Source organism: Monodelphis domestica, chromosome 4, assembly GCF_027887165.1.
Source record: "Monodelphis domestica isolate mMonDom1 chromosome 4, mMonDom1.pri, whole genome shotgun sequence".
NCBI lineage: Eukaryota > Metazoa > Chordata > Mammalia > Didelphimorphia > Didelphidae > Monodelphis > Monodelphis domestica.
In genome coordinates, this window is record NC_077230.1 from 451675619 (window position 1) to 451747707 (window position 72089).

The 72089-nt window shown below is 37.2% G+C and overlaps 2 protein-coding genes across 2 annotated transcripts in view; both read right to left on the reverse strand.

Moving 5' to 3' along the window:
* The window catches only part of VN2R589 (vomeronasal 2 receptor 589), a 12864-nt gene extending 8747 nt beyond the window's left edge, over positions 1-4117 (reverse strand). The window contains 2 exon segments of the mRNA NM_001099540.1: positions 2500-3303; positions 3830-4117. Of these exon segments, the coding sequence (NP_001093010.1) occupies positions 2500-3303; positions 3830-4084 (1059 nt within the window). The 5' untranslated portion in view covers positions 4085-4117.
* A 22615-nt stretch (positions 4118-26732) lies between these two features.
* On the reverse strand, positions 26733-57322 carry VN2R590 (vomeronasal 2 receptor 590). Its single transcript, NM_001099538.1, is given in 5 exon segments — positions 26733-27621; positions 29743-29870; positions 39816-40043; positions 55704-56507; positions 57035-57322. Coding segments are annotated over 5 exon segments (2304 nt in total). The 5' UTR covers positions 57290-57322.
* Between the last annotated feature and the right edge of the window lie 14767 nt (positions 57323-72089).

The following is a 72089-nucleotide window of genomic DNA, read 5'->3' on the forward strand; positions in this document are numbered from 1 at the left end:
ATTTCTATCCAGGTCTCTTATGGGACAATCTCACTGATTCTTGGGTTCTCTACACAAAGGGCTATCTGTCCTGGTGCACTTAACTCTTCTCCTGCTTAACTAGATTTGGGATAAATTCTTCATTTTCTAGCTGCTTCCTCCAATCACATATTGTGATATTTGACTGATGGATGAAAACAGTCATCAAAATTTTGATGTTCTGTATTATGTTTACAGCTTTCATTGAACTGATTTTCTAATAAATCTTCACCTTTCCCCATGACCTGGACCAAACTATTGTCTTCTATTGGATGCTAGAAACTTGGCCAAAGGGAGACTGAGCAAGAAACTGTACCACATTCTCTAGAACTTCAGTGTCATTAGGAAATGATAAATAGTTGAGGATTATATAGTTTACTAGAGATTTCCTCTTTTAAAACAAGAGCACCATTGTTCATTAGGATATTCTTCAGAAAGGAGTGAAGCTAAGGGTGAAAGAGATTAATTATAAGATCTCCAGTCTCTCATGAATATGTTGCTATGCTCTATGTTGTCTAACACTTTTATTGATGACTTAGTTTAAAAAAAAAGGAGCTGAATCCTAAGATTTTTCTACTGTCATGGATGGATTCCTAATAAATTGGGTAAGACAACCTGGGTCAGTAAAAGTCTCATTATATTAGAACACTGGTCCCAAATTCAAACTGGAAGTAGGAATTTTGGAAACTCTTAAAAAAGCCAGAAATATTCCCTCAGTTTAATGAGAAAGTAGTTGAGAAAGGAAGCACAGAAAAAGCTTGCCATGCTGGTTCATAAGAAGTGGGGTTCTGCAGAAATCTCTCAAATGGTTAACCAAACTGCTTACAATCCAATACAAAAAGTATTTGAACTTATTTATAAAATACTCTTTGTACCCAAGGTATTGAGCTGGGACTCTTAATATAAGATGAAAATGAAAATAATCTCTCCTCAGGGTACTCAACTTCATTTCATTGCAAGGCATAGCAGAATAAAAGCAAAAATAAATACAATATGTTTGTAAGAGTGGAAGAAAATATATGAAAACATCTTTCTAGCAGCCAGTATGTGCCATGCATTTCCCTAAACATTTTGTTTTCTTACAAATAGAATTTCATATAAGAGAATTAATAAATACTTTCTATAATCTGCCATCTATAAACTGAGACTGTAAGGAATGTATGGTAGAAAAGAGACTTTGTGCATTGAATTGAGCACTTTAATATTATTCAGAGAACTACCAAAAGTCTTATTTGCTGGACCATAGAATGTATTTTGAGGTAAACTATCAAATCAGCTTGGAAAATTGGAATCAGACAAAGAAGAACTTTCATTTTAATACTGAGGAGGTTTTATTTTCTCAAAAATGTTTAAGGAGTTAATGATGGATCATGTAGAAAAATGTAACATCATATTGTGTCAAAGGAGTGACATATTCATATCTGCTTTATGAAGATTACTTTAATAATGTTTATCTTTTTTCCATAATCTCCCAGAATTTCATGCTAATTATACCTTTATATTATATATTTTATGTTTCCTTTGTATTTACTTAGGTAAATTTTATACCTACATGAACAGATAACATATACAAAATATATAAAATATATAGGTATATATATAAAAAGACATGCATATATATATACATCAATGTATAGAAATACACTTATTTTTAGGTTTTCTCTTTTTTAATTCTGGAGAGTGAGTTTTTTAGTCTTTGTTTTCAGAACTCAATTTTATGGCATTTTATTATATTAAATAGATAACATTGACCATATTAAGTTAAATTTTCTTGTGCAAATAAAATCAACACAACAAAGATTAGAGGGAAAGCAGAAAGTTGGGAAATATTTTTATAGCAAGTATCTTTGATAAAGGTCTCATTTTTCAAAATATATCAATATCCATATCTACATCCTTGTTTTGAGACTTAAAATCCATTGTTAAAGTTGAGATCTAGACCTGTAAAGGCACTGAGTGCCCTTTAGTCCAAAATTCTTTCCTTGCAAATGAACCCTAGGAAGCTCAAGAAACTTGTTCAAAGGTGCCTGTGTGCTATGTTTCAGAGTTAGGATATGAACACTAGTCTTCTAAATTCAGAACAAGGTCTCTAAACATTGATCAATAATACTCTGAAGTAGTAACTAAGGCTTCCAGGGAAAGGAGAGATGCCTTTTTCTGATGTCCCCATATTGTACTGGAAGCATGGAACCACCAATATAGATGGTCTTCCCTTTCCCAAGATACTCTCCCCAACAAATGACTGATAGGAACCATTTGAACTGGTTTCTCACTTTTGCATTCCTGTCACAGGTATCTCAAATAACCATAATGCTTAAATGACCAGAAATGACATATAATGCCCTGAATTTACTGCTCTGCTATGCAGTCTTCCCACTTAAAAATGAGCAGAACTGGTTACCAACTCTTTCTTCCTTTTCTGTAGGTGATAGTTTCTTCATTCAGAGATTTGGACATCAATGCATAAAGGGGGGACATTACCTTCCAGGGATGAATGATCTGGTTGTCACCATGTCTTTTGGGTTCTATTTCTGATCTCACCAAGAACATTTCATGAAGGGCCCAGGCCACAGCATATACAGTATTGTAGATAGTATAACTTTGGAATGAAATAATTTTGTCTAAATATCTCAGACTTAATGTGTCAAAGGAAGCATTTTGTGAACAGACACTTCCATCCCCCTTTCTGTGATTAGATGTGCATCCAAAAGTTGTGACCCAGAATTGCTCAAGGAAAATATCATCTGGATAGTTGAGAGGGTTAATGGTTTTCAGAAAGTGTTGAAAACCAGGCATCTGACTTGTCTTAGTGGAGAATATCAGAGCCCCATGAAAATTGTCAAAATAGACAGCACCAGGTTTGTTGGTAATATCTGAGTCACTTGTGGTGATCCATACTATTTTTCGAGGAAAATAAGGCTTCTCATGAAACCTCACACTTAGTAGTGAATCTATGTCTCCATAAATGGCAATCACATTAGCTCTAGATTTTATTATCTTCATCAAAAACTCTTGTTGTGAGTCAATATCCATTGTCTGACTAATGCTGATCTTCTGTACAATGGCCACACAGATGTAATTCCTGACCATTTCTTCTTTCATGTCTCTGAGGAATTTCTCACCTATTGCGTCATCTGAGGTGACTAGTCCCACCCAGGTCCATTCAAAATGCACCATCAATCTGACCATGCCAAGAGAAAGAGAGGTATCACTGGTTGCCATCTGATAGACAGAAGGAAACTGGACTGGGTCACTCAAGAGTGGATCAAAAGGACCATAGCTGATCTGAATAGGAACAAACAAGAACCTTTTTAGGTTGGAGTGTATTGTAGCAAAGATTCCCTCTCCCCATATTAACCTACTTGTTTTCATTTCCTTTTGCCTAGAATGGATTCACTCTTCATATGTGCTTATTTTTTAATGCTTCTGATCATTCACATTGTCACCTCCTTCAGGAAACCTCACCTAGCTGTAATATAGGTAAATACTTTCAGACTTTCTTTCTTTCTTTCTATCCCTACTACTCTGCTAAGGGCCTTAAAATATTAACTGTTTAGTATATATTTTCTGGATTTAGCAGTATTATTTCAAAAGTTCTGTAGGTCAAAATATGTTATGTTCTGCAAGACTTGATGAAAAGAAGGTCTCTGATCTCCAAATTTCTGTTTTCCTTTTCTTCTCTGAGAGTGATCTGAAAGGTGAATTAGGTACCAGACTACTCCAAAGCTTCTTAGGGTCTAATAGCAAACCATCCAGAGATGCCCTCTGCCCTACAATCAGTATAGTCTGAATTAAGCCCATGATTCCCTACCTGTGGGAATTTATAGAGCTCAAGTAGGGTTCCCATGGAGACAGTCAATGCAGAATTGGCTCCTCCAATGACCACCACAGACTTGGCCTGCCTCTCACAGTTGTAATTGGGAATGGTCTGTGCCTGGCCTGATAGCCACATCAGGTAACTTTCCAAGATCTTGTCATCATTGTGATAGGCATTGTAGATATGGAATCCCAGGGTCATATTGGGTAATAGATTGGGGTTCCTGTTGATCTCTTCTACAGCAAACATTAAAGCCAAAACTTGATAGTAGTGTTTCTGCAGCCACCTGAAGTAGAAAAGAGGTTGTCAGGGACAAGGAATATTTCTGATTCTTCTCTTTCCCTGAAAAGGAATTAGAAGTGTCAGAAGGAAAATGCTGTCAGCCATAGGGTAGTTCAGTTCTAGGTCCACAGTTGTACTCACTCACTCTGTCACAACTAGGTTCTAAGTTACCTCTTGTAAACCACATTATTATACCCTGAATATTTTACTCTCTTAGTAGCAATGATGGAGACACCACGGATTTTACCACCTCATCCCTGTGTGACTCTTTCTTCATTCAGTTTTATCATGTCACTTAGAACAGACTAGCATTTCTCTTCCATTTACCAAGTTTTCTCCAAGAATTTTAAGGAGTCGCTGATGATCCCCCCAAAATTCTCTCAATAGCAGGAATTTTCAAAAATTGGATCAATTTGGTAAAATATTAAAAAAGAAAATAATGAGATAAACATTGATACACTGCACATCAGCCTGGTAGATATTAGACATAGACCTTCTCAAATTGTATCCCAGTATATTTAGGTCTTAATCCTGATTTCACACATTCCTGCATTGTATTAAGATCTGGTGCTTAAGGTCCTTGACAACATGTATTGGGACAACTATTATATCATCTTTGATAATTATTCTAATTATTGTTCCATCTATTATAATTCTGTCTCCACTCATTGTTATAAGAATAATTGTAACCATTACTTGTGTTTAGTTGTCTAGAGAATTGTCCCCTCTAATGACAATCCCTCACAAAATGTCCAATTCTATTGCAGAGATAACATCTCTGAGCTCCATGTTTCCTTTTCCTAAGCACATACTGATTCCTAGGTTGCACCAATCTTAATGCTACAACAGTTTTCACCTCTTTTTTCACTATCTTTTGCTCTTCCATTGACCTCTTTTAATTGTCTCCTTAAATCCTCAACAATAGTATCTTTATCCTCCTTACTTTTATCCTTATTTTCAGTATAAACATATGTAGCCTTTCTCTTAAGTTCTTCAAGACTCATTAATTCCCAGTCTTGACAATTAGTTTTAAAAATTTCTTCACTACAGAGCATGCATTATTAACAAGTAATCTTTTTATGTGTGTAATTGTTTCTTCTCAAAGCATATCTAATCCAAATCGTAACTCTGCTGCTTCTGTTAACTGATCTAAAAAACTAGCTGGATACTGATGTATTTTCTGCTTCACCTTTTCAAATTTAGACTGTGAATCTTGCCTATGATAACTCTTTCCATGACATCAATGATTGATTCCCTTGCCTATGTTATAATTAAAATTTAAGGGGCCAAACTGTGGCAGGTAAAATTAGTTTCTCTGTCAAGGAGTATTATATTTTATAAGGTTTATTAAGGATTTAGAATTAAAGAAAATACAGAATAAGAAAGCACATGTCTAGGCCCAGAGAGCCCATTCACAACCACTCACATCTTGCCTGCTAGGTGGAGAGACGCATCTACTTGGAAGAGGAAGTAGGAAGAGACCTCAGTAGGCTTTTACAACCAGTTAAATAGAAATTTTGATCTCACCCAGGTGAGGATCTCAGTGAGATTACAAAGCATCCTGGGAACCAGAGCAAGGACTTCTGGGTATTGGAGTCCAGGATTCAAGTCTCCATTTTACACCTACTTTACATTTGTATAATTGGGCACTGAGTTCAGATCTAACTCCTCAAAGTCCTCTGTACATGGTGTCAGTGGAGGATTGTTCCTTGTCTCTTCTATGAATTGCTGCCTTTTGTGTTTTTTAAGCAATTCCTTGTTAGTAAAAAGAAATCTCCATAACCTGGATCATAGATTCTAATAGCTCTTTTAAATTCTTTTATCACCTTATTTGATTCATAGAAAAATCTAGGTGTCCTATGCTTGATTGCATCCACTTCTGCAGCAGAAAATTGTTTGTGAGATTTTAGATGTAAAACCCCATGAGGTGAAATAAATGGCATATCCCTTAAAGGTAACAAGGTAGAAGGGTTTTTATCTACTGCATCTGTTTCCCTTTCCAGCCTATTTGGAACTTTTCCTTTTATATCACTTTCTACTCCATTTGCACCACCAAGCATATTCACATTCTTTAAATCAATACCATTGTTTATGTCATTAATAAGATTTTCATTAAAATGCTTTCCCATGAGATCTATCTTTGTATGCATCAACACCATCATTTAGTTTAGCTCTGAGTCTCTAAATATCCACTTAACAATACCTTTGATTTTTATATAATCATAATAACCAAACATCTATATTTGTACACAATAGCAAAACCCATGAACAGAATCAACAAATAAAAGAAAATACTTTGTATTATTAACTTCAGAAATGGTTTTAAAAAGTCACAATAACCAAGCATTTCATAACAGTATTCTGGAATTACAGTAAATATTAAATGTGGTATACACATTAACCTATTATATAACATCTCCATTATTCCCTGTATCATGTTACCAACCATACAGGAATAATAAGGACACAGTATAGTATGGAAAATTGGTTAAAATTAGTTGCTACTTTGAAAAAACAAACTTCAACTAAAGATTTTCACCAAATTCAGCACTAAGTTATGGACAGCAGTCCTTTTAAATCCCCTTTAAAAATCAGGTGTCAATCAGGCTCACTGGTGGAATTTCAGCACTGGATAGCTCCCTACTGCAAAAGCAAGCTGGTTAGAACTCTGCTACCTCCTTTTAAATGACAGACAGGTTCCAAAAATTATAATACTTTCAACTTTCAGGCAGCTTACTGAAACTCAAAGATCCTTATTATAAATCTTGTTTAGCCTTTGCCCAAGCCAATTAAGATATGATCTACCTGGCTGAGCCAACTCATATGACTCTTGGATTTAGGGGATGGGTATGGATGTTAATTTAGGCCTGTGACCTGGTTTGGGAAAGCTATTCAAGCCAGGAGCAGGCAGAACCAGATCCTGAGATGACACAAGCACACAGAGAATACTATATTATAAATTACAGGTGTTTAATATAATAAGGATAGGTTGGAAGGGATTTGGATGTACCTCTTAGTAAAGAAATTAATAATAATGATGTTTTGCTCAGTAATTTTAGTTGTGTCCCACTCTTTTTAAACCACATTTCAGGGTCTATTGGCAAACATAATAGAATTATTTGCCATTTTCTCCTCCATGCTGTTTTGGTAATTAGGAACTATGTGACTTGCCCAGGATCACACAGCTAGAAAGTGACTGAGGCTGAGGCTGCATTTGAATTCAGAAAATGAGTCTTCTGGACTGAAAGCTCAGTGATCTGTCCTCTTTGACACTTAGCTGTCCTCCATGATGATCCTAGAGGATTAATTATGAGGCATTTACACACAGAATTATAAAAATATGCTGGACTGATGGGGAAAGTATAACATGCATTTTTGGACCTTTTCATTAAGGTTGTTTGTTTCACTTGATTATGCATAATTGTTAAAAGGATTTTTTTCTTTTGTTTTCCTGAGGGAGATTGGGAAGGATGTTGAAATAAAATAAACACTTAATCATTTAAAAAAATAATTTACAAATAGAAGTACTTACCTATAGTCTTTCATATTATACTTAGGGTGCATCCAAAACATTTTCCAATAGCTAAATTTGGTCATTTTATTTTTAATTAGAGGAAAAAATCCTCCAACAACAAGATCCCCATCTCTGTAGTATGTGGGGCTGAAAGTCCTTTCTAGGCGGCAGGGAGTCCCTTTCTCCCCACCTAGGGATAGTGGAAGCTGAAGTTGCAGCAACCAGAAAAGCATGGAGAACATCAGGGAGATTGGCCTCTGGTTCTCAGCCAAGTTTGTGATTGGCTATGCAGGAAGCAGGGCAAGAGCAGCTTCAGGTGCCTTGGGATGGGGAAACCCTCTTGGTGCTGAATTGTCTCTTTCCAGCTTTGCTCTGCCCTTCACATTGGTGCAGAGGGAAGCAATAGGATTCTGACCAATGTCTGAGACAGAGACATTGTTGCCTTGGCCAGGGTGTATTTGGATGGATTTGCTCTGGCTATTGAAGTCCTTTAAATACCTTTGTCAGTATGTATGGATTCCTATCTTTTGTTGGCTGCCCCCTCCCAGACAGAGGGAGCTCAGTCTGGAGGGACTCCAGGGATCATGGCTGCTTGGGGCCCTGCACCTGTGTCCCTGCCTGTGTCTGAGTGAAAAACTTGTTTTTCTCACCCCCCTTCCTCCCTCCCGTGGCCTCAGCACTGCTAATTGGGATGAAGTTTGTGGAAGTTCCAAAGACCTCTCTGGAGTCAAGGAAGTTCCTGAGATGTGAAATCCTGTTCAGAAACAGAGGTTTCTCCAGGGACTCTGGGCTTGGCTGAGTTGCCTCAGAGTAGAGTCTATGAGAAGCCACAAGGTCGAAAGTGGCAGAGACTGAGTGACCAAGGTGTAGATGATCTCAGTATCCAGTCTCCAATGTCCTCTAACTAGAAAGCCCTAGTATGGGGATATTTTATGTGTGTCTCTCATTTGGATGTGGGACAGATGATATTTTCACTAATTCTTCAAGGAAGAAAATAGAGATTTTTCCAGAAGTTATTGCTTAACTCAGCTGCCAACTGGTGATTGGCACGACACTTTCTAGCACATTCTGCTGCAAAAACCCTGCACCTTTGTGTCCTGTAATCAGTTTACTAACAATCCCTGAAGTTCTCTTCTTCTCAGCTCTTCTCCATATCATAACTCAATTCTGTCCCTAAAACAATGGACCCATAACATTTACCCAGTTTTATGAACACATTTACTTTATGTCATGAAATAAAACACTTAGACTAAAATGAGAAATCAATAAATTGAAGATTTATTAAGCACTAATGCATTGACAGAAGCAATTTACTCAATGAAAAAAAAGTGAAATGATTGTCCCTATGAGTCTCCCTATAAGGTGTTTTGTAACCCTTAATGTGCTGTATTAATGCTAGCTATTATAGATATTGTTGTAATCTGTCTCATCCAAATGTTTTCCCTCCTTGATCCCAGAACTCAGTGAGAGTCAGAGACTTTCCTCCTTCCTAAACTCTTAGGAAAATGTGGCATGACCAGGGCCACAATGGAGGAGTGCTGCTAGTAAAATCTGCAAGATCTGATTTCTAATCCTCCCTCATATTGTTCCTGGCTGTGTAATTCTTAAAAAAGTAGCATTGCCTTTGTTTGACTTGGTCACCTTTGTAAAACTAGTATTCAAGACACAATGGACTGTAAGATCCCTTTCTGCTCACCTCTTATTATCCTATAATTCTCTTCTTCTTGACAAACCCAAGTTACTCTACAGAGGGAAACCATTAACATTATTATTGGAAGGCGAGAGGCAAGGAGCTCTAGTACTTGTAGAACAGAGGAAGACTTGTGTTGAAGTCCAGCACCAGCTCACTGGGTGACCCAGAGCAGTGAGCCACCTGATTTCCCAATTCCCTGGGCAATTCTCTAAGGCTGTGAAGGGCAGATAAGGTGCCAATTTGTATGGGTAGAATATTTTCATAAATAGAGTTTCCCAAGTTTTTATGACAGGCCCAGAATAAATGGCCAAAAATTACACAAGGTGTCCATTGAAGAAGAGTTTGGAAAACATTATTTGGTGGCAAGTCTTCCCTGGCTTCTTTATTCATTTTATTAATGTAATTGATTTACAAACATCTTAGCACCTCTCTTATGACTCTGCATCACACAAATCATCATCTGAGAGACAGATATTTATATATAAATTATGTCTTTCATGTTCAGCTATTTTTCTATAGGTAACATTCATAAGTTATTCTTCAAGTATTACATATGTTTTTTGTGTGTACTGTTCTTTTGGTTCTACTAATTTCACTCTTCATTATTCCATGTAGTTCTTTCCAGTTTTTTTATATTAACCTGCTCTGTTTCTTATGGCACAGTCATATAACATCACCATCATATGCTATTGTTTATTTAGCTATTCCCCTATTGACAGTCATCCCCTCCATTTCCCATTTGTTGCTGCCACATAGAAGGCTAGTAAAAATATTTTTAATATATACATATATATTTTACTTTTCCCCTAAAGTCTTTGGGAAATAGGTCCAGCAATGTTATTTCTGCATATAAGGGTAATTATAGTTTTATAACTCCTGGAGTGAAATTCCAAATTGCTCTTTAGAATGGTTGGAAGAGTTTACAGTCCCACCAACAGTATCCCCACTTATCCTTTTCCCTTCCAATATTTGTGATCCTCTCCCTTTTGTCCTTTTAACCTATCTAATGGTTGTGACCTGATAGCTCAGAATTGTTTTGTTTTCCATTTCTATAATCAATAGTGATCTAGAGTTTTTCCACATTTGTATATATGGCCTTGATTTCTTCATCTGAAAATTATCTATTCATATCTTTCACCATTTGTAAATTCAGGACTGGCTCTAATTCTCCTAAATTTGACAAAGTTCTCTTTCTGTTTTAGATATGAGACCTCTATCTGAGAGGGTGTTTATACAAATTTACCCCAACTTTATTCTTTCCTTCTAATCTTGGCACCACCTACCCTTTCTTTTTCTTTCAGGTCTTTGTGTCTTGATTATGATTATGAGGAACTGCTGGAAATGTTTTTCCATTCCATTAATCAATGAATATGTCATTTTTCTTTCAGGCTGAACTTCAAAAATAACCCTAGTCATGGAGTTGGGGAGCAACAGTAGAGAGAGGAGGCAGAAAGGGGTCAAAGTAAAGACCTCAAAGTCAGTAGCAACTGTGTGCATGGGATTTTTCACAACAATAAGCAAAGCTATTGGAGTAATTTTCCATTTCCTTCTACACTAGATTATGGAAAAAAATGTATAGTGACATTACTAAGGACGCACAAGTAGTCATTGTCTGAGACCAGTTTTGAAGTCAGATTTCCCTGATTCCAGGTCCAGTGCTCTATCCACTAATCTGATCATAATGGGTAACAAAACTTTCAGTTAATACCTCTTTTCATGTGTTTCCTCAATGAATCTTTTCTTGCCCTGGTGCACAGCCTCTCCCTGCTCCATCTGGAGGGCACCTGGCCAGATCTAGTATCCCCAGACTTCTGTATATGGCTCACTCTGTTGGCCTGGATGAAAAAAAACCTGACTCAGTGACTATTCTTATGGTACCACATCAGGATTTGGTGTATTTTCTAAATTTGATTGGAGGAATTTTTTTAATGGGGTTGCTCACTGGAAGAAGGGACCTTAATGTATTTCTTATTGCTCTTCTAGCTCTATCTCTTACCTCTGTCTTTTTTCTTTTGTCAGATATCACTATGCCATCTACCTTGTGCAGTAGCTTGAGTCTTTTAAGACTGATTTTTGTCCAATATAGCAATTAAAAAGGAATTCCCCCAACCCCTTCCCATTCTTTGGGCAGATTACACTCATTCTGATTTTTTGAATGCATGGTACTATTTTTTTATCACCTTAAAATGCTTCTGTATTTCTTACACCATCTTTGGCATATATATATATATATATATATATATATATATATATTTGATAAGTTCTTTTCCCATCCTCTTTGGTTTCTTCAATTAAAATCAGTTTTCCTTATCATTGTAGTTTACATGCATCTTTATAATTTCATTTTTGAAAATGTTTAGTATCTCCGGGGTTGACTTCCCCTGCTCTTTGTCCTAGGTTCAAATGTGGCCTCAGATACTTCCTAGTTGTGTGACCCTGGGCAAGTCACTTGACCCTTGTTGTCTAGCCCTTACCACTCTTCTACCTTGGAACCAATACACAGTATTGATTCCAAGATGAAAGATAAGGGTTTTTATTTTTTTTAAAGACTGCTCTTTGTCCAATATAGAAATTAAAAAGGCATCCTCCCACCCTTCCTGTTCTTTTGACAGATTACACTCATTCTGATTTTTTGAATGCATGTCACTATTTTTGTCACCATAAAATGCTTCTCTATTTCTTGCTTATTATTTGTATTTCTTATTTACACCATCTTTGACATATATATGTATATAAATTGGTATGTCCTTTTTGCATTCTCCTTGGTTTCTTCAGTTACCATTAATTTTCCTTTTGTTAGGGAGGGCATCTTGGGAAAGGGAAGACCATCCATACTGGTGATTTCTTTATCATTGTAACTTACATGCCTCTTCAGAACTTCATCTTTGAAAATCTCTACTTGACTTCCCCTGAAAAAAACTTTTCTTCTATACATCTTTTCCAAGCAAGATCTTCAACATTTCCACATACGCCCCTATTGTCCTTTTGTGAAAAAAAAATTCCCCCATTCCATGTCAGTTCATATATCTTTCTTAGGATTGAATTGCCCTAAAGCCCAACAAAAATTATTGGCTTTTTTTCTTTTTAGAGATAGAAGGCTTCAGAAAGTTTCTTGATATTCAAATTTTATGACCAATAATATATTATGCTCCTGTGCTAAATATTTAATCTGTTCCCTGGGAAGATAGGATTAACTCTCCCTTGCCCACTTTTAGATTTAATCACCAGAAGTGTATACACCCCAATTTACACTTGAGTGGGGGGGAGCTCTATAACCCACCTGTGCTAAAAGTGGTTGACAAATCAGAAATGACTGACTGCCCCCTGGGCAGTCCTAAGAAAATTCTAAGGCTCTGATTGGTCCACATAATATAGAGGAAGGCACAGGAAGTGATGCAAAGAAATGGCTTTAAAAGCAGTTGTAACTTTTTGGAGAGGCAATTCTTTGGAGTTCAGAGTTTGTTTTCTAGTTTGAGTTGGAGGTTGGTGAAGAATTTTCTTCATGGATCTGAGACACTGACCTTGGTGAGACAGCTCTTGGACCTTCCTTTAGGACTACCATATAGGTGAGTAAAAAGTCTGACTCCTCTTCTGGCTTTCTGGAGGAACTAACCTCAGGACAGGCCCCTGTCTTAGAAGAGGCTTCCTGGCTGGAATCCTTGCTTTATTCATCACTGGGCCCTCAGATGAAGGCTGAGGGCCCTTCACTTGAGGACTAATTAGTCCTGCCTGGGTTGATCCAGAGGCAAGAGCAAAATACTTAGTGTGTTGTTTGAAAGGAATGGGGGAATAACCAGGTGGAAAAAATATTATACCTCTTCCATTACCTTTCATCTAGATTCAATGAAAAAGGGACATACTTTTTTAATGGTGACATTTAGGGGAAAGAAAAATTAGCCATTGTGAACCTATGCAGAATTTTATAAAGAAAGAAATACTTGTTAGGGGCATGTAATATATTTCTATGTAATTATGTCTTATGCACTTTCCATTCAGGTCATTTGTTGGAGAGCTGATGATTTCCTGGGAAAGTGAATACTATCACCAAATGTGAATTTAGGAAAATGACAAAGTGAGAGAGTGCAATGAAATAATTACCAATTGAAAAGCTGAACTGAAGAAAAAAATTAGCTTTGGATGTTAATTAAGAGCCATAAGTCAAGAAGAGTTACTTTAAATAAAATTGCTGAAAAATATGTCCATAGAAAGAGGCTAACTCTTAATATATTTGATCCATAAAACTTTTTCCCTTTCTTTTTTAAAATAAATATATGTATTTAGAATGTTTTTCCATGGGTGCATGATTCCTGTTCTCTTCTTCCCCCTCTCCTTTGCCCCTCCTCACTCCCCAAAACTGAAAAGCAATTCTACTGGGTTATACATATATTATTGCTCAAAACCTATTTCCATATTTTTCATATTTGTAATAGAATGATCTTTTAAAACCCAGCCCCCCAATCATATACCCATAGAACCAAGTGATAAATAGCATATTTTCTTCTGGATTTCTACTCCCAACATTCTTTCTCCAAATGTGTGAATAGTATTCTTTCTCATTAGTCCTTTGGAATTATCTTCAATCATTGCATTGCCATTAGTAACAAATTACATTACATTTGAACATCCCACAATGTTTCAGTTTCTATGTACAATGTTCTCCTGGTTCTGCTCATTTCATTCTGCATCAGTTCATGAAGGTCTTTCCAATTCATTTCAAACTCCAGTACAATAGTATTCCATCACCATCATATACCACAATTTGCTCAACCATTCCCCAATCAAGGGACTTCCCCACGTTTTCCACATTTTTGCCACCATAAAAGTGCAGCTATAAATATTTTTGTACAAACATTTTCCAGTATTATCTCTTGGGGTACAAACCCAGTAGTGGCATAGAAGGATCAAAGGGCATTCAGTCTTTTAAAGCCCTTTGGGCATAACTCTAAATGGCCTTCCAGAATGGTTAGATCAATTTACAACTCCACAAGCAGTGTATTAGGGTCCCAGTTTTGCCACATCCCCTCCAACATTCATTATTTTCCTTTACTCTTAAATTGACCAATCTGCTCAGTGTGAGGTAGTAGTTCAGAGTTGTTTTGATGTGCATTTCTCTACTCAACAGGGAATTAGAATACCTTTTCATATGATTATTAATCATTTTTATTTTTTCTGATAACTGACTATTCATATCCCTTAACCATCTGTGAATTGGGGAATAGCTTGGTTTTTTGTAAATTTGACTATGTTCATTATATATTTGGGAAATTAGACCTTTGTCAGAGACTTTTGTTATAAAACTTCCCTCCCCACCTCCCCAGTTTGTTGATTCCCTTATAATTCTGGTTGTATTGGGGTTTTTTGTACATAACCTTTTTAATTTAATATAATAAAAATTATTCATTTTATATCTTTTAATTTTCTCTATCTCTTGTTTGATCTTAAATTCCTTCCTTTTTATAGATCTAACAGGTATTCTATTCTATGTTCTCCTAATATAGTTGTTATTTCACTCTTTATATTTAAGTGATTTATCCATTTATCCATTTCTTTTCCACAATCATTATGTAAACTTAATTTAATTTAATCATATCATCCTGATCATATCTTCATGCTGAGAAGGCTCCCTTTTGTAAATCACCCTTCTGTGCATTCCCACCAGTCACCTGGAAATACTTTGACTGTGCTCCTGTTCTGATGAAATCCTGCATGCTATGTAAGTCTGGAGCTTTCTGGGAACCATTACAACAACCATGATTGCAACAATTATTATTTCCAGTATGTACATTATTATTAAATCCATTATTAAACCTATTATTTATACCATAATAATTTTTATCTATAGTCATTATAATATTATTATATACATTGCCTTGGTTTCCTCTATTCTGAGCTGAAAACTGACCCCTGAATATACCACTGATTCATCATGTGCCTAAATTGATTGCATAAATAGCACCTTGGAGGATTTTGCTTGTTCTCTATAGCACTGTTTTCATGCCTTGGAGGCCTGTAAGATTGCAGGGCTACAACAGTCTTAACCTGCTATATCTCACTTTCCTGAATCTTTTTAACTTCCTTCAATTGCAACCTCAATTTATCAATTACCTCAGTCATCTTCAGCTTGCCTACCTAGTTCATCCTGGTAAATGTAAGTCACTGTCCTTTTCAATTCATCAAGACCCATGGTGAACCAGTTGAGGCAATTGCTTCTGAACAATTGTTTCACCACAGTGCAGGCATTCTTCACAAATTGCCTCCTCATGTTACTTACATTTTCCTCAGATAGTAAATCTAGGTCAAGTCAATATTCTCCACCATCAACAATCCTGTCAAGGAAGCTAGCTGGAGTCTCCCCTTTGTTGCACCTCAACCTCTCCATATTTGAGCAAGCTCCTGAGTGCTTAGAATTTGTTCTCATGGTTTCCAAGAGAGACTCTCTTACCATTCCCAGTTGCCTGTAATTCTCCTCTGAATTTAACTCAAGATTATTATACACAGGCAACCACCAAGTGAGAGAAGTATTGGTGTTTATTTGCTCTACAATATGCTGTTTCTCCCTCTTAGTTAAAATCTTACCAAAAGAAGATCAAAATCTTGGTAATTTGGATTATATATTCTGATAACTCTTTCTACCTCTTTTACAACTTGGATTGACTCATCCTCCTACTTGGGAATCCATTTCTTTAAAGATTCCAGTTCTTCTTGAGTAAAATTCTTGTGCTGTCTTGTATGCACAATGCCCTGGTCTGGTGTAACTTAAGAGGCATCTCTAAATGGACAAATTGTAACTGGCTTCCACCTTTAGCTCCAACTTTGGAGGAGCTTATTGTTGTTCAGCCCCTGCAAGCTTCATTAGTTCCTGTTGCTTTAGATCGTTAGACATGCCATTAAGTTTCATAAATTCTTCACAAATGAGTTCAAGTTGATCCAGTTTCAATTGCAAGGCAATAACCATATTCTGTAATTCACCAATACCAAAAGTCATCCAGCCACACACATTATATCTTTTTAATATGTAATGGTAGAAATTTTAGGCTTCTGGGAGAGGTTATGAGCACTGTAATGGTTACAAATGTGTCTACAGGATTTTTGTAATATTAAACAATGGCCGCCAAGGAATTTACTTACGAAATTCCTAAAATGAAACACTCAAGTCAGAATGAAGTTTATGGAGGTTTAATCACACTGGGAGTAGGGAAAGGAGAGGGAGAGAAGGAGAGAAGAGAAAAGGGAAAGGGGCTACTCAACCTCTGACCAAGGCAGAGAGAGTTTTAGGCCCAAAGGGCCCAGGTGGAGAGAATCAGTCCTTAACTCACGTGACCGCTCTGAAGGAAAGCTGTCTGCGGGCGTCCTCGCTGTCCAAGCTCCTAACACCAACTCCCCTCTCGCTCTCTCCACAGGAAGTGAGCGAATTCCAGAGGCTGTTCCCTACCTCACTTACTGTGTCTCACAAATGCCAATGGTTGGCTCTAGCTTGGCTTAGGACAGCCCAGGTGGGCAGTTAGTTATTTCTGATTTGTCATTGACTAGCACATGCCCGTGTAGTGTGGGTGTGCACAAATTTTTTGGGTGCTAGACCAAGATGGAGAATTTTAAAATTCACAAATATCCATCTTAAACTTCTAGCCACCATGGATATAACACAATATATTAATGTTATAGTGGAATATAAGACATATGCCATCTTATAATTGCTTCAGTAAAAGGAAGCAGTAACAACTCTAGACCAATTATAAAACCAATCAGGTATCAGCACAGGAAGAGCATAAGGAATGAGAGAGAAAAAATATCCCAAACCCATATCTGTAATTAGTATAAAATGTATTTGAGACAACACCAGCTGTTGTGATACTGTAGAGCAATGGAACAAAACTACTGGGTACTACCACTGTAAAAGGTATTCAGACCAAGCAGCAGCTGTCAGAAATGAAGCTGAGTGGGAAAATGGTCAAATGGAATCTTCCAGTACTCCCCTCAGCCCAACTGTAGAGTGGTAGGTCCAAATACAATGTTCCCTGAGCCCCTGGAACACAGAATTTTATCCAAGATGGCTCCCCGTCAGTCAGAGTCCATTCCCCCTGCTAGGAGCATGAAGATTCCACTGCAGCTTTTGCTCTGCCAGAAGCAGCTCTCAGAATTCCAAGGGACTCAAGATGGCAGTTCCCCTTAAAATTCAAATTTTTCCTTGCTCTGGTCCTTCTGGCTCAACTAACTGAAATAAAAATCCTTTCTAGATGGATCGAGATGAGGAACACCCACCTAGGGGCCTCCACAGGGCCAATAAAGCACAAAATGCTCAGGCTTTAGAAACCAAGTTTATTTTTATACTAGAAATAAGGGAAAATGATACTAACACTACAGATCTAGTCTACATCCAACCTCTTGCACCTCATGGTGAATTTATTTCTTCTTCTTAAGAATTCTCTCAAGCTGCTCTAATCTCCTTATCTCTTTACTCGGACCAATAAAACCCGCTATCTAACTATCCTACTATGCTAAGTAGTATGGATTATCTAAAAGGGGTTAAAGAGGGAGGAATCACAGATGTATTGATTCCTTACCTAAAGCCTGGGGCTGTTTCCTAGGTATACCCAGAGTCCCAGATGACCAAACCCTTAGTTTTACCTTCACCAAGTGGATTTCTGACAGATGGATCTCAGGCAAATGATCTCTGCACTTCAGGGAAAAGCAGGTGTCCTCTGAGGCAGATCTCACACCCAGGAATATCTAAATCTTTCCACAAGATCAGGATTTCCAAGGGATACCATTGAAAAAACTCCTCCTTACCAGCTCAGTAAAAGCTAGATCCAGAGTAACAGTTACTTCCAGTAAAAACTCCCAAGTTGCTTTTCTCCTTGTCAGGATCTTCTTCCAGGGTTTGTGTCTAAAATTTCCTTCTTTCCTTTTAAAGCTAATCCATGCAATTTTTTCTATCCCTTACTTATATTCCTACATTACCACAGCTTACAACACAAGGAGTTCACATATTACCGAAGTGACCTTTTGCTCCTTTTGTCTTTGTTAACTGTCACATGGATGATAATGGAGGACTCCATCAAAATGGTTACAACCTATATCAATGACCTTGAAAGAGCTTAATCAGCTAAAAATATCAATTTATTATAATGGGTCTTCAGAGTAGTTTTTAGATATCTAGGAGCACCACTACCTCTGAATGATCATTCACCAACTTTTGACTTGTGTGTGATAAGAGGTAATGTTCTATTGAGTAGTAGTAAGGACATGGGTCACAAAGTGAAGTGCAACCACATTATTCCATTCCCCACCTCCACATTTATCTGTACTAGAGTATAGCTTAGAAATGCAGTGTATGGGACATATAAATACATGCCTTTTACAGCTGTTACAATCTCATACCTGTTAAAATTAAATTTAAAACTCCAGGTTCTTATTTTCCATAGGGTTTATTTTATTTTGTTTTAAACCCTTACCTCCCATCTTGGAACCAAACATATTGGTTCCAAGGCAGAAAAGTGGTAAGGGCTAGGCAATAGGGGCCAAGTGACTAGCCCACGGTCACACAGCTAGGTAGTGTCTGAGGTCAGATTTGAACCCAGGACCTCCTGTCTCTAGGCCTGGTTCTCTATCCACTGAGCTACCCAGCTGCCTTCTCTATAGGGTTTATTAAAAATCCCTTGAAATAAAAAAGTGAATAGCTAGAGGTTGAAAACCTATTTTTCTACTTTAAGTATGACCATGTTTTCATCCTCCCACATGACTCTCCATCTGCCTCTCAGGCCATCATCTAGGTAAGTAGCAAGAATGAGCCTCAAGTACCACATCAGCCCTCTTATCCTCCATCACTGCACATATCCCTGTGCATTCACATAGGGTAGGATATGTAAATGGGATGAGCTGGGGAGGGAAGTGGTTTCTATTTACACATCCCAGAGTAGGGAGGTTTTCCCATGGAGTTTGGTGACCCCTAGACAGTTCTATATTTGTAACTCTTCAGCTTATTTTACCTATCCACAAGGATGGTATAGTACTTGTGGTTTTGCCTATGTTATTCCACCTGTATCTATTCCTGATCACTATATTGGCTGGGTAGACAAGACCGCCACCAGAAATCTAGGCTCTTTGTGACACTCTAGACTGAAGAGGTTGAGGCCAAATTCAGTGGCATGTTCATCAGCAATACAGAGGCTTTTCTGGGCATTTCTGTCAAATTTTGGAATGCTGGCAGTGATAGGCTCTGTTAGAAATATCTCAGCTGAGGTTGAAAGATTGGCTCAAGACACAGCTCAAGCCATCTCCAAACTACTAAGGTCATCTCTTACCTACAGAAACAGATTGACTCCTTAGCAAATCAGTTCTACTAAATTGACTGGCCCTTGACATGCTCAGAGACGCATCAGAGGTGCATGTGCCTTTATTAGTCAATCTTGTTGTTTTTATGTAAATAGATCTGGAGAAATTATGACAAATATCCATGATGTCCAAAGGATTTTAAGTGACACACAAGTTGCTATAGAGACTCATGTGATCCCTAATGAAAACTGGTGGAACCTCTCATGGCTTCAGGGAAGTGGTTTGCTTGTAATTGTCATCAAATGGACTCATAATTGTGTGGATTATGGTACTTCTTAGAACCTGCATTAGCTATTACACTACTGTTTATAACAAATTTTTACTTGGTGACAAAATTATGTACACTCACACCATGGATCATTGTATGACCAAGTTAGAAAGGAAATAGAGCTTGCTTTTGAGTGAGAAACCTTTGTTTTGTGCCTCTGTTTGGCTGATGCATTTTCACAAGGTATATGAACTATGAATTCCTGATGTATTATTATTATTATTTTTATATTTGCAATAGGATATTTGATTTTTTCTTTCTTCTTATTTTATTTTGTACTTGAGTACATGGAATCAGTATTTATGTTTCTGATTTTGAAGGCTAAGCATACAATATCTATTAACCCTAATTCCAATGCATACCCAAAAACTTTAGGCTTTGGAAACTTGCAATTGATTGTTAAGCATTATGGGACTTAACCTAATAGTTGTGTCTGGTTTCAGGAAAAAAAAAGATCACAAAAGAGCCACTGCACAGTATCCAAAGGCTTAATGAAGTGGTTTGGTGGGAGCCTGCATATCTTAATGTAGTTTATTACCTATGCTTAGTTTCTTTTTAATTATATACATGAAATCTGCCTATTCTGCAAAGTCTACCAGTGTTACTTTCACATGAGTATAATAATCTTTCTACCGAGGCTTGCAATTATTTATGTTCAAAAAGGGCTTAAGTATCTAAACCCTGGATATGTTGTTTCTTCCCACCTGCAGAAGAAAATAAAGTATCAGAATTAGAGATTGGACTTGAGATTCTTTTCCTCCCACAGAGGGATTTTAAAGTCTTCTGGAGAGGGGAGAATGTTAATTACAGAATTGGTTACCAAACAGAGACTTTCCCTCATATTCTGAAGTACAATATATTGGGAAATATTAATAAGGAATAATTCAAGAGCTCTCTTTTATGATTAATATAGTTCACTAACTTTATAATTTTCTTGATTTTGAAATAACTAAATTGATGGTATAATGTAACCTTGTAATAATATTTAATCTTAGTGTGTGGCTATAGTCTCTTTGCTCCTATTTTATTCATATTTGCAATAGTGTGATTCTTTAACATCAATACCCTCATTACATCCCTATTGTACCAGGTGGTCGATCATATATTTTTCTAAGGCAATTTTGGTTCCACAATTCTTTCTCTGGATGTGGATAGCATTCTTTTCCTAAGTTCCCCTCGATTGTCCTGTTTTGTCCTTCATTTCAATTCTATAAAGATTTTTGCTTCAAGTGTGTTTCCTGTAAGCAACACATTGTTAGATTGCACTTTCTAATCCACTTGGGTATCTTTTTTTCTTTTTTACTATTTCTATTCCATTAATATTTATAGTTTTATTTATGCATTGTTCTTTTCCCCATCACATCCTTTTTTATCTTTTTCTTTGCTTCTCTGCTTTCCTTGAAATACTCTTAAAAAAGAAGAAATAATGGGGGGAAAAGAATACAACTCCTATTAATAAGCTATGATTGAAGTTGTCTATAACCCATGATATTTAATTCAAATGATTATTACTGACTTTCTATTTAATGAAATTATCTATTCTTTCTGTACTTTTTTTTTATCTTTACAGATAAATCTTTTCCCCTTTCTGAAACTGTGTTATTCAGATGTTTGTCTGGTGTTTTGATTGTTTGGATACATTATATATTAAAAGTAATATTCATTTTGTATTTTCAATGTTGTTAATATTTGAGTTTGCTGTTTATGTTATAATTTTTTTATTTCTTCTGGTTTTATGTGATTTCACTTTCTGTATTTGCTACTTTTAAAATTTCCATTTCCCCCCATTAAAATATCATTTAAAATTTGTCAAATGATTAATTTTCTATTTTCCTACTTTATTGCTGGCAATTCATAAAACTATGCTTTTCTCTGAAATGACTGATTTACCCACATCTCAGAAATTTTGAAATCTTGCTTATCATTATCATTTTCTTTCACAAAATTATTAATTTCTTTCTATTATTTATTCCCCAATCCATTCATTACTTGAGATTTATTTTGTAGTACGCCATTTGAATCTATATCTTTTGCTCTCTCCCTGAGGCAAACATTATTTTAATCAAAATGTGTTCCATATAGGACCTTTTTGTCATTTCTGCTTTTTTACTTTTTATTATGTTTCAGTTCCTTATTACATGATTTAATCTTTTGTAAAGGTTCCATTTGTTGCTAAGATTTATGTATATTCTTTTGAAGTCCTGTTTGAAAGATACAAGAAGTTTTCTGGCCCTGCTTTCTCCAACAATTTGTTCAGTCCCATATTTTCTTTTTTCATTCCTCTTTCTCTTATCACTTATCCAAAACAAAGAGAGGAATGCTGAAGTCTACTGAAACTATTTTGTTACTTTCTATGTGTTCTTAATGTTTCCTTTATAAATCTGTTTGTTAAGGCATTTGAAGGATAATAGTTTGTCCATGATGCTAGCTATCAGTTACTTACTACGTGCCAAGCACATTGGCAGCCCTTTCCTTGCCTCCTAGTCCTGACTTTCTTCACATGTTCTACTGGGCCTCCTCCCTTACTATATTGATTTAGAATCTTGAACCCTAGAGACTACATTTTCTACAATCGCCTTTTCCTTTTCCTGTTTGTGCATCTCCTTACTCTCTGGATCTAGGTGGAGGAGGGAGGAATGGCTCCTGGTTTTTTGCTAGCCTTACTTCCTTATACTTCAAGATGAATATTTAATGAATATTATTAAATATAATACTTGGAGTTGTGAATTTTAAAATCTCCACCTTGCTTGGTCTAGCACCCAAAATTGTGCACACCCACACCACACAGGCATGTGCTAGTCAATGTAACTGCCCACCTGGGCTGTCCTAAGCCAAGCTTGAGCCACCATTGGCACTTGTGAGGCACAGGAAGTGAGGTAGGGAACAGCCTCTGGAATTCGCTCACTTCCTGTGAGGAGAGCTAGGCAGCAGTTCCTGCTAGAAGCTTGAGCAGGGAGGAGGTCCACAGACAGCTTCCCTTCAGATCAGTCAGGTGAGTCAAGGACTGATTTTCTTCTTTACCTTGGCCCTTTGGGCCTAATCTCCCTCTAATCCCACTCTGGCTTGACCAGAAGGTTGAGTTAACCCCTTTCCCTTTTCTCCTCTCTCCTTCTCTCTTTTTCCCATTTTCTTACTCCCATTGTGATTAAACCACCATAAAGTCCATTCTGACTTGAGTGTTTCATTTTAGGAATTTCATAAGTAAATTCCTTGGCGACCATAACTTAATATTATAACAACCTTTAAAGGTGATTTTTTTCACCACAACAGAGTATTGGATATTAATTTTAATCTTTACATTACCCTCTCCATACCTTCTAGATCCTCTCAATTACTGATGTTTCCCCCATCCCTCAGTTCCCTGGGAATATTCTCTATTTTTCAGATCTTTGAACATCCGTCTCCTCCACAAATTTGAATCCACTAATTCCCAATTCCTCTAACTTCAAGTGACCTCCAGATTTTCCTTGGCCTTTTCTCCTAAACTCCCCATCTGAAGGACCCATTTGAAGTCTCACAATCACTGTCTCTATTCTTACAAATGAAAAACTCTTGTTCCAAGAGATTCTAAATACCCTGTGTTGGGTTATACAGCTAGCAACAGTCAGTGAGTTGATGGGGCAATTCTTTGTTTGGGATTTTCCTCTGATGAATGAGACAAAACTCAGGACAAATAGAATGAAAAGGATTTTGTTATAAGTATGTGTTGATGGGCTGATCACTGGAGGTCACTCAATGGCTACAGGATGGGCCAGCCTTTATTGAAAATATTTAGAAATGCAGTAGGCAATTCAGATAGGTACTCATCACTAAGAGAAGTTGGGTCCTTGCATCTCAGTCCTTCCCCAAGGAATATTTACAAGATAGGGGAATATGCAGACAGGGGAGGAACAAAGATCCCAGGTAGGGGTGCATGATAAAGAACAGGTAATGGAAAAAGGTGCTTGCATAGTGTAGCCTTCCCCAGCAGAGCCCTGCAGAATTCAGCTGCTTCCACTGCTCCCAGGTTTCTTGGGGTCCCTCCTCATTGCCCCTTCAGTCTAGAGGCAGCATAGGAGTCAGTAAGCGATAGAGTACTAGTCTTGGAATCAAAGGGTCTCCATTCCAATCCCAGCCCTGCAAAGAACTGTTAATTGACTCTGACTAGATCACCGGACCTCTCCCACCAGGCTTCAGGTTTATCCAAATAAAATAAGAGCACTGTAACAAATGATCCTCAAAGTCCCCACCAGTTTCATGTAGATAGTCCAATAATCACAAATTCAGACTCTAGTCAGTCAGACACAATACCACTCCCCAAAGCCAAACCACATCCACCCAGTTCCCTTCATTCCAGTCACACTATCTCAACCTATCCTTTCCCCCAGGAAAGGTCCCCTAATTTTCTCTCATTCATTCTTCTACTAATCTAGAAATGGTAATTTAACACCTACCAAGTTCAAGGAAGAGAAGTGTAAAAAGAAAAATCATATCCTAAAGGGATTACAATCAATGTACCCAAAAGGTCAGTAGAGCACTTGATCCCATTCCACAGCCACTCTTCTCCCAAGTAAAAGGAAAGGGAGATGAACCAGTCTAAAAGTAGTTAGTGGTCAAGACCCAGGATGCCAATGTGGATGGCCTGGATTAAATCTATCATCTAGGGGGCTCATATGTAAGCAGTTCTGCTTAATTGGTAGGGATGGAAATTGGGAGCCTGGCAGGTGAGGAGGTGAGGAAGTGGAGTCAAATAGTGGGAATGGCTCCTCTCATCAGGGATAACATAATAGAGATGAATCATGAGATAAGCTTCAGAAGGATCCCAGATGCCAACAGCCTTACCCTAGACCTCCAAGCAGTAGCTAGAATTGGATTGATGACTCTACAGCAGAAGGGTAGAGAGAGACAGAGAGAAAGAAAGAGAGAGGCAGAAAAAAAGCACCCTACTTCTCTTCTCTCAAAGGTGCTGATGCATGGTAGGTCTTATAACATGACTGATATTAATATAAAATGTAATATCAAGAAATTCAATCTAGACCAAATACAAACTCCTTTGACCTTCTCTTATAACATATTTGATATCTACTGGGAAGAGTGGACATATAGAAAATGGACAGAGAAATCTAGTGGTCTAGTGATCTCTTGGTGGCCTAATAGGTTAAAGGGAGAACATTACTGATCAACCTGTGGGCTCAATTTGAAAATGCTGGCTCCTTATATACTGTATACATCCATAGTCCTTAAGGTAAAGTGGAGAATCCTTCCAGAAGAATGCAGAAAACTAATTCAAAAGGTTCCCTGACGTTTTACATACAACAGGACCCATATGAGAGGGTTAATTCTGCTATAGGGTCTATCACTTTTATTTATCATTAGTCCTTGATTTATGAATCAGACATTGATGATAGAAAATTTTGATATTATTATTTCATCTTTTAGAAAAATTTTATTGTTTTAGCAAAGGTATGACAAACATATTGAGAATGATGTCTTTTAGTGTTTGTCTTGCTCTTTTGATTCATCTGCTTTTGAAAAGTTAAGAACAATGAAATACATTGAAATTTTGTATTCTTCACATTATTCAGAAATGATGAATTGATTGCAAATCTATGACATCCCATAGAATGCATTTAATGTGAAATCTGGCTAAATTCTTTCTAATTATTCTCTGTAAAATAATTTACTTATATAATAATTCCCTAGATAATAAGTATTTATTCAATTCCTCCATTAGAGACATGAATTGGAGATACCTTTTATAAACACTAGGATTATTCTTGCAATTGTTTAAAAATTAGTTTTTTTTAATTGCTGTTAAATCTTTTCAAGCATATCTGACCCTTCGTGATGTCATTTGGGCTCTTCTAGTAAGAGATACTAGAGGAGTATCTTTGCCCTTTATTTCTACAGTTTATATTACAGGTGAGGAAACAGACAAACAGGTTTAATAAACTGCCTAGGGTTCCAAGCTAGTGAGTGTGTACCATCAACTTTTAACTCTGGACTTCCTGATTCAAGTCCTAGAGCTCTAATCATTGAACTTCTCAGCTACAGAAAATTAGTTATTTCTGGTTTCTTGTTTATCTTTTTGGAGCTACATATAAGGTCTTATTTTTTCAGTAAAACTTTTGCATCATATCTATCTATCTATCTATCTATCTATCTGTCTGTCTGTCTATCTATCTATCTATCTATCTATCTATCTATCTATCTATCTATCTATCTATCTATCTATGTGTTTATCTGTCAGTTTATTTATCCATCCATCCATCGCCTCATCTGTTCGTCTGTCTGTTCATCCATCAATCTATCTGGTTCATTTATTCAAAAGGGAAATAAAAAACAACCACGGATATTAGGCAAATGAATTATGTGATGCAAAATATATTCCCTGAAAAGAAATCTTTTTTTTCTTCTTTTAAGGTATTCTAGAGAATGTAAAGAGGATAAAATGAAAATTTTAAAAGGCATTGTCTCAGTAACTGAGGGACAAGTTGAGAAAGAATATCACAAATATTATAGTTGAAGAAGTGGAAAGGAAGGTACCTCATACAGAAATCATCAAGGAATTCATATAACTAAAAGATAAAAACATGAAAAAAGGAAGCAATAAATATGAAAGATAATATGATAAGGTCCATGAAGTTGGGGATAGAATGATAATGGTGCCTCAGGAGATTTTGAAACAATCAAGAAGCTCTTGTTTAGCAAAGCTTATCACTGGGAAATTTTGAACCAAGATTAATTTATCTTGATATTTTAAAATCCCTTGTACTTATTTGGAGTCCTAGAGAAAATTTAAGAATATCCTTGAATTCAGGAATTGGCATTATTTTTTTAAAGGTTTCTTGGTGTTCTTCTGTGGCTGCACAAGAATGACATAGCATTTGGGGATGAAGATGCAGCCTAGTAATCCAGCACTGGAGGCCAATATGGAGAAGACCTCCACAGCCACCATCATCTTCCCCTTGGTGCTCTGGTATGTGGGTAGGAAGGAGATCCAGACACTGCAGAACACAAGCATGCTGAAGGTGATGAACCTGGCTTCATTGAAGGTGTCAGGGAGATTTCTGGCTAGAAAAGCCACAGTGAAGCTCCCCAGGGCCAAGAATGCCATGTAGCCTAGGACAGAGTAGAAGGCAATGAGAGAGCCCTCATTGCACTTAAGGATGATGTGCTCAGGGTCAGAGTGTATGTCTGCATCAGGGAATGGAGGAGAGAGCAAGAGCCAGATTGCACAGAGCATGACTTGAATAAAGGTACAAAAGACAGCAAGAGAGATGGGTGCTTTGGATCCCACCCATCTCCTGCTCCTGCTGCCTGGTCTTGTAGCTCTGAAGGCCAGAACCACAGTAACTGTTTTGGCCAAAATAGAGGAGACGGCCACTGTGAACATGACTCCAAATGTTGTTTGTCTAAGGAGACAATTTGTTGGAGTGGGAGGGCCAATGAAGAGCAGGGAGCAAAGGAAGCAGAGGGAAAGGGAGATGAGGAGAGTGTAGCTGAGATCTCGATTATTGGCTTTGACTATGGGAGTGTCTTTGTGCTTCACAAAGACCCAGAGAACCAGAACTGTAAGGAGAGAGAAGCAAACAGCTATGGAGGCCAAGGTCTTCCCCATGGGTTCTTCATAGTCCAGAAATATCGCCAGTTTTGGTAGACAATATATCCTCTCTCTATTTGGATATTGATCTTCTGGACATTTCATGCATTGCTCACTGTCTGAAGAGAATAAACAAGGTCTCAGTATGTCAGTCTCAGCATATCTCCCCTATGGGAAGGTCAAGAAATATTTGTTATACTTATCACTCTCTTTGGTTCAATGGGGATCAGAATCTGGTGAAAGTATATAAACTATAGCACTCTGAAGACTTCAATTTTATAATCTTGTCTCAAAGAGTCTGTGACTGTGATCTTGTGAAAGTCAATTAAGTTTTTCTGCCTCAATTTTAACATTGGTAAAAGAGTTCTACAAACCTTATGATGCTATGTCAATAATAGGAGCAATACAAATCTTTTTCTCAGAGTACTTTATAAATATGGGACCTCATGATTAACAACAATAAAAAATGTGACAGCAGCATATTGCGAAGTAAAGAAACCCAGCCAGTTTATTGCTGTCTTGGACCTGGCCTATAGTTCCTCTAAGAGATCATCTCCTCAGCTTGGAGCTCTCTGTTTTTTGTAGTCTCTTCTTGGAGGAAAATGATTACTTTGCCCTGAATGTGTTAGTTAGTCTTAGGAGATCTCTTCTGGAAATATATGTGGAAATGCAGCATCCACAACTTCTAAAGATCTTGGTTTCTATGCCTTTCCTGTTGATGCTTAGAATACTGATGACATGTGTATATGCACCTAATTGTTGACTTCATGCCTTTTAGGCTTTACTAATTTTCCTGGTCATGAACTCTGAGCACACTACAAATATTGAGGAAGGAACTCGGCTTGCATAACTCGAATGAGAGAAAATTCAGAAGGGATATGAGAGCTGGTTCTCTGTATTCAAAGGGCTTATGTATGGGTCTGGGACAAAACTTGTTTTGTTTCATTGTAGATGGAGAAACCCCAAATAGGTGGGAAATTGAGAAGAGGCAAATTGAGGTTCCATGTGAGGGCAATCTTTTTTAATAGAGTGTTCAAAAAATAGGAGAGGTTCCATTGAGAGATGGTGGATATCCCTTCCTTGGGGGTCTTTAGGAACAATCTCAAGGGACCTGATGGCTGCTGAGCTCTTCCACTTTTTAAGTGTAAAGAGTCTCAGAGCTCCTCAACTTATAAGCACCCAGCAGAATCTCTTTAATGAAGAGGGAACATTCTAATGAGATACTGTTTTCACAAAGTCACCAAGAGAACAATGTAGGAGGCACAGTAGTGTTTTCCAGGTCAAGTATGAAAATGTTCTTCCTGCTGTGTCTCTGGCAGGTCCCTGCTGAATTCCTTCTATTTCAGGTCATGAGAACAATGTCCTAGGTACTTTATATACATGCTCAGGAGACCCCTCTTAGGCTGCTGTTTCACTCTCCTCTTTTGAGGAGGGAATATTGTTCCTGGAAACATTGCTCTAGGTTAGATTACTTCCCTGGAGTATATTACTTCCCCCTTCCTCCAATTAGTATAGCTTTCTGAAATTTCTGCCTACTTATTCATATTTGTCATCCTAAACATCTGCTTCTTCAAAGTATTGTTTCTATCTTTCTAGAGATGAAAGCCTATGATTAATGAGAAATCTGGGCATGGAGCAGGTTCCTGGCCAGCAAAAAGGCAAATAATTTTAAGAGTGAAAAATGTGGTCTTGGTGATTCTGCATATTTGGCTCCAACATTATGAAACCATACCAGGGAGTCAGTTGAGATGAAATGAAAAATAAATTGATTTCATTTCAGTATGCCGGCTTATTGTTCTAGCTCTCCTTAGTAGATGCATGATGAGGGCTGGTCACTGTACCATTCTTTTCTATAAAACTAGAACAAAAGGATTTGTATTTTGTTCTTTGTTCCTGATAAAGAGCAGCTGAAAAACTTTAAAGCCCTGTTTTGTTGTGAATGACTGTTGATAATAGACATGCTTTCTAGATCTCTGTCCTTGGAAAATTGGAGCACGGTGAAATAGGCAAGAAATTCCCATTTTTGTGGAAATTAAATTCACATCTTCATGAATATTGGGTTCTCAATTGGTTTGATCTTCTTTCTGACATTTTCTCTAGGCATCCATTGCTCTCTGGACATCATGGTCCACAGGTTGGGAGTTGCTATTGCATGATTGTGATCAGAGAGACATACCCAGATTTGGTTTGTGTCCAGGGTCTGTGTTTCCTGAGGCTGATGAGTGTCTGCACAGACTTACCAGTGTGGTTGGAAATCTGGCCCTCAGGACAGCGAACACAGTCAAAACAGCAAGTAGGCTTTCCTTCTTTGGCTTTTCTGTGGAATCCAGGGCCACAAATTTTACTGCATCTTTCAGAAATTGCCTATACAGGGTAGCATACAATGGCTTAATTAACTTTGAGCCTAGGTGGCAGGATCAGGAACGTCTTAATGTATTTGGTTGCTCCTGCTTAATATGTTTTTAGGTACAATTACACAATCTATTCTTCATTATAAACCATTATTATTTTTTGTATCTTCCCAATTGAAGAATTGAGGGAGGTATAAGAATCAATTACTGGAGGGTGGAGTTTTCCCCACTCCAATGAGATTTTAATATCTAGAGAGGAAAGAGATTTAATTATCATAATTCATAACCAACAGAGAAGTTTCCTAAGATTCTTTACAGCAATGTATTGAGAAAGTATATTAGAAATCTTCCCCAAATCATAAAGATCTATGTATGATTTTAGAGTATTAATTTTAAAACTTTCTCCACACATTTGCATGTGTGAAGGATTGAAACCCTAAATAGAATCCTGCTGTTTGATGGACAGCTAGCCTGGTGGTAGTTGAGAGTCAGCCAAGGACTCTGAGTAGAGAACTAGGAGCTGAGGAAAATTCTGACCAGCTCTACACTTCCAGTCTTGGAAGGAAAACAGAGAGGAGTTTGTTTTTTTTTCCTGAGGAGCAGAGGAGATCTGAAGCCACAAGAAGAAAAAGAGCCTGACTTTCCTGCTTGTTGGTGTACCTGCTTCATCACAACTCCTTTACACTTGATTACAACTACCTAAGACTCAGAAGGAACTTGGTTGGACTCTTTGACCAGAGCCAATCTGTCCTCTTCTGTGAGGTCTCTCTCTCTCGTTCTTGTCTTTCCTTGAACTGATTACAAAGATTTAGTTATGCTGTAGAAATATAGAGATTATAAGAAGCAGTCAGTTTGGAAGGGAGACACAGAAGCCTCAAGACTGACATTTGAAATCCAATTGCTGTGGAAATAGTTTTGACAGGGCATCCTCTCCCACTATCCTTCTCCCTTATTCCTCTAACCCTACCATACCCCTTCCCTTCAATAAAACCTTTAGTATAAGTCCGATCTGGGTCTGGGCCTGTCCTCATAATAAGGGAAAGGATCAGATAAATTGAAGAGAGGATTCAAAGCTGAATCCTGTCCTTTGTCTGTGGCTAACCAAACCTGGGTTGCCACAACCCTCCATAGAAAAGTGTTTGGTTACAAACCCTTTGCTCAGAACTACTGGCAAGGAAACCTGACATCTTTCCTTTCAGTTTGTGCCATTACAGTGCTCAAAGGAAACAGCCAATTAATTTATCCTTTGAGAAGAGAGTCAAAGAAGTTCTTCCTGTCTCTATGGTTGCCTTAAGCCCTAGTGTCAACTAATCTTGAGGGAGAGATACTGCCATCTTTTCCTCAACCTTTCTGTTTCATCCATATCCCGTACTCCACATTTCCCTTCAACCTCTCACTGGAGTAATATCCTTCCAGTTGGGACAAAACCTACTCATTTCTCTCCATTTTAAAGAGAGAAGAGTCTCTCCCCCCCCCCATTTCTTCTCTTTTACAATGTGTATACAGAGTGTAAGGGAAGTACTTTATTGAACATTTTTCCCTTTAAAAAATAATCATCACTCTCAGTAAGAGCAAGCGAATAAATTCAATTGATTAAATAAGAACTAGGGAATCAGTTAAAGTCATTGATTTAGAGACTTGGTAATAATCCAGGCAATTGACACAAAAGGAAATAGCTGTCTCAAAACAAAGCTTCTCAGGATTAGGAACTGGAGAATCTGGAACCAGCTTGGTATTCCTGTATACCTCCCTTGTAACAAATGAAATTCTCTAGAGACTCTATATTTAGTTCCTAAATATTAATTTACTAATCTGCTGACCAAGATTTATAACTAACTAATGGCTTCCCTCACAGTCTAAGCAAATGCCTCAAAGCTTGGGTCAGTGAGAGAGAGAAAGAAAGAGGAAGAGAGAGAGAAAGAGAGAGAGAGAGAGAGAGAGAGAGAGAGAGAGAGAGAGAGAGAGAGAGAGGAAGAGAGAGAGAAAGGAAGAGAGAGAGAGAGAGAGGAAGAGAGAGAGAGAGGGAGAGAGAGAGAGAGAGAGAGAGAGAGAGAGAGAGAGAGAGAGAGAGAGAGAGAGAGAGAGAGAGAGAGAGAGAGAGAGAGAGAGAGAGAGAGAGAGAGAGAGAGAGGGAGAGAGAGAGGGAGGGAGGGAGAGAGAGAGAGAAAGAGAGAGAGAGAGAGGAAGAGAGAGAAGAAGAGAGAGAGGAAGAGAGAGAGAGAGAGAGAGAGAGAGAGAGAGAGAGAGAGAGAGAGAGAGAGAGAGAGAGAGAGAGAGAGAGAGGTTGCTTGATAATGAGCAAAATTAGAAATTATTCAGGAAAGCTGGGCTAGAGAGAGGAGCTAAAGAAAGCAGCTAGGAAAAAAATCCCTCAAACCCTTGACTTCTTGTCTTGCATGCCAACATATTTCTCTTCTGATGTTAGCACTTATTCTCTCCCCAGGACATTTCTTATTGGAGAGTAGTCACATAGGAAGTGGCATTAGAGTCTGAAACACCTTCATCACAGAAAGGAGAGCGTCCTAAGGACAACAGCTGACTTATCAAATGGCTGCACACTGCATGCTTCCCAAAATGGTGACTGCCAAGATGACATCATTACCAGAAAAAGTTCTTTTTTACATATAACTGAGGAACAGATTTCCATCCTGTCTGTTTTCACATCTAGTCAAAAGAAGGGTAGAACAAAGCATTTTCATAGTCTGGGGGACATATGGTTTTGTTGATTTTGAAAACAAGCTGTGTTCTTGGGTACAAAAGGGGGAACCACTCCTCAAAAATAATATCCCAATTCAATATTAACTTTCCATACTCAGGAACTAAGTTGAAGATTTAGCTGTGACAGAGAAATGAGAATTCATGAGAACTATCAACTCTCCAGGCATTTTGGAACTCAAGGCCTAGACTGAGGGGAATCTTGGGAAAATGCCAGCTCTTTCTCCAATTTCTCTTACCTTGCCTATCTACAGAATATATAATTTCACAGGCTGTTCTATTACCCTAACTTTATCAGGTATCTGAATTTTGCCTCAAGCTGATGAGGTCAGAGGCAAAGTAATATTAGCCAGAAAACTTAGTCTTAGTCAAATGTGGGAGATTTTCCTGAGTAGGACTTCAAAGCAACTGTAATTCAACTTCTAACATTTTGTCAAAATCCAATCTCTAAAGTCCAAGAGATTGGAACTCCAGGTGAAGGATATTATCATCATATTTATATTCTCCCAAATATAAAACTCAATATACAAATCATTTAATTCCTCAAATTCCATTTGAATGGCACCTGATTAAATGAAAAAGGGATAGCAGGCCTAAGAGTGCAGACCATGGGTGCCCACAGGGAGATAGCACAGAGAAGGGCAGCAAACAGTAGAAGCTTCAGAGACTCGAGAGTAGGCTCAGGCAAAAATCTTGCTCCTTAGCTCCATACATAGAAAGCCTGACCTTCTCACTCAGGTTTCTGACTGTAAGGGAAGGAAAACCACCATAGTGATGGCAAACAGAGCCCAGGAACAAGAATTTCCCAACAACAAGAAAAACAAGAAGGGGTTGACTTTGGATAATTTTTATGGAAGAAAAATCCAGACTACAGAGGAAATAGCAGAAGAAGAAATACAAATAAAGGCACTCAAACATTTTAAAACGGTAAATTGGCAACAAGCTCTTGAAGAATTTAAATTGGAACTTATCAAAAAGATGGAAGACTTCTGGCAAGAAAAGTGGGAAATAGTTCAAAAAGAAAATAACAGTTTAAAGGACAAGAATGCCCAATTGGAAAACAGCTGGAAGCCATGAAAGGCAGGATAGACCAAACTGAAAAGGAAAAACAGTCTTTAAATACCAAAATTAGGCAATTGGAAGCCAATAGTTTTGCAAAACAGCAAGAATTAATAAAGCAAAGTCAAAAGACTGACAAAATAGAAGAAAACATAAAATATCTCAGTGACAAGATCAGGAAAACAAATCATGAAGAGACAATTTGAGAATCATTGTTCTACCTGAAAACCCAGAAATAAATAGAAGTCTTGACATCATACTACAAAAAATTATGCAAGAAAACTGCCCTGATATTCTTGAACAAGGGGGTAAAAGAGATATTGAAAGAGTTCATAGAACACCCTCTGCACTAAATCCTCAAAAGACAACCCTCTGGAATGTAATTGCCAAATTTGAGAGCTTCCAAGCTAAGGAGAAATTTTTACAAGAAGTAAAAAAGAAACAGTTCAGATATCAAGGAGCACCAATCAGGATTACACAAGATCTGGCAGCTTCCACAATAAAGGACCACAAGGCTTGGAATATGATACTCAGAAAGGCAAGAGAATTGGATCTTCAACCAAGGATCACCTACCCATCAAAAATGACTATATACTTCCAGGGGAAAGTATGGGCATATAACAAAATAGAATATTTCCAAGTATTTGTAAAGAAAAAACCAGAACTAAGTGGAAAGTTTAATAACCAAACACAAAAGTCAAGAGAAGCATGAAAAGGTAAATAAGAAAGAGAAGAAAAAGGGGGAAATTTTTTTTAATTTAAATTTTATTCTTTAAGGACTTCAATAAGATCAATTTGTTTATATGAATGTGTAAGGAAAATATTATTTGTAACTTTCAAAAATTATAATCACTATTATAGTAATTAAAGAAACATTCACAGGAAGGGATTGGGGTAATAAGAGGGATAAGATGATATGCAAAAAAAGAAAAAGGGAGAGGGGAATAGAAGATGGCACCATGAAAAACTTGAAGAAATAAGATAAATAGGATAACCTATATCACACAAAGAGGCACATGGGAAGGGGATGTGAAGAATGTTATTTATAATAAGGAGAGGAAGAGAGTGCTAATAGGTAATACTTAAAACTTACTCTCAGGGAAATCAGTTCTGAGAGGGAAGAGTATCTAGATACATTGGGGTATGAAATTTTATCTTACTCTACAGGGAAAGTGAGAAGGTAACACTAAAGGGGGTATGGGGAAGGGAGTATAAAAAGGGAGGTAAAGAAAGGGGGCAGGGAACTTAACAGACCCTAAAAAATAATAAGGGAACAAAAAAGGAAGCATATTAAGGGTAGGGATTAAGAGGACTGATAAAAAGCAAACCACTGGTTTAAAATGATATAGCAAAATAAGAAAGATCAGAACTAGGAGAGGACAACAAAATGTTAGGGAATACACAAGTGGCAATCATAACTTTGAACGTGAATGGGATGAACTCACCAATAAAACTAAAAAAAATAGTAGAGTGGATTAGAAACCAAAATCCTACAGATGTTGTCTACCAGAAACACACAAGAGGTTGGTTGATACTCACAGGGTTAGAAATAAAGGTTGGAACAAAATTTATTGGGCCTCAACTGAGAGGAAGAAGGTGGAAGTTGCAATCATGATATCTGACAAAGCCAAAGTAAAAATGGTTCTGATTAAAAGAGATAGGGAAGGTAATTACATCCTGATAAAAGGCAGTATAGACAAAGAGGAAATATCAGTAATCAGCATGTATGCACAAAATGGTATAGCACCCAGATTTCTAAAGGAGAAACTAGTGTAGCTCAAGGATGAAACAGATAAAAAGCTATACTAGTGGTAGACCTGAAATTTCTACATTCAAATTAAGATAAATCAAATAAAGAAATAAGAAAGAGGTAAAATATGTGAATGAAATCTTAGAAAAATTAGAGTTAATACATATATGGAGAAAAATAAATAGGGATAAAAAGGAATATACCTTTTTAGCAGCACATGGTACATTCACAAAGATTTACCATGTACTGGTCATAAAAACGTGGCAAACAAGTGCAGAAATGCAGAAATAATAAATGCAAACTTTTCAGATCATAATGCAATAAAAATAATAATTAGTAAAGGTACATGGAGAGCTAAATCAAAAATTAATTGGAAATTAAATAATGTGATTCCATAAAATCAGTTATAGAATAAATCATAGAAACCAATTAATAATTTCATTGAATAAAATGATAATGATGAGCCATCCTTTCAAAATCTATGGGACACAGCCAAAGCAGTACTCAGGGAAAAATTTATATCCTTGATATCATAGATTAACAAATTAGGGAGGGCAATGAATTGGACATGAAAATAAAAAATCTTGAAAGTGAACAAATTAAAAATCCTCAGATAAAAACTAAATTAGAGATTCTAAAAATTAAGGGAGAAATTAATAAAATTGAAAGTGAAAGAAGTATTGAATTAATAATTAGGCTAGAAGCTTGTATTTTAGAAAAACAAACAAAATAGACAAAGTACTGTTCAATCTAATGAAAAAAAGAAAGAAGAAAACCAAATTAACAGTATCATAGATGAAAAGGGAGACATTACCTCTAATGAAGAGGAAATTAAGGCAATCATTAAAAACTATTTTGCCCAATTATATGGCAACACATATGGCAATCTAGGTGATATGGATGAATATTTACAAAAATATAAATTGCCTAGATTAATAGAAGAATAAATAGAATTCTTAAATAATCCCATATCAGAAAAAGAAATTGAACAGGCCATCAAAGAACTCCCTAAGAAAAAATCCCAGGGGCAGCTGGGTCGCTCAGTGGATTGAGAGCCAGGCCTAGAGACAGGAGGTCCTAGGTTCAAATCTGGCTTCAGACACTTCCTACCTGTGTGCCCCTGGGCAAGTCACTTGACTCCCATTGCCTAGCCCTTACCACTTTTCTGCCTTGGAGCCAATACACAATATTGACTCCAAAATGGAAGGTAAGAATTTTAAAATAAAATTTAAAAAAATCCCCAGGGCCAGATGGATTCACAAGTGAATTCTAACAAACATTCAAAGAACAACTAATCCCAGTATTATGCAAACTACTTAACATAATAAGCAAAGAAGGAGTTCTACCAAATTCCTTTCATGACACAAATATGGTACTGATTCCAAAACCAGGCACGTCAAAAACAGAGACAGAAAACTATAGGTCAATCTTCTTAATGAACATAGATGCAAAAATTGTAAACAGAAAACTAGCAAAAAGACTCCAGGAAGTGATCACAAGGGTTCTTCATTATGATCAAGTGGGATTTATGCCAGGAATGCAAGGATGGTTCAATATTAGGAAAACTATCCACATAATTGCCCATGTCAAAAAGCAAACCAACAAAAATCGCATGATTGTCTCAATAGCTGCAGAAAAAGCCTTTGACAAAATACAATACGCACTCCTATTGAAAACACTAGGAAGCATAGGAATAGAAAGGCCTTTCCTAAAAATAATAAACAGTATATATATAAAACTATCAACAAACATCATCTGCAATGGAGATAAACTAGATGCATTCCTAATGAAATTGAGAGTGAAACAAGGATGTCCATTATCACCTCTACTATTTAACATTATACTAGAAGCATTAAGAGAAGAAAAATAAATTGAAGTTATTAAAATAAGCAATGATGTGACCAATGAGGAGACTAAGCTGTCACTCTTTGGGGATGACATCACGGTCTACTTAAAGAATCCTAGAAAATCAACTAAAAAGCTAGTGGAAATAATCAACAATGTTAGCAAAGTAGCAGGATGCAAAATAAACCCACATAAGTCATCAGCTTTTCTATATTTCTCCAACACATCCTAGCAGCAAGAATTAGAAAGAGAAATTTCATTTAAAATCTCCCTAGACAATATAAAATACTTAGCAACCTATCTGCCAATACAAACACAGGAATTATATGAACACAGCTACAAAACACTTTCCACACAATTAAAACTAGATCTAAATAATTGGAAAAATATTAACTGCTCATGGGTAGGATGAGTAACATAACAAAAATGAAAATCCTGCCCAAACTTATTTACTTATTGAGTGCCATACCCATTGAATTGCCGAGAAAATTTTTTTACTAATTGAGAAAAAAACATAACAAAGTTTATTTGGAAGAACAGAAGATCAAGCATATCCAGGGAAATAATGAAAAAAATGCAAAGAGGGGCTAGCAGGACCAGATCTCAAACTTTACTATAAAGCAGTGGTCATCAAAACAATATTGTACTGGCTTCGAGACAGAAAGGAGGATCAGGGGAATACACTTGGGATAAGTGATCTCAGCAAGACAGTCTATGACAAGCACAAAGATCCCAGCTTTTGGGATAAAAGTCCACTATTTGTCAAAAATAACATTCTGGTAAAATTGTAAGGCAGTATGGGAGAGATTGGTTTGGATCAACATCTTATATCCTATACCAAGATAAACTCAGAATGGGTGAATGACCTGAATATAAAGAAGGAAACTATAAATAATTTAGGTGAACACAGAATAGTATCCTTGTCAGATCTCTGGGAAAGGAAAGATGTTAAGACCAAGCAAGAGTTAGAAATAATTACAAAATGTAAAATAAATAATTTTATTACATTAAATCAAAAAGGTTTTCTACAAACAAAACCAATGCCAGCAAAATAAGAAGGGAAGCAACAAATTGGGGGGAAAATCTTCATAACATAAACCTTTGACAAAGGTCTAATTACTGAAATTTATAAAGAGCTAAATAACTTGTACAAAAAAAATCAAGCCATTCCCCAATTGATAAATGGGCAAGTGACATGAATAGGTAATTTTCAGCTAAAGAAATCAAAATTATTAATAAGCACATGAAAAAGTGTTCTAAATCTCTTAAAATCAGAGTAATGCATATCAAAACAGCTCTGAGGTATGACCTCACATCCAGCAGATTGGCTAACATGACAACAAAGGAAAGTAATGAATGCTGGAGGGGATGTGGTAAAATTGGGACATTAATGCTTTTCTGGTGGAGTTATGAACTGATCCAACCATTCTGGAGGACAATTTGGAACTATCCCCGAAGGGCACTAAAAGTCTGTCTGCTCTTTGATCCAGTCATAGCACTGCTGGGTTTATACCCTAAACAGATAATAAGGAAAAAGTCTTGTACACGAATATTCCTACCTGTGCTCTCTGTGGTGGCAAATTTTTGGAAAATGAGGGGATGCCCTTCAATTGGGGAATGGCTGAATAAATATATGGGTGATATAATAATGAACTGGAGGAATTCCATGTGAACTGGAATGACCTCCAGGAACTGATGCAGAGTAACAGGAGCAGAACAATGTACAAAGTGACTGATACACTGTGGTACAATCAAATGTAATGGACTTCTCTACTAGCACAAATGCAATGATTCAGAAAAATGTGGAGGGATCTATGAGAAAGAACGCTATCTACATTCAGAGGAAAAATTGTGGGAACAGAAACACAGAAGAAAAACAGCTGCTTGGTCACATGGGCTGATGGGGATATGATTGGGGATATAGACTCTAAATGATCACCCAAGTGCAAACATAACAATTTGGAAATAGGTTTTGATCAAGGACACATGCAAAACCCAGTGGAATTGCACATTGGCTATGGGAGAGGTTAGGGGGAAGGGAGGGAAAGAACATGACTCTTACAACCAAGGAAAAATGTTATAAGTTGACTAAAATAATTTAAAAATGAAAAAAAAGAATTTATACAAAATTGCATACATTACTCTCATTACTGAGATTTGAGCTAGAAATTGGATTATCCAGGGCTTTATGGTTGATCTCCAAAGAACCTGGGATCCTAATGTCCTGAAAATACCTACAGTAGTAAGGAATGTTTACTGTGTTTAGTAAGAAATTACCAAGAATCATTAGTTCTAACAAGAAGGTCCTTCTTGCCCAGTTGTCATGGACTAGGTGGATTCTTCTGCTTTCCCAAGCTGTGCAATGAGAAAAATAAACTAACTTTAGGGTTCTCCACCTCAAGGGGCATGTTTACTGGTGCCCTTAATTTTATACCAGCTAATCTTGATTTTGCATAACTCCTTTATTTGCAAATTACATCCTCCATGCAGGCATTGTGAAATTTGAATTGTGAAGTGCCAATTACTCTCCTGATGTGCTATGTTTTCATGTATACATCTTTCTTCCAACCAACATTTGAATTTTTTCACCTTTTCCCACCACTGGTGCCACACTATTGCCTTCTCTTGGATGGTGAAATCTTGGCCAGGAGGAGCCTGAGGAATAAACTCTCCCACTTTCACCAGAATATCAGTGCTGTTAGGAAAGGTCACATAGTTGAGAATATCATAGTTTGTCATAGATTTCCTCTTCTTCTCCAAGACCACCTGGTTCCCAGCACTGTTGTTAAACCGGATGTTCTTCAGAAAGGAGTGGAGCTAACAGAGAAGAAAAATAGTTGGAAGTGAATAGCTGAATATCTCAGGGAGATGTGCTGTACTCGCTGATGTCTAATATTTTTATCAATGGCAGAGAAAAGAAGGCATTGTACAATACTGGGGTTTTTGAAAAGTCACAAAACTGAGATGGGTTACTAATAGACTAAAGAGTCAGGATCCAAAAAGCTCTCAGCAGACTAGACATTTATGGAAAGTCTCGAAGTGGAAGTATGATTTTTTTTTACCCTGGAGAAAAAGGCCAGAAAAGGATCCTGAGTTGGATGACAATGAAACTGGGAAAGGAGGCACAGAAATAAAGTTTGCCATGATAGGAGATCAGGTGCTGAAGAGTTGACCCTTCTGGTTAATGATTGTAAGAATTTACATTTAAGTTTTTATGCTAATATTAAAGTTATAAAGTAATATTGTGCTTGTCGATTTAAAAATTTTATCGCTTAAGTCAAGACGACTTTTAGCAGCTTTATTTACAAAGAGGTAGAAACAGTGAAAGTGGCAAAATGTAGCTAAAGTGACAGATTTTAACTAGCCTAACAGCTCTTCTCCAGTGTAATAGGCTCAAATATGTGGGGGCTACCCCAAGTCCCTTGTCCCCACATAGATTTCCTGGTAATCCTCAGTCCAAAGTCCAGTGTTGTCTTCAACCAGAGTTCTACCAATGCAGCCTACTCCAAAGCCAAGGCAGGAATCTCTGGAACCAATTTCTCCAGAATCCAAGAAAGGAAGGCCAACAGCAAGCCAACACAGGATCCTGGGAAAGAGTTTCCTACTTCAGTCCAGCTCACCAATATAGAGTGTCCAAAGTTGAACTCCAAAGAAGTTCAAAGGAGAAGTCCCTTGGACAAGAAGTTCAGGACTTTTTATAGTCCTTTTTTCCAAATTACTTCCTGTCCCTTCCCCACCATATAGGAACCAATCTTGGTCTTTCAATTTGCCTAGCATTGCCCAGGTAGTGTGGCATTACTCTTTGGAGATGTGAGTTTATTCTAGTAAGTGATTCATGAGTTTTCTTACTTAGTATTAAGTAGGGTGCTTTGAGGTTTTGGTTTCTTTAGCTAAAAATAGGCAAAAGGAGAGTTAATCCTATCTTCACAACCCCCCCCCCCACCTTGCAATTCTTTGGGAGACTAGTCTCCCTAATGAATCATTTAACATAACTTGTTTATATTTCTAAAGATCTTTTAGCTAAAGGTGCATATAATATTACACTTTGTAAGAGGAAATTGCAATCATTGGAGATAAGCAGGAAATAGAAGAGCAAAACCAATGTTTCTAAGGGCATTGACAAAAAGCCAATTAGGGGGCCATCCCATTTTGCATAAGAGTTTACATTCAGAATAAATGTTTTCAACCCCCTTCAGTTCAATCAATTATATCCCAAAGTTCATTCTGGATCTTCTCATGCAGTGTAGTTTTCTTTATGGCACTTTCTTCAAACAGTTCACTTTCTTGATTTGAGGAGTTAGAAAGCATCTTTTCCTTAAATTCATCTCAAAAAAGTTTTAAATCTTGGATTTTATGAAAAATATGGAATTCCCTCTGAGGAGGGTGTTGACCAACACCCAAATCAAGTAAGGATAAATTGTTGAATTACAGGGTATATGAATCAAGTGTCAAAAGAAAAAAGCAAAAACACACACACAAAAGTAAAACAAATAGAAGAAAAATTAAACTTTGGGAGAAAATAAAATAAAAATAAAAACCAAAAATTCAAAATATATGTATATAAAATTTTTACAGTAAGCAATGTAATATTTATTGGGAAAGGAAATAGGATTGGAAAAAAGGAGGATAATAAGGGAGGTTTGTATGGGGTAAGGAGGAGAGAGGGTAGAGAGGGTATATAGCTTGGTGTGGCAAGGGAGGGAGATGCCCCCTGCTGAGAGGAAACAGCAGGGGTCCAATAAGGATGGTTTGTCTTTGAATGACTGAAACTGAAGTTCAGCTCCCTCTATGACCAGAAAAGATAATCCACTTATCTGACTGTGAATTCAAATAATATAAAATTTAATAATCCAGTTGGAATTGGAATTTTTCCTTAGCTTCAGAGTATAGGGCCAGGCCCTAGAGGCTGGCAGAGGGTTTGTCCCACTCCTGTCTACTCTCGTTGTTCTAATTCAGAATCTTATCAGTAGACAGAAAGCAAACAAGAACAATTCTAACCTTCAGAAGCCTGTGTCTTCCGGCTGAACCAAGAAGAGCATGCCACTCCAGACTGGGCTGAACAAGCTCCTCTCTCCTCCAATACCCGGAAGCCAGTCCCAAACGGCAGGAAGGAAGTCCTAGTCACAAGACCTCACTACCACTCCCTGCAGGAAGGAAGTGCTAGTCACAAGACCCAACTACCACTCCCAGCTGGCTCCTTCCCTCACAAACTGTCACTCTAATTTCCTTTCCACAATCATCCCCTTTTTTGTTGTGACCTTCCCAAGGTCACATATTTATATTATAGTTACCAATTTACTAAATCTACTCTAAGGAAATCTTAGCAGGAAAGTTTGGGCAAGGGTAGTTTGGGGTTTTACAATAATTTCAGTACAATACATGTTTAAACAAAACTATTACAAAAAATTTGAATCTTACTGCTAATACTACTTATTCTACGTTAACTAAAACTAATACACTATTTATAGAAATTATTTACATATAATACAACAATATACATCGTTCCACATCATGATGTCAATCAAATAGAAATATCTATTGATCTTTCTATTTGCCTAAGACCTTATGGAACTAACTATATACATATTTACATTTTGCATAAATATAATTTCAGACACTTGTTTATATAAACAAGGTCTCTCAATATGTTAGTGATTTTGTGTTTTGTGTCTAATAGTGTTGTGTTGAATTAATACTTATCGAGTTTCTTCAGATTTCCACTTCTCATGTTGACTGATGGATCTCTTCTTTCTTCCAGGTTATGTAGTGATGCATGCTATTTCCCTAATATGTGAAATTACTTTTGTTTTATTATTCCAACACACTCAATCTTAAATATAAGTCTCATGTTCAATCTGTCCTCTTCTTATATAAACAAATTTAGAAAGTTCAAAGTCTTAGCTGTCCATTTCAGCTTTTCTTCTTTTTTTTTCTTGTCTCTAGCATCTTTTCTTGATGTTTTTCCTCTGGGCTGGTTTAAAATCTTTTCCTCTGGGATGCTTTTCCTCTGGGATGCTTTTCCTCTGGGTTGCTTTTCCTCTGGGTTGCTTTTCCTCTGGGTTGCTTTTCCTCTGGGCTGGAAAGTTGTCTCAAACATTATGTGTCACTATTATTTGTTTGTGTTGTACTTTTTATGTTAATCAGTTTTTGTTTTCATTTCTCAGCCCTATCTGTTGTCTAATTATCTTCTATGTCTGTTACAGTGAAGTTGAACTTTTTCTGGTTTCACGTGGGAACAGTGAAACCATGCGTCTTTCCCTGCAACTTTTATAGCTGTAGGGGTAGTAAGCAATACTTCTTGTGGTCCAGTCCATTTTATGTCTGTAGCCAATTTTCTATTGAAATTTTTAAGTATACTATGTCTCCTGGTTTGATGTTGTGCAAATTGTAATCCAGGGGTACTGTCTGTTGTATCAAGCCCATTTCATGCAATTCTGCTATTCTTGTCTGTAAAGATTGTATATATTTTGTTAATTGACAATCTCCACCTATCATGGCAATGTAAGCTGGTTTACAAGTCCTTCCTTGCCAAATTGCATGTCCATATAGCATCTCAAATGGAGAGATGTGCAAATCTCCACTGCGTCATGTTCTAAGATGGAACAGAACTAATGGCAGAATGTTTGTCCATTTTTGGTGTGTTTCTGCACAAAATTTTCCTATCAATATTTTAATGTCTTTATTTAATCTTTCCACTTGCCCTGAACTTTGGGGATGATATGGTGTGTGGCATGTTGCTTGTATTCCTAGCTTTTTATAAATTTCATTTAATATTGACTGATTAAAGTGACTTCCACAGTCTGAGTCCAATTTTGAGGGAATCCCAAATCTAGGTATGATTTCTTTTAATAGGATTTTGACCACAAATGCTGCGTTGTTCTTTTTGGAAGGAAAAACTTCTGGCCATCTAGTCAGTCTGTCTATGATGACAAGGCAATACTTAAACCCTTTGTCTTTTGGCATATTGATAAAATCTATCTGTATGCATTCAAATGGACTATATGCTAAGGGATGACCTCCTAAGCCTTTGGTCTTATAAACTTCCTGATTGAATTGCATACAAATTTTACATTTTTGACAAATTCTTATGGCATATGAGGATATTCCTGGTGTAGTCCAAAATTGTCTCACTGAATTGATCACAGCTTGGGTTCCACAGTGTCCTTGTGCATGTATTGCATTGCACACGTGATAAAATAAATTTTTAGGCAGGATGGGCTTGTCTGGTTGCGAAAACCGTATTCCTCTTATTTGTTTTGCTCCTAAGTTCTTTATCCACAATTGAATTTCCTGCTCATTATAGACATCAGTTAGATTGTCCTGTTCAACTATTGAGAAATTCAATACATGAAAAGGTCCTTCTCTAGCTCCAAATTTTGCTGTAATGTCAGCTCTATGGTTTCCTAAAGACACACGATCATTAGCCCCTGTATGTGATCTACAGTGGATTATTGTTACTACTGCTGCTCCAGTATACCTTTCTCCATTAACTATCCTGCTCAAACCATCGGTATACATTTCAATGTCGGGTTGTTCCAGGGGAGTGTCTTTTAAATCACTTCTTGGCTTTTCTACTACTGATATTGTTTCTTGGCAATTATGTATGGGTTCCCCTTCTAATGGCAGATCTGGAATCAAGGATGCCGGATTCAATGTTTGGCAACGTTTTAAAGTGATGTTTTCATTGCTTAGCAACACAATTTCATATTGAGAAAGTCTTTGCTGTGTGAAAACTTGTAAATGACATTTCTTCAATATGGATTCTAGTTGGTGTACAGAGTATACATTAAGTTTTGATCCTAATACCAAATCAGATGACTTTTGGATCATGGTTGCTGTGACTGCGATTGCTCTCAAACAGGGAATCATTCCTTTCTCAATTATATCTAACTGTGTACTATAATATGCCACTGGCCTAAAATTGGGTCCTAAAGTTTGAACTAACACTCCAGAAGCTATGCCTCTTGCTTCACGTACAAAGAGATGGAATTCTTTGTTTTAGTCTGGAATACCTAAGGCTGGAGCTGTTATGATTGCTTCTTTGAGCTGTGCCAAGGCTTAGAGATGCTCTTTCATTAGTTTCAAAGGTTCCGTGACTGTGTTTTTGGTTAAGTCCGTAAGGCATTTTGTTATTTGGCTATAGCCTGGGATCCATTGTCTACAGAAACCTGTCACTCCTAGAAAGGCTCTCAGTTGTTTCTTAGTCTTTGGCACACTGAGCTTCAGTATGTCTGGTACTCTTTTCTTGGAAATTTTTCTCGTCCCCTTTTCCAAGATAAATCCTAGGTATTCCACTTTAGGCATGACCCATTGTAGTTTTGATTTGGAAATTTTGTGACCTTTCTTATATAGCTCTAGGAGGAGTTTTTTACTGTCCTGGTAACAAACTTTAGCAGATGGGGATGCAAGAAGGTCATCCACATAGTGCACAATTTTGCTTTCCTTGAATCGGATGTTCTTTCTTAAAGAATAAATTCACAATAGGTCCTTGTATTAGGGTCCAATTAAAGTGATTTATGTCCCACAAACCTGTAGGGCAAATGCAGTAATATAGCACTTACCCATTGGCATCCAGGACTACAGAAAGTTGCCATACTATAAGGAGAGAAAAGGGAACTAGATTTTGTAGTTAAAAGGGAAGAAGTATGTTTCCCTTGTCTGATTTTACCTTCACTCATAGGGATAGAGGAGCCAAAATGGGATCCAAACTTAAGGACTTCTTGGAATGTGGCATAGGGAAGTCCTGCATCTGAAGTATATCAAATGGCCTCTACCTCGAACCTCAAACAAGTCTCACAGATCTCATCAATATCACAAGCATTATTGGTCTCCTTGACCTTGTGCTTCCTGACACTATACAATGGCTCTTTTGTGGTCCCTTCTTCTGAAATCAGACACAATAATTAATCATACTCCCACAATATTTATCAATCAATGGCAGGTCTCGATAGTCTAAAGCTTTTGGGCATATATTAATATGAGAGCAAATAGATATTTTAAACTTATTCTATTTCAAAAACAGAAAAGGTTAATATTGATTATATGTACTTTAAATACAAGAAATAAAAAAGGGGAAAATCAGATATTCTGTTGAAAATAAAAAGAAAAAATTCAGGAATTCAATTTGTCAGCCAAACCAGTGTCCACTTGTCTATGGACTTTTATCTCCAATGCTTGTGACAGGATACAGTCAATCAATTTTGATATAAGGTACTCTCTTTACATGTGATCAGTGACTCAAGAGTATTTTTCTCTCATTTTGATAGCTGTTGGGGTGATTAATAGTATTTGAAATGATCCTTCCCAGGCAGGCTGGGTTGCTCCAGTGTGCTGGAAGTTCTTTATATACACACACAGTCTCCTGCATGTCAGTCATGGACCAAGAAGACTATAGGTCCTGTTTGTACTGCAGCTCTAGATTCATGGAGTTCTTGCCATTTGACCTGCAAGTCCTGTATATATGAAGCAATATAAGTGTCCCCCACCCTGTATAATTGAAAATCTCTTAACCTAAATGGAAACAAATGAGCTAATAAGTCATAGGCACGTGGTTTTTACTTTGTATCCTCTTTATGCTTTGATTTCTAATGATCATTTAATAAACCTCCTAAAATATAATATTTTTACTATTAAGATAAAATTTTAAATATTACTTTTGCCAACCACAAAGGGATCTTTTTCATATGTGGGAACATTTTGTGTGAATTCATTTATGGCTTGGGGAGTAAAAGGTATTATGATGCCTTAGGGTCACCAAATCCCCATTGTGTCCTATTTCAGGTACTTCTCTTAGGGGAAAATGCCTCTAATTGAATTGGGTAAGGGTGAGTCAGTTTGGGTAGAAACAGTTTTGTTAGAAGGATGATATTTTATTGAGGCTGGAATTGGTTTTGGGGTGGAAGAAGGAATAGGAGAAGCTCGAAATTCAGGAGAAGGATCTTGGGATGTAAGGTCAGCCAAGAGTTGCAGAGCATGAGAGGGGTGGTTCTGCAGCTGAGCTATAGAAGAGAGGTCTTTCATCTCTATTCCAGGGGGAGGATTTTCCTCATTTAGAGGTTCAGGAACAGGCTTGTAAAAGTCAGACATGTTTTGGATGGGGCCAGTAATTTGCCATCTGACCATGTAAAAAGTATTTAAAATTATCCAATTGGTTTTGCAGGTATGCCTGCATTTCAGCTTTAAATTTTTGCATGGTATCATTTCTTGTCACAATATTTAGGAATAGAAAAAATAAAATTACCTAAGAACATAAAGAATGGGAGGCATTCTGAAATCCTTAAGGTTCCTAATTGTTCAAAAGCCAGAAAAATTTCATATAATATAGCATTCATTTTTTATTTATTTATCTATTATGTATGTATATTTTGTTAAATTACTTATAATTCTTGTTTTAGTCAGTAGATGGTGCTACTGGCTAGGGGTTAAAGTCAGGGTGTAAAAATAAAAGGTAAGGGTGTGGTCCCTTTTAAAAGCCTTTTAATCCAATTAACTCTTCTAGGTGAAAGGGCAGACAAAAACAAAGCCTTTTGCCTGAGGCTGAGTTTTTTTTTTTTTTTTTAATTTTGGGACTGGTCACAAGCAGTTCTCTCCTTCCCCTTCAGGCTAAAACTGCCAGAACCAGGTGTTTCCCTCTTTGAGCAAATCCCATTTAATTTTAAAAACTAGAGAGAATTGAAAAAGGAAAGTAGGCTTCAAGGAGCAGGATAAAGCTAAAACATTAATACAGTCACTCTTTCTAATGAAAAACTCGCTGGGCTGATTCACTACCTTCACACTGGTGGTCTAACCATATTTGTTGTATGAGATCAAATCAGGGCTCCTTTCTCCATATTTTCCTCACAGGTAGTTAATAGCAATCCAAACAGCTAGTACTGTCAACGAGAGTCAGCTAATAGGGATCTTTGTTCCCTAAGGCAAGGGAGATTTGGAAGCAGCTTTCCCAGCTGAGACCTCAGAGCCCTGGTGCTTAAGGTTAAAAATGGAAAAAAATGTTTTATACTCATTTGATCTAGGAGATGCTTTTAAAATGTAGGATTACATGAGGAGGTAGTAAAGAGAGAAAGAGGAAAGAAATTTTCATGAAAATTGAGAGTACTCATCAATCCCTTCGTGGTTGCCAGACTATAAAGGGTAAACTTATGGTAAGACTGAATATATATTTTTGTTGGTCACAAGGGATTTAAAATTCTAAATCCCAATGAAATACTCAAATCTAAATGGAATTGCATAGTGGTTTATTAACAAAAGAGTGAAGATATTAAGGAAGAAAGAAAGAAAGAGAGGGAAAAGATAGACACCAGGCAGGATTTCAGAGGCCCCAGCCAAGGGGGTGGGGGGGGCCAGATGATTAAATCTAGCACAGCTTCCAGCCACGAGGCCTCCTCCAAGATGAGAGACCTTGGAGGATGGTGCCTCCAGAAAGAAATGAGCCTCACAGATGCTTGTGCCTCCACAAAAGCCAAGGAAAGGGAATAAGCCTTGCATTCAGCATGTGACAGTCTAAGAGAAGCAGTCTGAGGTCTCACACTTGAACTCGTCCACAATCAAGTTCCAACTCCAAGTCCCTCTCACAGGAAGTGATGCAAAATATAAAGGCAGTTCTTTATATCACTTCATGAAAGCAGGGAGCAGAGGTTTTCCTTCACATGACACCCATACTCCATTGATCTGCTTTGCTTTGAACTTTTGTTTCCATTTTTCCACTTCCTTTTCATTATAGGAAAGGGATAAATCTGTATTGTTACTAGCTTCCAAAGTTAAAAATAATTCAGTCCTTTTTAAGGCAGTGAGTTTTGAGGCAGTATCTTCCTGGTGGTTTCCCCTAGAGATAGGGTTAGTTCCACATGTATGGGTAGAGCAATGAACTACAGAAAGAGCTTCAGATAACTGGAGAGCAGAAAGGACTTTGTTAATGATTTCTGCATTTGTGATACATTTTCTTGCTGATCTTAAAAATCCCCTTTGAAGCCATAGCATACCTATTACATAACATATTCCAAATTCATATTGAGAATCTATGTAAATTGTTGCATTCTTTTCTTTGGCAATTACACAGGCATGTTTTAAAGCTATGAGTTCTGCACCTTGAACTCTTATATTTGAGGGAAGTGAAGCTGACCACAGAGTGGCAAATTCTGTGACAACAGCAGCTCCAGTGTAGTATATGCCTTCCCTCATGATTGAAGAACCATCAGTGAATAAGACTAGATCTGGGTTGTCTAAAGAAATGTCTAGGAGATTATCTTGATGCTTGCTTTTCAGACATGAACACGAAAGATTCACAACTGTGTAATGGTTCTCCTGTAACTGGTAAATAAGGAAGCAAGGTGGCAGGTTCAAGAGTTGTATAGTTTTAAGTTAATATTTTCATTGCCCAGCAATGTTAACTTGTATCTTGTGAGTCTCCAATTGGAAAATTCCCATGTTCTATGCCTTAGCAACAATGCTTTGACTTCATATGGGAACATTATTATTAATGGGCAACCCAATAATAAATCAGCCGATTTAGTTAGTAATAAAGCTGTGGCAGCTACACCTCTAAGAATATGATGGTGGTCCTGAAGCTTTTGGGTATATCCCGGCCAAATAATAAGCAACTGGATGCTGAACTAGTCCCAAAATTTGGGTTAAAATGCCTGAAGCCATCCCTCTCTGTTCATGTACATACAAAGTAAACAACTTTTTGTAATCTGGAATGTCTAGAGCAGGGACAGACAGGATAGTCTGTTTTATTTTTGAAAGAGCTTTCAGGTGTACCATCTCTATTCTAAGTGTTCTTTGAGAGACTGAATTTTTTGTTATTGCTATAAGAAGTTTAGCGATTTCTCCATAGCAAGGGATCTATTGTCTACAAAAAAAAAAAACAAAAAAAAAACTGTTGTTCCTAAAATTGCTCTCAACTGTTTCTTAGTGGAGAGAGCTCTCAATTTTTGAATTTCTTTAATGAGCTTAGGGGAAATGGAACAGGCTCTAGCAGTTAAAATGAATCCTAAATATTTCACTTTGGGTAGATACCAGTGATTCTTTGCCATTGAGACCTTGTGGCCTCTATTATGTAGTTCTAAAAGAATATGTTTGCTATCTTCTTGGTATATTGTGGCATTTTGGTGAGGCCAAGAGCAAATCATCTATGTATTATATCAAACAGCTATTCTTAAATTTAGCATTTCCTAAATTCTGACTAAAAATTTGTGAGAACATTGTAGGACTGTCCATGATCCCTTGTGGCAGCCAGGACCAGTTCCATGTGAACCTTTCCAAGTGTAGACAAGTATATTCCTGGAATTTTCATGAATTGGTATTGATAAGAATGCTGAGCACAAATCTACTATAGTAAAATATGTAGCTTGCTAGGAGTAAAGGAGATAATTTTGGCTGGGCTTTCAACCACAGGATCTCTTTTTATGACATGATTATTTACTTATTTCCCATCTGAGCCTAATTTTGCCTTTTTAACAGGTAACATAGGTATATTTTATTCTCACTTGCATGGAGTTATTATTCCTTGCTCAATTAGTGAATATATTAATGGAGTAATTCCCTCAATTGCCTCTTTTGATAGGGATTACTGAGGAATGGAAGGAGGTGGGCCACCTTTTCTTTGAATTTGTACAGGAACAGCCGATTTGAGTAGACCAACATTGGAAGACAATGTGACTCAAAGGTACTCAGTTTTATCAGCTGGTATTTCAAAAGGGAGGTTCCTTCACCTCTTGACTGTCTGAGAGATGTCCAGGGAGCAAATTTAAAGATTCCTCAGGCAATTATAGTGTCATAGTGCCATCTTGAGAGCATGTTATTGTGATCTAACTTCATGTAATTGGTCTCCCCCTAACAAATTTATTGGGGAACCAGGCATTAAAAGAAAAGAATGTTCTACTGATATGGGTCCCACAGATACTGTTTGAGGGGAAAGCTTTGGAACCTTTAGAGGTTTTCCTGATATTCCTATTACATTTAGAGAGCTAAGAGAACTATATTCAGCATCTGGTTTACTCACCAAAGCAGATTGATCTGGAAGCTCCAGTATCTAGGAGGCCATCATAATATGTGTTCCTAACTTTTAGGGTCACATGAAGTTCATTATTATGTGGCTGAGAATAGATTGGCATAACCATAATTAAGATATCAGGATTTGGGAAATCAAAGGTTTCATTCTCTGATTCCAGAGTCCTTTTCCTACTCTCAGACCTTCATAAAAGTCCTTGGGCACTTCTCTGGGGTTTCCCTTTTGAGGGAGATTTCCACTCTGAGTATAGAGTGGAAGACCCCTATTTTGGAAAAATTGTTATGAGGTTTCAGTTGCTTCATTTGGATTATCATTTTTAATTGTTTTTGTTATGATGATTATTATTGTTATTTCTGAAATTACTATTATTCCTAAAATTCATGTTATTGAATACCTGATTCCAGATTCTGCAGTTTAACATCAGGGGACCCATTTTTCCACATAAACACCACTTGATTGCTTTATTTTTTGATTCTTACAAAGGGGCTATGGCCACTGCTCAATTTTCTTTTTTGTTTTTATTTCTTATCTTAAAATTTTAATTTCTTTTTTTAAGGCCTCTTTTGAGGGCATTCTGGGAGCTAGCAAGGACTCCTGGGGAATGGAGTCCAGAGTTCAAATCTCAATTTTACATTCCCCCCATTTGATCCTCCCTCTAATCTCACTGAACTTTGGACTTTGGGTGTAATTGATTGAACATTTATTTGTATGTGTACTTTTATGCCAAAGGGGACTGCCCCCTAACTGGCTTTTTGTTAATGCATTCAGCAATTATTGGTTTTATTCTTTTTTTTCTCTTATCCTCTAATTATTGTAATCTTTAAATTGATTATGTTTTCATGATCCTTTGGGAAAAAAAATTAATTTTTTTCAAACGATCAAACGGTGGAATGTAAAAATAGACTCGAACTGTGGACTTCAATCCCCACAAGCCCTTGCTCCACTTCCCCAAAATGCTTTGTAATCTCATGGAATTCTGAGGTGGGCCGAGATCGAGAAGGGATTTAACTTCATTGCAAAGGCTTTTGGGTCTCTTTTTGGACTTCTGTTTTGGAGCAGATGCATCTCTTCCATGATGTGAGATTATCTTGTCTAGGCCTCTCTGGCCTAGGCAAGTGTTTCTTATCCTGTATTTTCTTTAATCCTTAATCTTTAATAAACCTCATAAAAATATAATACTCTTTGCAGAGAGAAACTAATTTCTACCTGCCTCAGTCTCCCCTAAATTTTAATCTTTATACAGGGAATGTTTTGTATTCCTATAAAGTTCACTCTGATCCCTCAGAGACACTTGTTATAAAATTTCCCAGGCCAATTTGATATTTCCTTTCTCATCGTGGTTGCATTAGTTTTGTTTGTACAAAATCTTTGAATTTAATATAATCAAAATTATTTTTTTCCATTTTCTGTTATGTGTAAGATTTAAATTTAAGTTTTTTTAAATAAGAGTTATAAAATAATATTGTGGTCACTAATTCAAAAAAATTATAGCTTAAGTCAAAATGACTTTTAGCAGCTTTTATTTACAAAAAAAGGTGGAAAGAACAAAACTGTAAAATGTAGAAAAAGAGATAGATTCTTTACAATCCTACCAGCCCTTCTCAGGTGAAGTTCAGCTCAGACCTGCAGGGGCTTCCCCAAGTCTGATCTTCACATGGATTTCCTGGTAATCCTCAGCCAGAAGTCCTGCTGGTGTCTTCAGCCAGAGTTCCAACACAGCTTCCTCCAAAGTCAAGGAAGGATTCTCATCCACTCACCAAGCAAACAGACTCAGGGTCCAGGGGAAAAAGTCTCCTCCCAAAGCAAGGCAGAAATCTTATCCACTCACTACAAACACCAGGAATGGAATCATCCCTAGACCATGCTGGTTGCTTCTTTTATGCTCCTTTTTCCACATCAATTCCTGCCACTCCTTCTTCACAGAAACCAATTGTAGTCATTCAATTTGCCTAGAACTGCCAAAGAGGGCAGTGGCCTTTGGTGTATGACCTTACTCTAGTAAGTGGCTTGTGGACTCTCATACTTAATGATAAGTAGGGGTACATTAGGTTCTTGATTTGATTAGTTAAAATTGGAAAGAGGACAGTTAATCCTTTCTTCACATATGTTTTCTGTATCTCATGTGGTCATACATTCTTTTCTACCCATGTTTGACAGTTTCCTTCTTCCTCTAATTTGTTTATGGTATCACTTTTCTTTCTGTATTCGGGTCTGTCTTCCCTTTTCCTTGGTTTCTCATATGAAATTTTTGTCTATGCCTGATTAATTCCATTTTATTTTTATTATCCTCCTTTATTACTAATTGAACATACTAGTACTTTTTAAAAAAGAATAATGCAAATGCATCCAAGTTGTTAAAAAACTATCTGAGATTTAAGACTATAGACTTTTCCAAATAAACTCCAGTAGATTTCCTCAAGATGACTGATAAACTCTTTGTATGCATATGTTGGTATGTACATATGTGTGTGTGCTGAAATATATGTGTAGAGTATAAAGTTAATTCTCCTTTTTTTATTCTTCCCACTTAAAAGTGATCATGTTTTTGGTTTTTTTTTTTTTTTTATAAACTCTTACCTTCCGTCTTGGAGTCAATACTGTGCATTGGCTCCAAGGCAGAAGAGAGGTAAGGGCTAGGCAATGGGGGTCAAGTGACTTGCCCAGGGTCACACAGCTGGGAGGTGTCTGAGGCCAGCTTTGAACCTAGGACCTCCTGGGCCTAGCCCTCAATCCAATGAGCCACCCAGCTGCCCCCGATCATGTTTTTAAAGAAGGAGCACTTCTCAATTTATTCAATCAGAACTGAGGATGAACAGAAACTACAAATATTCATAAATCAGTGAAAAGCATTGATGGAGAGACTTGAAAATCACCAAAATAATTTATATAAATGGAAGCATCCATCTCAAAACCAAAAAAATGAAGGTATGAAGGTGAAAGATTGGAGCAATTTTAGTATTCCAGAAACCCTCTCAAGAGTAAAGACTGAGCTATAGTAGAGAAGGGAAAAGCCATGTGAGTCATTAGCTCTACCCACATTTTAGAGCAGAAGACTGTAAGAAATTAAATTTAGGTTTTATGCTAAATATGAGAATTGTAAAGTAATATTGTCGTTGCTAATTAAAAAAATTAGAGCTTAAGTCAAAATGATTTTTAGCAGCTTTTTTGCAAAGAGGTGGAAGGAGTGAAAGTGTAAAGACACTGTTGGGTACCATAATCTTCCTCGGTTACCGAGAGACAACTACTACTACTAGAATATCTTAGGAGATATAATATCAAATCAGCTTGGAAAAAGGAATCAGAGAGTGAAGGACTTTCATTTTCAAACTGAGGAGATTTTATTTTCTCTTAGAAGGTTTAAGGAGTTAATGAGGGTCCTTGTACTAAAATGTAACATCATTGTGTCAGGACAATGGCATAGGCACATACTCACTATGAAGGTTATTTGAATAATCTTTTTCTTCTTTCTTTAATCTCTGAGGATTTCTTTCTATTCATACCATTATATGATATATTTTATGTTTTTTGTATGTAAAGTTTATACTTATATAAATATATATAATATATACACAAAATATATCTTGGTATGCATATGTAAATGTACATATGCAAATACAGATAGTTGTATATCCATAAACACACATATATTTAGCTTTTCTGTTTTTAATTCTGTAGAATGAGTTAATAATAAGTGAGTTTAATATATTTTCATAACTTGATTTAATAACATTTTAATATATTAAAGAGATCATTTTGACCATACAAAATTAAAATTTCTTGTACTAATAATACTAGTGCAATGAAGATTAGAGAGAAAACAGAAAGTTGAGAAAGTATTTTTAGAGGAAATTCTCTAATAAAGGTTTTATTTTTCAAATACATCTATATCTAAATCTTTTTTTGAGATTTAACATTCATTCTTAAAGTTAAGATCTAGGTCTGGAAAGGCCCTCAGTGCCCTTTAGTCCACCATACTTTCCTTACAGAAGAAGCCCAGGAAGCTCAAGGAACTTGTTCAAATGGCCCTGTGTGCTACATTTCAGAGTTAGGATATGACACCAGTCTTCTGAATTCAGAACACGGTCTCTGAACATTGAACAATGTAGTAACTAAGGCTTCTAGGGAAAGGAGAGCTGCCTGTTTCTGATGTCCCCATATTCTGCTGGAAGCATGGAGCTACTAGTATGGATTGTATTCCCCTTCCCAAGATATCCTCCCCAACAAAGACTGCTAAGAACCAATTAAATTTGATTCTCACTCTTGCATCCCTGTCACAGGTATCTCAAATGACCATAATACTGAAATGACCAGAAATGACATATAAGGCCCCAAATTTACTGCTCTGCTATGCAGGGGTTCTCCACTGAAAAATGAGCAGAACTAGGTTGCCAACCCTTCCTTCCTTTTCTGTAGGGGGTGGTTCCTTCATTCAGAGATTTGGACATTAATGCATAAGGAGGGGACCTTACCTTCCAGGGGTGAGTGATCGGGTTGTCACCATCTCTTTTGGGTTCTATTTCTGATCTCACCAAGAACAATTCATGAAGGGCCCAGGCCACAGCATATATTGCATTGTAGACAGAATAACTCTGGTGTGACATAATTTTGTCTATATACCTCGAACTTAATGTGTCCAAGGAAGCATTTTGTGAACAGGCACTTCCGTCCCCCTTTCTGTGATTAGATGTGCATCCAAAAGCTGTGACCCAGAATTGCTCAAGGAAAATATCCTCTGGGTACTTGAGAGGGTTAATGGTTTTCAGAAAGTGTTCAAAACCAGGCATCTGACTTGTCTGAGTGGAGAACATCAGAGCACCATGGAAATTGTCAAAATAGACAGAACCTGGTTTATTGAAAATATCTGAGTCCCTGGTGGTGATCCATACTATTTTTGGTAAGAAAAAAGGCTCCTCTCGAAACTTCACACTCAGTAGTGAATCTATATCTCCATAAATGACAATCACATTAGTTCTAGATTCTATTATCTTCCTCAAAAAGCATTGATGTGAGGACATATCCATTGTCAGGTCAATGCTGATCTTCTGTGTAATGGCCACACAGATGTAATTCCTGACCATTTCTTCTTTCATGTCTCTGAGGAATTTCTCACCTATTGCGTCATCTGAGGTGACTAGTCCCACCCAGGTCCATTTGAAATGCACCATCAATCTGACCATGCCAAGAGAAAGAGAGGTATCACTGGTTGCCATCTGATAGACAGAAGGAAACTGGGCTGGGTCACTCAAGACTGGATCAAAGAGACCATAGCTGATCTGAATAGGAACAAACAAGAACATTTTAGGTTGGAGTGTACTATAGTCAAGGTTCCCTCTCCCCCATATTAACCTACTTGTCCATACTCCCTTTTGCCTACAATGGACTCACTCTTCATATGTGCTTGCTTTTTAATGCTTCTGATCATTCAGATTGTCACCTCCTTTAGAAGACCTGACCTAGCTGCAATATATGTAAATGCTTTCAGATTTCCTTTCTTTCTTTCTATCCCTACTATTGTGCTCAGGACCTTAAAAATATTAGCAGCTTAGTATGCATTTGTTTTATTCAATAGCATTATTTCAAAAGTTCTGTGTGTTAGAATGGACTGCTTTCTACATGACGTGATGAAAGGAAGGTCTCTGAGCTCCTAATTTATGGTTCCCTTTTCTCCTCTGAGAGTGATCTGAAAGGTGAATTAGGTACCAGACCACCCCAAAGCTTTTTAAGGTCTAATAGTAAACCATCCAGAGCTCCCCTCTGCCCCACGATCAGTATAGGCTGAATTAAGCCCATGATTCCCTACCTGTGGGAACTTATAGAGCTCAAGTAGGCTTCCCATGGAGACAGTCAATGCAGAATTGGCTCCTCCAATGACCACCACAGACTTGGCCTGCCTCTCACAGTTGTAATTGGGAATGGTCTGTGCCTGGCCTGACAGCCACACCAGGGAACTTTCTAAGATCTTGTCATCATTGTGATAGGCATTGTAGATGTGGAATCCCAGGGTCCTATTGGGTAATAGATTGGGGTTCCTGTTGACCTCTTCTACAGCAAACATTAAAGCCAGAACTTGATAGTAGTGTGTCTGCAGCCACCTGAAGTGGAAAAGAGGTTGTCAGGGACAAGGAATAGTTCTGGTCCTTCCCTCCCCCTGAAAAGGAATTAGAAGTTTCAGAAGGAGAATGTTCTCAGCCATAGGATAGTGAAGTTCTAGGTCCACAGTAGTACTCACTCACTCTGTGGTCACAAACTAGTGTCTAAGTTACCTCTTGTAAACCACATTATTATACTCTGAATATTTTACTCTTAGTAGCAATGATGGAGACTCAATACCACCTCATTCCTGTGTGATATTAGATGTTCAAAGCAGTAACAGCAACTCTTTCTTCATCCAGTTTAATCATGGCACTTAGAACAGCCTAGCACTTCTCTGCCAGCTACCAAGTTTTTGCCAGGAATTGTAAGGAGTCACTGAAGACCCAACAAAATTCTCTTAATAACGTGAATTTTCAAAAAGTGGATCAATTTAGTAAAATATTAAAAGAGAAAAAATGAGGTAAATTTTGGTTGATAGACTGCACATCCGCCTGTGTAAATGTTAAATTTAATGTTTGGACTTATATGAAATAATGTGGTCACCAGAATTGTTATATCTCAAGTCAGAAGTTGATTTACCAAAATAGAAGGGAAGCAATTAATAAGAGAAATGTGAAAGAGGTTAGAGAAAATATCTATACTAATCCTCCGCCAGGAGGGCCAGTAGTAAGTAACCAGGAGTTTTTGTCCAGGATGGAAGCTAGTCTTTTAGGAAACTAGGAAAGGAGTCAGCCTTTCACTCTCCCAAGGAAGTAGTCCAGGAGTCAGACCAAGCCCACAATCCAAGCTGTGGTCTCCAGCAAAGCTCCCTGGAAGACTCTCCCCAGTCAGATGACTATCTCCAGCAGATAATCTCTTCAGACTATCTTCTCAAAGACTATCTGCTCTAAGGGAGTTTGGCCTGGCTTTTATGGTGACTTCTTGTCTCCTCCCCTCTTCATGGGTGCCAATCACAGTTTCCAAATTGTCTAGCACTGTCCAGGGAACAGTGTCTGTGGGGTCAAATTCTCACCTTCTGAAGGTCAATTTCTCATCAAAAAGGTTCACAGTTTCTGAGTATGTGAATTCTTGTGTGAACTCTTATAAGTTTCTGACTGATTGAGTTTAAAAATAGAGTGGAGCTCTCCAAGTATCTTGTTGGCTTCTCAGCTAGCACTGAGTAGGGTATGAATTCTCTGTGTTTTGAGAGCTCCTCCACCTAGTCCAAGGTTGTGTTGATTCAACAAAAAGTAGACCAAGGAGAGTTAATCCTGTCTTCACAATCTAGTGAGGTACTTAAGTTAGTGTTAACTCAGTTTAGACAACAGTAAATAAATCTCTTTCATACCTGGTACATATTAGACATAGACCATCTCCTCAAATTATATTCCAATGTAAATTTGCAACTGGTACATACATTGGATTTGAAAATAACATCACAGAAAATCAGAATAATTGTTAACTTGCAAAAAACACAGAACTACTTAAGTATTCACAAAAACCAAGTCTTTAGTCAGGAATGGGATAGGCTCAATATTTGGCCACTACACAGATTCCAGCACCAAGAACTTTACAGGGCCTACAACCTTGGACTCTAGGGACTTATCCCTGGAAGAAATCACCACACTAGATGATGGTTCCAAGGAAAAAATAGAATTTGGGGAAGTTATATACCTTTTGGGGAACCGAGGGAAGGGAAATAGGATTGATTGACATTGCCATGACTATAAGGAAATTGGGGTGTCCAAATTCTACTGACAGGACCCAATCAGGCTTGGTAAAGGAACCATAGCCTGAGGCAAAGGCATCAGAGAGTGATTAACTATACAATGTATGCTAAAAGGATGGTCCCTGCACAGGTGTGTGTCTTCTTGGGAATGGATGTCTGATACAATGAAGGAAACTTCTAAGACTAAAGGGGTTGCTTAGATACTAAAGCCACACCTTAACTAGGATAATAAAATACTTTAAGGCTGATGTCCCCTCTGAAATGGCAAGTTGGAGACCTCCCTAAAAGTGAATTTTCAGGGGAACAGGGACAAACTTGGGGTCTCCAGCTTTTAAGTTGTCATAATGAAAACAACATCATTTTTTAGATTTATGAATTGAAGTAGTGATCATAACCAAAGAATATAGAGAAGAAAGGGAGCAAAAATAGAAACTCTTAATTGAACAAAATTAAAAGAAAATGGTTCCCCGCCAAATAAAAATCAAGTCCTCTGACAATTCATATTTTGGGGAATGAATCTGGTTTTATACAAACCAGAATCACTTAAAATCTATTTAAGTTATATAAAGTAGTGTCCCAAATGCCTGATGATTAAGGAAATGTTATTAAAAGCAATTTTGAGTTTCTACCTCACACAGATCAGTTTAGACAAGTTGCAAAAAAGAAGAGAAATGTGAGATGACTGTAAGGTAAGTATCGTGTTGGTGTATTGTTGGTGGACGTATGAATCAATCTAGACAAAATTTACTGAATTATAGATATCTTTTGACTAAGCAATACCTTAAAGAGCTAAAAGAAAGAGGAGAAGGACTTCAATGTAAAGAAATTCATAGAGAAACACTCATTTTAGTGGCAAAGACTTAGACATTAAGGATTGCTCATTGATTAGGGAATGACTAATCACACAGCTAGTAAGTGGCTGAGGCTTGAATTCAGGAAAATGAGTTTTCCTCACTCAAAACTCTGTCCAGTTTGACACTTAGCTGCCCTCCACGATGATCCTAGAGGACTGATTATGAAGCATGTACCCACTGTATTATAAAACTGTGATGGACTGATGGGGAAAGTAAAACATTCATTTTGCGATCTGTTCATTAAGGTTGTTTGTTTCACTTGATTATGCATAATTGTTCAAAGGACTTTTATTTTCTTTTGTTTTCCTGTGGGAAATTGGGAAGGATGTTGAAATAAAATAAACACTTGATCATTGAAAAAGAAATAATTTACAAATAGAAGTACTTACCGATAGTCTTTCATATTGTACTTAGGGTGCATCCAAAACATTTTCCAATAGCCGAATTGGGTTATTTTATTTTTAATTAGAGGAAAAAATCCTCCAACAACAAGATCCCCATCTCTGTAGTATGTGGGGCTGAAAGTCCTTTCTAGGCGGCAGGGAGTCCCTTTCTCCCCACCTAGCAATAGTGGAAGCTGAAGTTGCAGCAACCAGAAAAGCATGGAGAACATCAGGGAGATTGGCCTCTGGTTCTCAGCCAAGTCTGTGATTGGCTGTGCAGGAAGCAGGGCAAGAGCAGCTTCAGGTGCCTTGGGATGGGGAAATCCTCTTGGTGCTGAATTGTCTCTTTCCAGCTTTGCTCTGCCCTTCACAGTCTTGCAGATGGAAGCACTAGGATTCTGAGCAGTCTGAGACAGAGGAGTTGCTGCCTTGGCCAGGGTGTATTTGTATGGATTTGCTCTGGCTATTGGACTCCCTTAAATACCTTTGTCAGTATGCATGGATAGGATCCTTTGTTGGCTGCCCCCTCCCAGACAGAGGGAGCTCAGTCTGGAGGGACTCCAGGGATCATGGCTGCTTGGGGCCCTGCACCTGTGTCCCTGTCTGTGTCTGAGTGAAAAACTTGTTTTTCTCACCCCCTCCTTTCTCCCTCCTGTGGCCTCAGCACTGCTAATTGGGATGAAGTTTGTGGAAGTTCCATTGACCTCTCTGGAGTCAAGGAAGTTCCTGGGATGTGAAATCCTGCTCAGAAGCAGAGGTCTCTCCAGGGACTGTGGGCTTGGCTGGGTTGCCTCAGAGTAGAGTCTGTGAGGCCCCCCACCCAAGGTCAGAAAGTGGCAGAGCCTGGGTGGCCCAGGTGTAGATGATCTCAGCCTCCTGTCCCCACCGTCCTCCAAGCAGAACGCCCTACAGGCTGGGGATATTCTCTGGGTGCCATTCTCTCATTTGGATGTGGGACAGATGATCTTTTCACTAATTCTTCCAGGAGGAAAATAGAGATTTTTCCAGAAGTTATTGCTTAATTCAGGGTGCCAACTGGTGATTGGCATGACAGTTTCTTGCACATTCTGTTGCAAAAAGCCCTCACCTTTGTTTCCTGTAGTCATTTCACTAACAAGCCCTAAAGTTCTCTTCTTCCTATTAAAATAAATTGTGGTTGGACTCTGAATATATATATATATATATATACATATATATATATATATTAGGTGGTTGCCAGGGGTTTAATTTCTAAATCCCAAAATGAATTACTAAAGTAAATGGAATTTATGGTAGTTTATTTACAATAGAAGGAAGTTTTTAAGAAATGATAGAGAGAGAAAATTCTGGCTTCTTCTGATACCAGTTAGAATCTCTAAGCAACATCCAGGGGAAGAAAGTCTCAAGAAGATGGGCCTTACCTGGAGGCTTCATACCTCCAGAAAGGCAGGGTCACTAAGTCAGCTTTCACTCACCAACAGGGACAGTCTAAAAGAAGTCTGGGTGTCTGTCATCTGGTCGCTCCTCAAGGGTCCATCCTCCAGTCACTCCTCCGAGTCAGTGCCTGAATCTCCGAATGACTGTCCAAATGTCTGAATCCAAATGAAATTATCTCCTTCTGCTTTTGAGCCTCTTTTTAAAGATCTTTTTCTCTTGTGTCATCTCTCCTAAATTTCACGTCTACTATCACAGCAGATGCTTTTCTCCAGGAATGCCTATTCTTTAGTTATCACCGTCTCTGGTTAGATTATATCTTTTTGGGTTACTTAATGCCTTGTTTGGTAATTTCGCCTTTTGTAGTTACTTAACACCTTTTTGTGGTTAATTCACCTTTTTTTATTTTTTATTATATATATATATACATATATATATATACATTCCCAATATCATAACTCAATTCTGTCCCTAAAACAAAGGACCCATAATATTTCCCCAGTTTTATGATCACCTTTACTTTAAATGCCATGTCATGAAATAAAACACTTAAGACTAAATGAGAATTCAATAAATTGAAGATTTATTAAGCACTAATGTATTGGCAGAAGCAATTACTCAATGAAAAAAACTATTGGAGTGAAATGATGGTCCTAGTCTCCCTATAAGGTGCTTTGTAACCTTTAGTGTGCTGCATTAATACTAGCTATTATAGATATTGTTGTCATCTTCCTCATCCAAATGTTTTACCTCCTTGATCCCAGGACTCAGTGTTAGTCTGAGACTTTTTCCCGTCTAATCTCTTAGGCAGCTGTGCCATGATCCGGGCCACAATGGAGGAGTGCTGCTCATGAAATCTGCAAGATCTGGTTTCTAATTCTCCCTCATGTTGTTCCTGGTTGTGAGAACTCTTTCCTTGCCTATTTTTAGCTAATCAAATAAAAAACTTGAAGTACCCTTACTTGATACTAAGTAAGAAAGTTTGCAAATCACTTCCTAGTGTTAGTGACCACTCCAGAGGCCACTGCCCCACCTCTGGGCAGTGCTAGCCAAATTGAAAGCCTGAGATTAGTTCTATAATGTGGGGATGGACAGGAAGTGATATAGAAAAAGAACTATAAAACATTCTTAATTTCCTGTCCAAGGGACTTCTTCTTTGAACTTTTTCCCCTTTGTAGTTTGTCTTTGTACACTCTGCTTTAGTGAACTGGACTGAAGGAGGAGACTCTTTCCCTGGATAATGAGTCAGCTTGCTGGGTGAATAGTTGGCTTTCCTTTCTTGGCTTCTGGATAGATTGGCTCCAGAGAGACCTTCTTTTCCTGGAGAAGGCTGTATTGGTGAAACTGTTGCTGAAGATATTACTGGGACCTCTGGCTGAAGGTTACTGTGCCCTGTTAGGGCTGAGCCTTACACCAGGACAGCTCTTAGGGTAGTAGGCTAGATAATTCTCTACCTTCTTACATTTTTCTGCTTTCACTCTTTCTACCTCTTTATAAATAAAGCTGATAAAAGTAATTTTTACTTAAACTATAATATTTTAAAATTGGTTACCATTATATTTCTTTAGAACTTTCATATTTAACATAAAAAATTAAATTAAAATTCTTACAGTTGTTTAATGCTGAAAAGAGAAACATTGCCTTTCTTTGACTTGGTCTCCTTTTTTAAAAGTAATATGCAAGACCCAACAGGCTCTAAGATCCCTTTGGGCTTATCTCACATTATCCTATAATTCTTTTCTCCTTGGCAAACCTTTGATACTCTACAGAGGGCAGCAATTAACATTATTATTGGAAGGCCAGAGGCAAGTGGTTCTGGTATTGGAAGAACAGAGGAAGATCTGTGTTCAAGTGCAGCTCCAGCTCACTGGTGGCCCAGACCATTCACCCACCTGATTTCCCAGTTCTCTGGGCAGTTTCCTAAGACTATGGAGGGCAGGACATGTGCCAATTTGTACGGGTAGAGTATTTTCATATCCAGAGTCCCAAGTTTTTATGGCAAGCCCAGAAGGAAAGGACAAAAAATTACCCAATGAAAATAAAGACTGATGCACATCAGAGAAGAGGTTGGAAAAGATTATTCAGTGATAAATTCACCCTGTCTTCTTATTTTATTAACATAATCTTAGCTCCTTCCTTCCCACTCTGCATCACAGAAGCTCATCATCTAAGAGATAGAGATGTATATATAAATTATGTTTCATGTTTCCATTTTTTGGTTAAATTTCTATAAGTGACATTTATGAATTATTCTTCAAGTATTACATATGTTTCTGTGTATACTGTTCTCTTGGTTCTACTAATTTCACTGCTCATTATCCATTGTAGATCCTTCTGTAATGGAGGGTGGTTTGGGGACGGGTTTAGATGGTTCAGATAGGGCCAGTGTCAGAAGATGTAACTGATTTGGGAAGGTTGACTATGAGTTGACAAGTTAAAAGATCCAATCCAGACAGAGCCTGTCCTGAGGTAACAAACACAGACCACTATATAACAGGGATGAATGTTGGATCTATTATGACAAGGAAGGTGAAAGGGGATTTGGATAATCCTAAACTAATAACGGCTACCTAAACCTCCCCCAGATCTAAACGTCTTGTCACTGAGAGTCTTCATAGATTTTGAGATAACTTAATTCTTATCTATTTGTCTAGAAACCCCAGTCCCTGATATAGATAAACCCACACTAACCCCAAAGCCCCCCTTTTGATGGTAATATAGGTAGTGAGTCTTGACAGTTTGGCAGGACAGGGCCCAGGGAGAGGTCTTGGATCCAGAAGGACCCCAGACCTAATCTTACAGACAGATGGCCCAGATGATTCAGGATCACATCAGGAAGCTCAGTAGATGACCACAAGCCCAGGTAAGCAGGTAGGATGGGAAATACAAGGTAGAAATAGCTACACAGGGAAAGTAGCCAGTCTCTCCAGGTCAAAGCAGAGAAAGACCCAGCTCCAACCTCAGTTGACTGTCTCACACTTTCCCCACCCCCACATTCTAGAATCTTTTCCCTGCATCTGCATTTCCCTGCAGACCCACCTCATATGCTCAAATCCTCTCTTCCTTATAACACTTCTAACATTGCTTTTTATTTGCCTGCTCTGTTTCTTATGGCACAGTCATATTACATTACCATCATATACCACGATTTATTTAGCCATTCCCCAATTGCTTGGCATCCCCTCAATTTCCAATTCTTTGCTGCCACATAGAGAGCTGGTAAAAATATTTTAGTATGTATGTGTATATATATATATATATATATACATAATTCTGGCATCACCTACCCTTTCTTCTTTCAGATCTTTGTGTCTTAATTATGATTATGAGGAGCTGCTGGAAACATTTTTTCTTCCTTTCCATTAATCAATGAATGTATCATTGTCCTTTGAAGATAAGCTTCAAACTCAACTGTGATCATGGAGGGGGGGAAGGAACAGGAGAGAGGGGAGACAAAAGGGGTTCAAAGGAGGGATCTCCAAGTTGTAAAAATGGAGACTTGAACCCAGGACTTCAGTCCCCAGAAGTCCTTGCTCACTTCCCAGAATGCTTTGTAATTGCACTAAATTCTCACCTGGGTGAGAACACAAATTATTATTTAAAGGAGTTCTCCTCCTACTGAGGGTCTCTTTTCTGCTTCCCCTTCGGAGCAGATGCATCTCTCATGATGTGAGTGAAATTGAATAGGCCTTTTGGCCCACCTAGCAAGTGCCTTTCTTACTTGTATTTTCTTTCTATTTTAATCTTCAATAAACCTCTAAAAAATAATACTCCTTTCAGAGAGAAACTAATTTCTACCTGCCTCAGTTTCCCCCTAATTTTAATCTTTACAAAGTCAGCACCAAAAGCATGCATGGGATATTTCACAATAATGTGCAAAGATACTGAAGTAGTTTGTCATTTCCTTCCACACTGGATTATGGCAAACATGTGAACCAACTTTCCTAAGGACACAGAACTAGTAAGTGTCTGAAACCAGCTTTGAAGTCAGCTCTTCCTTATTTCAGGTCCAGTGCTCTATCGAGTAAGCTAGATGATAGTGGTTAAAAATCGTTCAGTTGGCACGTCTTTTCATGTGTTGCCTTAGTGAATCTCTTCTAGTCTCAGTCCAGACGTAATGTCCACAGACTTCTAAGCATGTCTCACTACGCTGGCCTGGATAGAAATACTGACTCAGTGACTTCAGAGGTACACATCAGGGTTTGGTGTATTTTCCAGATCTGATTGGAGGAATTTTTTTAGCCGGGTGATCATTGGGGGAAGCAACTTTATTATATGTCTTCTTGTTCTTCTGGCTGTATCATTTCTCTTTTGGCAGCTATCATTATGCCACCTACCTTGTACAATGACCTAAGACCTTTAATACTTCTCATTGTCCAATGTAGTAATCAAAAAAGGCATTTTGCTCCCTATTCTTTGGGCAGATTACACTCATTCTGATTTTTAGAATGCTTGGCAATATTTTTTGTCACTATAAAATGTTTCTCAATTTCTTCCTTATTATTTGTATTTCTTACTTGTATCATCTTTGGCATATATCTATATATTTAATAAGTCAGTAAATCCTTTTTGCATTCTTCTTGGTTTCTCCAGTTAATGTCAGTTTTTCTTCCCATTGTAACTTATATGCATCTTCAGAATTTCATCTTTGGAACTTTCTGCTATCTCATTGGTTGACTTCCCTTGAAAAAAATTTCCACTATACATCTTTTCCAAACAAGATCTTCATCATTTTCACATAAGCCCCTATTCTATTTTTGAGAAAAATTTCTAAGATGCCTGATCAGTTCATATATCTTCCATGGAATTGAAGGATCATGAAAGCAAACCAAAAAATATTAGCTTTTCTTTTTTAGAGATAGAAGCCTTCAGAAAGTTTCTTGATGGGTGCAGCTGGGTAGTTCAGTGGATTGAGAGCCAGGCCTAGAGATGGGAGGTCCTAGGTTCAAATCTGGCCTCAGACCCTTCCTAGCTATGTGACCCTGGACACATCACTTGACCCCCATTGCCTAGCCCTTACCACTCTTCTGCCTTGGAGCCAATTTGGCTCCAAGATAGAAGGTAAGGGTTTAAAAAAAAAAAAAGTTTCTTGATAATCAAACTTTCTGACCAATAATATATTTTTTCCCTTTGCAAATGTAATATATTACTTGGAGCTTATCTCTTTCCTCTCTCTTTTCAGGTGGTTTAGAATACTGTTTAATTAAAAAAATTCTCTTTCTCCCCCCTTTATTTTTGATTTAAATGGTTGCTACCATGCTTCATCTTGAGTAAACTTGGTCTTTTTACGTGAGTATTTTTTTAATATGTCATAAGATACCCTTCTTCCTTCCCTTTTATTTTCTTTAAACAAAAATATTTAAATAAACATTTCCATTTTGAATTTTATTTCACCAAATATCTTGATTCCTCTTAGTTCCAATTTTATTCCTAAAATTAATAACTCTAATGGCCCCCTTTTTCTGAACAGCAGAATAATTCTTCCTCTTCCTTTTCCTATATATTCAGGAAGAAGCTATAAATAATCTTAAATGGCCTATCATGCTAAATTTTTAGAAGAAAGGAATGGTTCAATAACTAGGTGGGGAAAATAGTACATCTTTCCCCTTATCTTTCATTTAGATTCAGTGAGTAGGGGATACAACTTTCTTAATGGTGACATTAGGGAGAAACAATAATTAGCCATTGTGAGTCAACACAGAAATTTAGAAAGAGAAGAAGACTTTTTTAGAGGCATGGAATATGTTTCTATATGATTGTGTGTTATACACTTTCAGGTCATTTGTTGGAGCCTTGGATGGTCTCCTGAGAAAGTGAACACTGCCATCTTCTGGGAGTTCAGGAAAATGACTGAGTGAGAGAAAGTGCAATGAAATAATTATGAATTGGAAAGCTGAGGGGAGTTGAATAAAATTCACATTGGGGATTAATTGATAGCCACACATCAAGAAGAGTGCCTTTAAATAAGTATTGCTGAACAAAATGTCCATAGGAAAAGGCTGGCTCTTAGTAACTTAATATGTTTCCTCCATAAAACTCCCCCGCCTTCCTAATTATTATATTATTATTATGGGCAATGCTTTCCTTCCAGTCCCTCATATTTGGAATCATGCTGGACTCTTACCACCTACAGTAAATCTGTTGCCATGAGTACTGAATAGATCTCTTAGTATTAGAGTTGTTTTATTTCTTTAAGCAGCAATTTGTAATTGAATTGAGCAAACATTTTATGAATCTTGCTACATTTTAGTATATTGCACTCTAAATATTGTATCCAGTTTTTAGGGTTTTTTAGTAATGGGCTTCCAACCTCTAAAGGTGCCTTCGATTTTGTTTGATAGAAATGTTTATTTTTGTGTGTTTACTTTGTAGATATGAAACTTTATTGAAGCTATTGGCTATTGTTTGACTTAACATCTTTGCTATTTAGTTAACATTTTCTAAACCACTTATTTTATCTCTATTTTAATATCTTTGTGTTCTTTCTCTGTTTTGAATCCTAATAATAGGATTTCTAGACCTAAATCATATAAAGCTTAGAGAAGGGAATTCTTGCTTTATTCTTGTATTTATTGCAAAAGCCCCGACTCGATCTGCATGGAACATGTAACCTGATTTTGGTTTCAGAAACATCCTCCTGTGATATTGACAAGTTCCTATGTCTATACATTTCTGTTTTTTTTTATAAAAAATAAACACAAATGGCATAATGAATTGTCAAAGGTTTCTTTGGGGGCTATTTTTTGAAGGCATTTCTCTTTTTTCTATAGTGCCTTCTTAGAGGACTAAGTTTACCCAATTAGATGTCAGTTCCCTTTCTTTAAGTCTAGTCTATGCTCCTCCCTCACTACTGTCCTGTTTCTGTCCCTTCTGTTCTCTTCTGTGGTGGAGTAATCTTGTAGCATAATACTTACAATGCTGATTCCAGTAGGGGTTCGTGTCCTATATCTCCACCTTCTCTACATGAGTTGGATGTTGGGGTTTGCTTCTTTTTTTACCATAAGATATTGTGGTGAGGGAAGTGTCAGGAAAGTGGGAAGGCTTTGATTGCTGGAGTTGTAAAGGAATTGTTGAGTGGATCACCCTAGGGCACAGTTGTACAGCCCTGTTACTTTTGGAGGAGCTGAAGGAGTGTACTAGGCAGTATAAATGGCACCCTTTGTCATTTATGAGCTATTAACTCGTTTGGGTGTATGATGTCTTATTTCATGGACATAGACCTGATGGATTTGCCTTTAATGCATTATTCTAATCTTAAAAGGCTTTTGAGAAGTCATAAACACTGAAACAAATTTCTAGCCCTCCATCTTGTTGGTCATACAACCTGAAAATTTCCTGTACTTTCTATTAAAACTTTTTGAAGGCATTCATTTTTTTTCTTGTGTTCCATTCCATTTTTGGGAGAGAGCAGAATCACTATCACTAATCCCATCTGAATTTCCTCATCCCCTGCCAAATCTTTCAATATAACAAATGCATAGGAAAGCCACCAGACTTTAATAACCCTGGAAGAGCCAGTGATGATGATGACTGTGCAACTGTGCCTCACTTAAATCCAATCTATGTGAAAATCAAGACTTCATCATGTACATCTTCAGTATTCTTTGAAAAAGAAGGATCAGCAAGTCAAAAAAAAATTTTGCATAGAAATGGTTATACCTGGAAATCTATGCCTTATTCATTGTCTGTATTTCATTATATCTACACTAAGAGAGAGGGTAATCATTTATTTTTATCATTAATCTTTTGGAATCATATTTGACTATTTCATTGATCAGAGTTCTCAAGTTTTCATAGTTTCTTTCCTTTTTAATGTTGTAGTCATTCCATACATAGTTTTCCTAGTCCTGTTTCACTCTGCATCATTTCTGTCTTTCCAGTTTTCTCTGACTTCCTTCTGTCATTTCTTAAGACAGAAATATTTTGTTGTGTTCATCCATTATATTTTTTGTGATTCTTCAAATGATACTTTGTCACTTTATTTCTGGCTCTTTTTACAACACAATACTCCTATTTAATATTTTTTGTATTTGTATTTTCCCTCATTTTTGAAAATTTACTTTGGAATACATCCAAATTAGTGCTGTGTAGAATCTACACAGCTTAATGAATTCTTAGGTATTATTCCTAAATGCCTTCCAAAGCAGTCAAGGCAATTTTCTTCTCCACCAATGTGGCATCAGTGTGCTCTTTGCATATAGCTCCTTCAATAATTTACCTCTTTATCTGTCACCTTGGCCAATAAGTTGGATTATGAGGTAGACCTTTGTAAAAGTTAAAATTAAATCTCAATAATAATATTATATTTAAATGATTTATTAATAATTACTAGAAATCAAGGAATAAAGAAGATACAAAATAAAGACCATGTGCCCATGGCTGGTTAGCCATTTTTTAGTCAACCCCACTCACCACCAGCAATGCTGATTCTATATCAGAGAGAAGGAGCCTCAAAAGTTCACACCCTTTATCTTCTGTCTTCAGGAAGTAGATAATTACAGGAAGTCAGTGGGCTCTTGGGATATGTAGTTCTTTTTTAGGGTAACAGATTTTCAATCATACATTATCCCCCCCCCCAAGACCCGAGGAAGACTAGTCTTTCCAGTGGTCTCATAAACATACCAACTTTGAAATTGCAATGATTTGAGGATAAGAGGAAAAGAGAATAAAATCAATAATTGCTAGACCCATTGACAAAATGCCAGTTAGGGGGTAGTCCCCTTTTGGCATAAGAGTATACATTCAAATTAAATGCTCAATCAACCTTCAGTTCAATCAACCACACCCAAAGTTCATTCTGAATCTTCTTGATGTAGCTTGTGGTCTGTGGAGGCATCTTCATGGTACCTTCTAAGAAGAGTTCATTTTCTGGATTTGGAGAGGTATCATGTTTCTTAACCTAAAATTACTCTAAAAAAGAATTTAAAATTTGCAATTTAAAATAATAATAATTCATTCCCCCTAAAGAGGGTATTGTGAAAAACACAGGGATCACTTTGGGATGCATGGCTGAGTTATGCGGTATATGAATCAATTGGCAAGAGAAATAAAAATATTTTTAAAATCCAAATTAAAAAATAAGTTCTGGATGAAATATAGACTATCAAGTAAAGGAAAAATAAATCCATAACAGGTCCTTGAATTAGGGCCCAATGATGCAAGCAATTATGCATTCACCCAATCAGTAGCTAGGACTATAGAAAGTTTGCCACTCCATGAAAGACAGAAAAGGGACTAGATTATAGGAGTCAGGTAGGAGCCAAATTTGATATACTTGGTAGAATATGGGAAAAGAAAGACCTACCTTTAAGACATGTTAAACAGCCTCAACCTTGAACCCCAAACTAGTTCCAAGTCTTCTTGTTGGCTCAAAATTTTCATGAATCCCATTGGGATTGATTGGTCTCTTTGACCTTGTGCTCGATAGGCTCTATGCGGTTTAGCTTTATGATTCTTTGGCACTGTGAAGTGGTTCTTTTTGTATTCTCTTGCTTGGAATCAGACAGAATCATTAAGCAAAGTCTCATAATTCTTTTTAAAAAATCAGTGGCATCATTTTTATAGTCTCAAGCTTTTGGGGCATACATTGAAATTATAGCAAATATATTTTAAACTTATATTACTGCAAAATCAAAAAGGTTAAAGAAAATCCTCTCAATGCTGATGACATGTGCTTCAAATACAAAATGGAGAGAAAAATAAAACTGAAATAGTATTTTGCACATGCAAGCAAAAACAACAATAAAAGATTTTTTAAAAATCAAAAATATATAGCTTACAATCATTGACACTGTCAGCTAAGGAAATGTAGAATACAAAGGTTTCTCACCAAAAATGAGATCCATTTCTTCTTCAAACCTGACCATGATCCACTGTGAGTATAGGCAAATGATTTTCACAAAGTAACAGTTTTTTTATAAAGAACAATAGTACAACATGTAATGCACATTCAAAAAGTATCAAAATCTCCAAAATTATAATAGCCCATTTAATTACAATAGCAAACAAAATCCCTATCATATTTCATATAAGTTTCTATATGACAAAAAAACCTATGAACTAATGGATATTTGTTACAATTTTTACAGATGTAGCAAATCTTTCAACCTAGGCAAATATATTTTTAAACAAAATAAAACTTATTTGGGTCTAGAACATCACCAAGAAATTTAGATTGTTCTGGTGGAAGTAAATTGAACTGAAGAATTTTGCAGGAGCTTTTTTTGACTTCTGGCTTGTGAATCATAAAAACTACTCAGACTGTACTTTAAAAGATTTGATTTGGCTATTTCCTTATTGTAACAACGGAGATACTTGGTCTAACAAGAATCAGAAATGTCTTGGGAACTTTAAATTACTCCACCCATACTTAGACATACTTTAGGGGAAGCTAAAGTTGTAAAC